Source organism: Lathyrus oleraceus, chromosome 7, assembly GCF_024323335.1.
Source record: "Lathyrus oleraceus cultivar Zhongwan6 chromosome 7, CAAS_Psat_ZW6_1.0, whole genome shotgun sequence".
Classification (NCBI taxonomy): Eukaryota; Viridiplantae; Streptophyta; class Magnoliopsida; order Fabales; family Fabaceae; genus Lathyrus; species Lathyrus oleraceus.
Genome location: NC_066585.1, coordinates 101,232,920 through 101,305,008, shown reverse-complemented (window position 1 = coordinate 101,305,008; position 72,089 = coordinate 101,232,920).

Here is a 72,089-nt window from a genome sequence, read left to right as displayed (position 1 = left end):
CTAATTGTAACAGAGAGGGTTTTAGTTCAAAGTAATGAGCTGGTATGGCGAGGTTTACTATACTAGAGTGAGGCTCTTCGTAGTATGGTAGGGCAAAATCCTTAAGTGGTCTTTTGTTTTGGTCTTCTTCCATTGCTCTTTTAAGTCTTTGGAGTAAAAGACGAGTTTGGGCGTATCTTTCAGGTTCCTCTACTGGATCAACTAGGCTTCCGGTACTGCGAGTTCTTCACATTGACCGGCTAAAAGGGATGCCTTAGTCTAGACGGTGTAACAACAGGGTACGAAATTTGACGTAATTGGTCCCCGGCAACAACGCTAAAAACTTGATGGATTGTATCCGCAAGTATACGGAGTATGTCCAAGTAATATAAAAGATTATCGATCCCACATAGACCAATGTCAATCTATCGATTACTATTGTTATGTTGTATATCTAAGGCTAATCGAAACATAGTGTAATGCGTACAGGAAATAAAAAAAAAAGATTAAATTCATAGAAATAATACTGGAATGTGATTCACTTGGATCTAACAGTACTCCTATTGTCTAGTAGTAACACTTACGAGGCAATATTTTCTTCTCGAAATAAAAGTTAATTAAACAGGAACCGTCGCGTTAGTGTAATCGGAACCGATTTTTACTCTCTAATTTATACCTTCCATTTGTCACGTATGGCCTGCGCTTACCGCGTTAAAGTAGTAAACTCATTTTTTAAGGAAATAAACTCTTAGCTCAATTGAAAAGTGATTTTGATTTGAATGTTTGACTTAAAAGGGTTCCGGGTTTTCGCTCGGATAACCGGATCCTAAATCTATAAACGCGTCCAAAAATAGTTTTACAATCGCCTTCTAATAATATCAAAATTTCCTAATTAATTAATAAATTGCTTTCGTTGTTTTTATCAATTAAAAACTAACCAACTTTTATTTAAAGTGTCGGACGACTTTCGATCTTACCCGACGTAATCACGACTATTACGTAAATAGAAACACGGTCACATTTACGTAATGGCTGGTCAATTTAAGTTCAGAAAAAAATTGTTTAAAATCAAAATCATCCCCTAAAGTATTTCTACATAAACAACATATGGAGTACCGTCGAAACGACGGTCCTCACATCCCAGCATAATAAATTTAGTTGGACATGACTATGGTAAACATTGCATATAATTGATTTGTAGAATAAGTCATTTAGCAATTAAAAACGTGATAAGTGTGTGATTGATTTCCAAAAGAACGAAAGTGTCACTCTTAGTTCGATTCAAAGACAAATCTTTTTGCGGTAAAATAATTTAAAACAAGTCAATCGTGCGATAGAGTAAACCAAGTAAAGCAGAGCAATAATGTACATAAATTTAAAGTGGAACATGAAAATAAAGAATGTAAAGAGTTACGGGAATTTAAATAAAGTAAAGACAGTGTGATATATAATAAATTGCGAATTGAAATAAAAATCTACTCCAAATCGAAGACTTGAATCTAGTACAATACCGGAAAGTAAATCTGACTTGAAGATAAATTTGACATGAAAATAAACTTCTATGCTACGGTGCTCCAATCTCGATTACAACAAGAGTGCGATAACCTCTCGATGTAACATATTATCGCTTTTAATATTGAGTTTATGCCTAATGCTGAAACTAAGACTGGATGATCAAAAACTAAGAATTTAAGACCTATTTATAGTGTAATAATGCCTTGGGGTCCAAGCAGCCCATTCAAAATTTGTGTGAGATAATTTCTCTGGTCATGGGAGAGTGCTCCAACTGCCTTGACCGAAAGCTTCCTTAAGGAAGATGGCATCCGCCATCCCCTACATGGCGCCCGCCATGTGTGTAAAGAGGGAGATCGTGGCCTTCTGACCGTTGGGACGTGGTCAACATATGAAGACGGCGTCCGCCATCTATACTTGGCGTCCGCCATGTGGGAAAAGAGTGGGAGACGTGGTCTTGTGACATTTGAGGCATGGTCAAACCATGACACATCATGGCGCCCTCCTTGGCCAACGCCATGCGGGATGCCATATGTGTACTTTTCACTTAAAATCCTCGATTTTTGCTCTTTTCACGTTGTTTCTTCGCTGGAGGCTTATTAGGGCACTGTTACCTGAAAAAGAAATAAAACATAAGCATAATACAATAAATTGACAAATAAAATACAATAAACATGTGCAATCCGAGTCAAATACATAGTGTGTTTTAGTGTTATCAGTCTCTACGATCTATATATGGATACTCAATCTGCAACAAAAATCTGGAAGGTACTTGAGTTTAAATTCAAGGCAGAAGAGGAAGGTACGAAGAAGTTTTTAATTTATAAATACTTTGATTTTAAATTTATAGATTCCAAGCCCATTCTTTCTCATGAGTTAAAAATTCTCGTGAATAAAATAAAAGTCGTGAAAATAGACATTCTTGAAACCTTTCAAGTTGCCGCAATCATTGCAAAATTTCCAACTTCGTGGAAAGGTTGTAGAAAGAAATTATTGCAAAATTTTGAGGACTTCTCTCTAGAGAAAATCCAGAAACACCTTCAAATCAAGGAGGGATCAAAGGAAAGAGAGAAATCAGAATCTGCTGGTCTTTCCAAAGCCAATGATGATTGTGACCAACAAAGGAAAAAGGAAACATAATGATATGAAGATTCATGTTGGACCTAAAAAGGAACATAAAAAGTTCAAACATTTTGGTGATCCTAAAGGTCTGAAAAACGGCTGTTTTGTGTGTGGAAAACCTAGACACTATGCTCGAGATTGCAGGCACAATAAGTCAAAAAATAAGATCAATGTTGTTCATGCAAATGATGACATAATCGTTATGGTAAGCGAAATAATAGCAATCAAAGGCAAAGTGCAATAATGGTGGTATGAAACATGTGCTATAGTACATGTCTCTAATGATAGGGTTGTTTTTAAAACCTATTCTAAGGCCAATGACGGACAGGAAGTACACATTGGAAATGAAGTATGATTTAAAGTTGTTGGAACCGGATCCGTCAAACTAAACTTTACTTCCGAAAAGAAAGTCACTCTTGTTAATGTGCTTCATGTCCCCGATATGAATAGGAATCTTGTTAGTGGGGATTTTTTGGGTAAACCAGGAATTAAATGTGTATATGAATCAGACAAACTTACATTGACCCGTAATGGTGTATTTATAGGAAAAAGGATATTTCGCTGAAGGAGTGATCAAACTATGTACTACCGACAATATTATTAATGAAATTTCTAATTATGCTTACATGCTTGAGTATGTTTCTTTATGGCATAATAAATTAGCAAATACCGGTATTAGTTCTATGAAGAGACTAATTAAATCTGGTTCGATCTCATGTAATATAAGTGATTTTGAAAAATATGAATTATGCGTTAAATCAAAGATGATTAAGAAACCTTTCAAAAGTGTTGAAAGACATATAAATCTCCTTGATCTTGTATATTCATATTTGTGTGAATTTAATGGCATGTTAGCCCGTGGGGGAAATAAATATTTCATTACATTCATCAATGATTCTTCTAGGTTCACATATGTATATCTTTTAAGGCATAAACATGATGCTTTTAATGCCTTTAAACTTTACAAAGCAGAAGTAGAAAATCAATTAAATAAAATTATCAAAGTCCTTAGGAGTGAAAGGGTGCGGTGAATATTTTTCTACTAAATTTGATAAATTTTGTGAAGAACATGGCATTATACATGAATGTTCTGCACCTCGCACACCACAACAAAATGGTGTAGCCGAGAGGAAGAATCAAACATATAAAGAGATGATGAATGTCATGTTAATACATTCCAAATAGCCATTTAATTTATGGGGTGAAGCCTTACTAACCACTTGTCACATAATTAACAGAATTTCTTTGAAGAAAACCGGTATTTCCCCATATGAGTTATGGAAAGGCACAGCATCAAATAACGGTTACTTTAGAGTGTGAGGGTGTATAGCCTATTATAAAAATATGGATCCTAAGAGAACCAAATTAGGTCCTCGTGAGATAAAATGTGCCTTTATAGTTTATGCACCAAATAGTAAAGCATATAGACTTTTAAACTTAGAGTCTAATGTAATCATTGAATCCTGGGATGTAGAAATCTTTGAAAACCTTATTACTAAGGATAAAGAATGTGCGTCTCTCGCGAACAAAGAATCTCGTGAGGAAGATTCTTCTTGGAGTATCGAGATATAACCCGAAATCACCTCTTGGATAATTGAAACACAATCCGAGCCTAGGATAAGCAAAAGATTATGGAAAACAAAGGATCTAAAACCAAACAAATTGACTTTCAACTTATTTCTTTTTATCTAGTTGAAAGAAACTGTGAGAATTATGTACAAAATATTCCTATTATTATTCAAGTAAAAGATGATCCTAAAACTTATAAGGAAGTAGTGGCTTTGAGAGACTCTTCCTTTTGGAAGGATGTTATCCAAGAGGAAATGGATTCAATCACGTCAAATCACACTTGGAAACTTATTGACTTACCAAGGGGATCAAGGTCCATTGAATGCAAGTGGGTGTTTAAAAAGAAGTACCATAGTGATGGTACATTAAACACATATAAGGCAAGATTAGTAGTAAAGGGATTTAAACAAAAAGAGGGTGTTGATTACTTTGACACATATGCACTGGTATCAAGAACAACAACAGTTAGAATATTGTTCGCTTTAGCCTCTTTGAATGATCTTATAGTTCATCAAATGAATGTTAAAATAAAATTCTTAAATGGAGATCTCGATGAGGAAATCTACATGGAACAATCAGAAGACTACGTGCTTCCTAGAAATGAACAAAAGGTGTGTAAACTTGTCAAATGCCTATAAGGACTAAAATAAGCATCAAAACAAAGACTTCAAAAATTTGATTTTGTTATACTTTCAAATAGATTTACTCCCAACTCATGTGACAAGTGTTATACACAAAGGTACAAAAAAAATATTGTAATATTCATTTGTCTATACGTTGATGACATGTTGATAATGAGCAACAACATGGATGGAGTTTTAGAGACAAAAAAGTTTCTAACTTCCACATTCAAGATGAAAGATCTTAGGTTACTTCACACAATTTTAGAGATCAAAGTAAGGAGAAATAATGGGGGTTACGAACTTAGTCAAACACATTATATTGAAAAATGCTTGATAAGTTCAAACACCTAAATTTTAAGGAAGTAACCACTCCTTTTGATCATGTTGTCAAACTTGAAAAGAACAATGGAAGAGTAATGGCTCAATTGGAGTATGCAAGTTCAATATGGTGTCTTATGTACTTAATGCAATGTATCAGACCAAACATATCATTTGCAGTTAGTAAAATAAGTATATTTACTAGTAATCCAAATAAAGAACATTGGAAGGAAATCACAAGGATTTTGGCTATCTACAAAAGACCAAAAATCTTTGTCTTCATTATGGCAAGTTTCCCGCAATACTAGAAGGATATACCGAGGCAAGCTGGATATCTAATATTGGAGATCATAAATCCACAACTGGGTGGATATTTACACTAGTTGGAGGAGCAATTTCTTGGAAGAGCAAGAAACAAACATGCATTACTCTTTCAACCATTGAATCAGAATTTGTGGCTCTTGCTTTTGTCAGTCAATAAGCGGAATGGTTGAGGGACCTTTTGTTAGAAGTTCAGTTGGAAAAAGGCAATGTTTCAAAGATGTTGATACATTACGATAGCCAAGCCACTTTAGCTAGAGTATTCAGCGAAATGTATAATGGAAAATCTAGACACATATGACTTAGACATTCCTTTGTGAGAAAACTGATTAAAGATGGAATCGTTTCACTCACCTATATACAAACAAGCTATAATTTTGCTAATCCATTTACTAATCCACTTGTCAGAGACTTAGTAAAAACAACCTCTAGAGGTGTGGGATTGAAACTCCTTTAGTAAGATTTCCGACAACGGAAGCAACCCAATCTTATGTTAGCAGAACATTAACCTCAAGATTCAATGGGTAACAACAAGTCATTGATTTGAATGTTTGTCGAACATTTCGTGATAATGTTGAATTTTAAAATGATGGTTGAGTTTTTATTTAAACTCTTAATGAAATTCAATACCGATGGTATATGTCTCATGGAAAAAAGATACAGTATAAACTTCACATATGTGAATTTTGAGATGGTGTCGTCTCAAAGTGAGAGTTGGAGTTTCTCTCACGAAAATTTATGAAACATGAAATCATATGGCCATAAATAAGTGCTAAGAGATAAATGTAGGCGAAGAACCCTTAAAGAATTTGTGTAAGGTAGCGTTGGTCTATTCACATGGATTAATGGTTTAAAAACATTGTTACCTAACATTCCGAGTAGACTTTGTGTTGTCTTTACTAAGGTTAAGTTTTAAATCGAAAGATACCTAACTGTATTAACATTCTTTGTTTCCTTTTCTAAAATTAGTGTTGTCATTATTTGAACAAGTGGGGGATTGTTATAAATTCATGAACATTAAATAACCATGTGTGTATGTTCCAAAATTATAAGAAAAGTAGAATGGAGTAAGTGCTAATAAATGCAAGGGAAATAGTCTCACATTGGATGTTTTAATCACATTCAAAGTTTTTATAAAGAGTTAAGAACATTAATTTAACAAAAGGACAAAAGATGATAAAGTGTCACATGGACAAATATCATGGTCTCAAGTATTATGCAACTTGTCTCCTCCATACACCTCTCGCCGATGTCGCCACCGCCGGGACCGGGTCCGAGGGCGTGAGTGTAGAGACGCTAATGACGGCTTATAGGCGGCACTTGAGTATTTAGTCGATGCTTGCATTTGAATTTTTGAATTCGAAGAGAAACAACACTTCGTGAAATGTTGCTGCGAAATGAAAATAGGCAATGTTTGGAAACAATGCAACTTTCAGTTAAAAGGTATTGTTTCATCAAGGATCGCAACCTTGTGAAAGAACACATGCATGGCCTATAAATATATCACTCTAAATTCAGAAAAATATCATAACAAAACCAAATATCCTTTTGCACAAATTTCAAACACTCTTCACTACAAATCAAATTTTTGTTGGTCTTGCGCAAATTCGATATAAGAGTGAATTATTCTGGATATTTATGCTTCCAACTATAAGACATAAAAAAAGTGTTTGAAATATTTTTAAGAAAAATGACTTCATTTACGATTCAATCCTCGATCCATTCAATTTTACCAATATCTCTAACATAATTTTTATTTGAACAAGGGAGTTGAGAAAAAGTTGCGGAGAAAAAAAGAAGTAACATGTCTGGCTTATTTATCATACAAATTGCAATTATTCACTCCCCAACCTGTAGTCACAATCCTCAATTATGTGTAGCACTAAACCCGGCATTGCATGTGAATATAAATTCAGAGTACTTTTTAATTCAATTATTCTAAAGAAGAAGAAAAAAGTAAGAATTTGGAAGGTACATAATATTAATAATATAGACACAAGGGAAGTAGGGTGAGTGTCCTTGTCTTTTGCCCAAAACCCTAGCACTCAATTTGTGAGAACTAAAAAAGCTTAGATAAATAGAAATATTTAATATTTGCAGACACATCGTTTTCATGGTCTCGATGAGTACGTATGGTCATTCACACAGTCACTATCCTTTCTTACCTTCTCAGTGCAATGTCGATAGTCTAATTGCAGCTTTGACTAATTGAAGAATCAAGAAACCTTGAAAAGGGAACTGAAACAAGAATAGTTACTTATACTTTTTAAAGGCTATTTGGTGTGAAATGCTTTCTTGATAAGAAATGTGTTTGATTAGTTTTGGAAATTTATATCTAAGGTGGGTGCGTCTCAAGATGATTGATACTTGATACCCTTAATTTGTGCATGCATCGCTTAATATATAGACGTGCTATACTGGTATAATGTTGGATGATCATCACAATAATATAATTTGATAAAAATAATCATCTAAAGTAATAAAAAGTAAGTAAAATTAAATTGGATGTCATTTAAGTTATTTAGTGTGTTAATTTTAATAATAAAATATTTTTTATTTACTAAAATATGGAAAAAGTTAGATGAATAAAAATAAATAAATAAATATTATTACGTGAATAAATTAATAAATATTGTTTTGATATTTTAAATCGATAAAAAATATTAAAAAAAGGATGAGAACACCTATTGCAACACAAAGGGAGAGAAAACTTATTTAAAAGTAATGATTAAGTTTTATTTTATTTTAGTTTTAAAAAATCTAGCTGCTTCTAATTTAAATAACATGATATGACTTGAGATGTATATCCAAACACATCAAATTTTATTTTTGTTAAAATTTAATTTGGAGATGTATCTGCAAAGGTTTTTGGGATGAATTTGCAGATACATCTTCTAAAAGACTCTTGAAGTCATTTAAATAACACTTTCATTAAGATGGTTTATCATTTAACTATTCAGTAATATTTTTGGAGATGCATCTCCAAAACTCTCAAGCGGAAAATTGAATATATGACCATTTTGCATGATCATATCTCTCACACTTCATACCTCCTCCATAACCCAAAACCCTTAAAAAAATCATTTTCAATCAATTTTTCGACTCCAATTCACCATTCTTGTGTTTTATCACACCAAAATGAGTAAAAGAAGCTGCAATTTAAGGTAAAGTTCATTCATTTAATACCCCATTGCTTGCATTAATCTTGTTCTTGAACTCAAAAAATGAACATTACGTCCGGATATACATCTATGAATTCACCCGTTATCTGTTTCGGAGATGCATCTCTGAAGTTTCATGTTACTGTAAAAAAATTTAACCATTTTTCTGTTTTGGTTTGTATTAGATATGGTACATCCGAATATGTTTCCCAAAGTTGTTGTAAGTAATAATGTAAAAGCGGATGAAGTGAAGGATGATGTTAAACTGGATGAGGTGAAGGGTGATGTTAAATAAGGGTGCTAGATCGGTTGATATCGAGTTAGATGTTGGTTAACAATTTAGAAATTAACAAATATTTACTGTTGGTGAACATAGGCTTGAATGGGTTCATATGGAGGCCACAAAATTGGAGTTTGGCATTGTAATAGGAAGCTCCGATAATGGTTCTAATAGAAAGAAAACATTTGTAACCACGAGATGCGAGAGAAGTGCCACATATGTTCCACTGACTCGGAAGTTAAAACATGATGACACCGGATCGAGAAAATGTGAGTCTCCATTTAAATTGCACAGATACTATAAGGTGGATGATACATGGAAGTTTAATGTGATTTTGGGTTTACATACTCATGCCCTACAAACCGAGCCAGTCGGTCAACCCATTGTATGTCACTTTAAATCGGAGGAGAAGGAAATTGCTTCGAACATGTCTTTAATTAGGGTGGCACCAAAAAACATACTTGCAAATTTGAAACGGAGAAAAATATGAAAGTGTTTCAAATATCGAGCAGGTATATAATGCGCGTTAGCGAAACAACATAACGATAAAAGGTCCAAGATCCAAAATGCAACAACTTTTGAAGCTTTTAGATGATAACCATTATTTTATAGGTACAAAGTTTATGAGGATAAAGTCATTGTTCGGGACATATTCTTGACTCATCCCGAAAGTATCAAGTTGTTCAACACATTTCCCAATCTCCTTATAATTGATTCAACATAGAAGACCAACAAGTATAGGCTTCCACTTACGGAAATGATTGGCGTTACTTCTATGGAGAAGACTTTTTCAGCGGGATTTTCATTTTTAGAATCCGAAAAAAAAAAGCTCAACGTTAAATGGGCCTTGGAAATATGCAAGACTTTGTTGAAGGGTCAAGAAAACATGTCAAATGTAATTATCACCGATCGAGACACCACATTGATGAATTCAGTTACAAAGGTGTTTCCTACATCCCACGCAAGTCGGCTCAAACCCACGGTAGGCACCAAAAAAATCAAGGATGAAGACGGAAAAATGGTAAAACCTAGTGTGGTGTTGAAAAAGACAATGAATGTATGGAATGGTATATTAAATTCATCCATATAAGACTTCTATGTTGCATTTGTAATGCATTTTAGGAGTGTGTGTGCAAATGTCCAGATTTCTTGAAATACGTTGAGAGTACTATTCTGGACCAATTGAAGGAGAAAATAGTTTGTGCTTTGACCAATCAGGTTAGATACTTCGGCAATATAATAACTAATAGAGTTGAATATGCACATTCAGCACTGAAGAAATGGTTGGGTGATAGTAAGGGTGATTTATGTAGAGAGTGGGGCATCGTGAACTAAATGCTCAAAAACTAACATAATGAAATACAAATAACTTTTGGTCAGAGCACTACCGTGTTAGAACACATATTAAAACACAACACTCTCTATTCAAAGTTGGTTGGTAACGTATCTCGGGTGAGATTGAATTTCATTTTTTCACGAAGCAAAGCGAGCAGAGCAGACATGTCCAGATAGTTCGAAGTATGGATGTAAACTTAGGAATACTTATGGTCTTCTATGTGATTGTCTCATTTAAAAAAAATATGAAGCTTGATTTCCCGATACATATGGATGAAGTGTAATGTTGTAACACCTGAGGCCGAAGAGGGCAGAGAGTGGATGTAACACTCGAGGCCGAAGAGGACAGAGAATGGTTGATGAATTCACATCGGAATGAGAGAGATCCTGAGGCTATGATGAGACAACATGGTTGAAAGAAGGCTTATAAGGATTGATTGGTACTACCTATACCAACAAGATGCATCTTTTTTTCGGTAGCCTAACAAATAAGAACTCCATAGTTAAGGAGGTTTGACTTGGAGTAATATTTGGATAGGTGACCTTCTGGGAAATTTCCAAGAAATCGTGTGGGTGAGAACAAAGCTTGCTGAAAAGATATGTGTTGGTTTATGGGGTCAGTCGGTAATCCTCAAAGTAGTATGGGGCATTATAAATGGTATCAAGGTCAAACCTTTCTTAATACGATGTGGTTCGGGGACAAACCAAGTGGAAGCTAGTGGGCATGTAACACTCAAGGCCGAAGAGGGCAGAAAGTGGATGTAACACTCGAGGCTGAAGAGTGTGGAAACTGGACATAACACTCAAGGCTGAAGAGGGTGAAGAGTGGTCGCCAGATTCACATCGGAATGAGAGAGATCATGAGGCTGTGTAGGGAAGGAACTGTATGGTTGAAGGAAGACTTATAAGGATTGATTGGTACTATTTATACCAATAAGATGCATCTTCTTTTCAGTGGTCTAACAAATAAGAGCTCCATAGTTAATGAGGTTTGACTTGGAGTAGTATTTGGATGAGTGACCTTCTGGGAAGTTTCCCGGAAAGCGTGTGAGTGAGGACAAAACATGTTGAAAAGATATGTGTTGGTTTATGGGGTCAGCCGGTAATTCTGAAGGTAGTTTGGGTGTTATAACAGTCACTGGAAAAGGCTCTAGTTTGATGACGATGGTATGATGAAGGATGGTAAAGCAGGTAACTATCATGACCGAGTGGGAAATAATGCTATCTAAATTTTCTAAAGGTGATGACACCATGAAATTTCATATCAAAGAGCAACTGAGGAAGATTTTTTATCCAGAACCACAAATTTGAAACCTCATTTAGAACCAGTTAAAACCAAGGGTGCCCCTAAAAAGGTCAAAATGGCACAAGATGGAAATACAACTAAGCGGTCTCCTTAATACTTCGAACATGTTATTTTATATTTCCTAGATTCTCCAACACTGAAATATCAAAAAAGTGTATACAAGGGTGCTCACATTAGCAAACCACCTCTTTCACCGCCGAAATTGAAAATCATCTTCATTGAAGAAATGCCTCTTTTTATGCACAAACATATTGAGCAGATTGTTGATAATGCAAAAATGTATCGTATATTTGACTTAACATGCATTGTTTTTACTTGATTTTCCATATTATCACGCCGTACTTTATGTTTACTTCAGGTATTTGTCGAATAAGAGATGTCTAGAAAAGCAAAAGGGAAAATAGCAAAAAGGAAATAAAAAGGGAAGAAAATGGAGCAAAATAAAGATTGATGGCGTCCACCACATTAGAAGAATGTGGCACCCACCACATGGGAGAGTGGCGCCCGTCACATTGATGGAAGAAGGGTGGCGCCCACCACATTAGAAGAATGTGGCACCCACCACATAAGGAAGTGGCGCCTGCCACGTGGATCAAACTAGGGTTGTGGCAGCCGCCACCAACCCAGTCTTCCTTGTTCCTCTCCACAATTTTCTCCATGTTCAGCTTTTGCTCGTTTAACAAACCGCTCCCCACTCGTAGATATTCAAGGCTATTTTTAAGGAGGAGTGGGGAGTATATATAGAGATTTCGGTCTTCAGAGACCGGTGTGCACTTTTAGCCAGATTTTGTTGTTAGCATTTTTTAAGCATATATTTACTTGTAAAGTGATAGATTCTCCACATCGGGGACTATTACGACTTTAGTTTTAGCAATTGAATTTGATTGTAACGGTGTACCCAATTTGTCAAGCATGCCGACATTATTTGAATTCAAGAACCAACATTAATTCCATTTTTTCGGTCTATATTCCAGTTTCTATTTTAATTGCTTATGCCTTGTCTTATGTTTAATTATCATAGTATAATGTTGGTTCTTGAATCCATGTCCAGCTAAACCAATCGATATCGGTATGTAAAGACCGTCGAAGCGACGGGATTCGTAAATAATTGGTGTTGACTTTTATAAAACTATTTTCCGGTTATAGTTTCTTGTTTTAAAATTAAAACTATTTTCGTACGAGAGTACAAAGCAAACAAAGGCTATGGTCCATAAAAATGAGAGTTTGAGGATTAATTAGACTTTATTTGTTTCCAAAAATTACTTTTAATTCAAATGAGACGGTGAGAGCAAAGCATTTTGGTTTAAGAGTATAGTCAGAGTCAATAAACACGAGAGTGTGAGATGAAGTCTTTTAAATAAATAATTTCTACTGAAAAGTATTTTGATGTTTAAGAATACACCAATTATTTACCGAATCCTCGAAGTTTGATGTGTTACATACCAATATCACACCATTAAATATTTTTATTAAAATTCTGTTTTCGTTAGTAGTTACTTCTTTTCATCCCTCAATTCCTAGAGAAATCCTCAGCCTTAGATTTACGTAGTAACATTAGATAACAGTAAGTTCGATTATTAGTCCTTTGGGTTCGATAATCTTTAAAACTACGTGATACGACTGTGCACTTGCAGTCACGAATCCTATAGACATACTAAGTCTGCACGATCAAGTTTTTGGCGTCGTTGTCGGGGACTAGTTTAGTCGATATCGTAACTCCGGTGTTGCCCAGTATAGACTAATGCACTCTTTTCTCTATTACTATGTATCACCCAAATTTTCTCTACGATTATCACTCCTAGTATTTTGAGGAATTGCAAGATTCCTATAAATCCGACCTGGAAATATTAATGGAGGATTTCATTGCGACGCAAACTCACTCTAGGCTAGAATCTATGATGGAATGCTTTGTGGCTACACAAACTCTTCAGAATAAAGAATTTAGAAAACAAAGTCTCTATACCAATGAGACCCTTAGGAAACTGAACATTATGGTAGAGTCCCTCGTCACTCACAACGAGTCATTGGAGACTCAAATCTCCCTGCTTGCACAGACACCTCTAGGACCATTCTCTTAAAAACATGCGAATGTTGTAACAATCAGCAATGAAAAATATTCCAAAAATTCTAAGGAGGGTGATAATGAGAAGGGTTCAAGTGAGAAAAGAGTAGAGATTGAGAAAGATCCACCGGCACCACCCGAAAGGGAGGTTGTCGAAAAGGTAGAGAAGGAAGCACTATGTGTTATTCCTCCTCCCTATAAATCACCTATTCCTTTCCCGCAAATTTCCGTGGAAGTTAAGGTAGACCCCAAATCCGAAAAGTATGAGGAGCTATTGGAAAATATCCACACCAATGCACCTTTATTTGAGATCCTGAATAAGAAGAGAAAATTAGAAGACCGTGAAACTAGGGAACTCATTAGTATTAAAAGGGGCAAGTTAGACTTTAAGGTGGTGGATGAAAAAATTGAACCCAAACCTGAAAAGCTAGCTCTCAGGATAGAGCCAGAACCACCACCACAAGTTCAGAAGGACAAACTACCTCGTAGAAGAAAAAGAAGAAAAGGTGATGGATATGAGAGATGCCTTGATAAGTGGCCATGGAAATCGAGGATAATTAAAAGTTTGACCGAGGATTCATCCTCAAAAGAACCACCATGAGTACTTACACTCCTGATTCGTCGCGCTATCAACGTAAAACATAGCGAATATTTCCTGTTTTATTAATGTCATTTTTTTTATCAATCCATTTTTTCTTTCTTATTTTTCATAAAGTCACTCGGTATTTTTCTTTATTATTAACCATTACTAACTTAATGATATTGTCTACTTAAATTTATCTAGCTACTGACCTTCACGATGCAACAAGTACACTACATGGATATAGTTTTCAGAGGCAGAGGTCAAAGGAAACACTTTGAGGATCTAACTCAAAGAGAGATGGCACTAACCATATACCCCGATGTATGTACCATGACCAAGTTAGGTATAAGAGATAATATTATGTTCCTAATTAACCAAATTGGTTGGGATACTTTTGCTATCAAAAGAAAACGTAGTTCCTACCGTAGGCTAACCTTAGAATTCCTAAGCTCCCTAGTATACTTGTCAAGCCATGGTATCAGATTTAACAAAGGCCTCATCACCTTTAGGATGTTTGATATTGAGTATAGCTATAATCATAGAGAAATAGCTGAACTCCTAGGATGCCCGAATGACCCTGATACCTTTACCATCACCCAGGAAGACCTGCTTACAGACCTTGAACTAGATTACTTTTGGGGTAGCATTACAGGAAACAACCATCCCGAGCCGGATCTCATGCATTCTGAGAACATCCACAACCCTGCCATTCGTTACTTTCATAAGATCCTAGCTCACACCCTATTTGGAAAAGAACAAAACATAACCTCTATGTCCAAAGATGAGCTCTTTATAATGTATTATGCATCACATGCCCATCCTGTTAATACCGCTACATTTATGATAGCCAACTTAGACCGTATGGCGCAAGCTAACCATGGACCAATCTTAATAAGGGGCTTAGTGACCATGATCGCAAATTCTATTGGATTGAGACAACCACTTATCAGAATTAACCATCTAAGTGGAATACGACCAATGAACATTCAATTTTGTTTCAACACTGGTATCATTAGAAACCTGGGCTCGGATGTGTTTGAATTTCTAATTAACAACCAAGTCGTACACCTATTTACCCTGCCAGACCATAGGAGGAGTGTACATGATAGGAACAATTGGCTCTTTGATTTGGACGGACCACCAGATGCACCACCCTCTTCTCTAGAGACACCCCAAATCTATGACCATTATGATACCTATCTCTCTAACGCTAACTCGTGTGCCCCATGTTGTACCTGTTGCGTCTCATACCGATGATGATGTTGTCCTCGACGTTGTCTAGATCGACATCACTAACCTAAGAGGTGAATTGAGCACTCTGCGCGTGGATCTCCACGGCTTTACGGATGTAGTGATAGAGAACTTGGATCACATTTATCAGCACTTTTACTCGTTCGCTCCTCCTGCTGACAGTTGCCGGAATGACTAATATTTATGAATTCTACCGCTTTACTGACATTGATTTTAGATTTTATTTTCATGTTTGGATTTTCTTGTTGTTTCTACACATTAGGAATTTTTAATTATTTCACAAATGAATTATGTCATTCTTTTCTATCTACTTCATTCTTTTCTTTTTCGATTTTATGTTTTAATGTCATTTTACCATATCCTATTTAATCCTTAATTCTCACTTTTGTATATCTTGTTTTTCTTTCACCTAATTATTTAATAACTATTAATTGTTGGTCAAATAAATTCACATGCAAAATTTGTGGTCAATAAAGGAAATGTAGGGTCAAAAGATAATACATGGGAACACAGACAACACTGCATGTGGCGCCTGCCACACACAGGCAGTGGCACCCACTTACACATTATGGCGCCCGCCACACACATAAAGTGGCGCCTGCCATACTCCATCAAATCATCACGTTGTTTTTGTGCCAACAATTCCATAAATTCCTTGTCCCATGCATGCTAGACAAAGTATTAAACATTCTTCAACCACTTTCAATACTTTGACAGATGCATTTAACACCATTCATTGAAATTTATTCCATTAATTATTTTCCCACTACCCTTACCTCTATATAAACCAACAAATTAACCTCACAAAACACACCTTTCATAAACGTAATTCTCCTCCTTCTTGCTATATACACGAGTAGTGTGAATTTTGGTCATGGCACAAAGGCGCGAATACGAAATATTGTTTAGAGTCGGCGAACCATGTGAATTGCAGGAAGAAATCTACACGGCTCGAAGCGCAAGAGAAATAGAGTCAACAAGGTACGCTGATGAACCTTCTTTAATAGCCTTAGGAATTCTTGATAGTGTTAATCATAGGCTAAATACTTTAAGTTTAAATTATTTCCTATCTTCTAAAGACCCAGTATATGCCCAATTAACACTAGAATTTCTTAGTTCGCTTATTTTTAGTCTCACCCCCAACACAAATTGTTCCAGTGGGACTGTCCAGTTTCGCTTGTTCAATGTTGAGTACGCTTTTACCTTTTCCCAACTAGCGGACCTGCTACAATTCCCCCATGGGAATGACGTAGTAAGCGAGGTCCCAGACACTAAGGGTTGGCAACATGCCTTTCAACCATTCTAGAGGGCAATAACAGGTACGGTAACACACAGTTTTGAGGGAAACAGAGCCACTTTAATACAAAATCCGGCTATTCGTTATTTCCGCCAAATATTGGCTTGCACCATTTTTGGCCGATCCAACTCTAACAAGGTGAACGAGAAAGAATTCTTCTATTTGTTCGCCGCTTTTGTGCCACAAAAGGTAAATATCGTCCCTTTCATGTTCTCTCACATGCAGACCATAGTTAACGCAAGAAGATGACCAATTGTTTTTGGAGGTTTAATAACCTCAATAGCCCGAGTCCTAGGATTCAAAGATAAATTCTCCAGCCTAACACCGCTCCCGCCTCGTGCCATTGACATTGACATGACAAGAAGCATGCAATTGGTAAAACGAAGGCAAGACGGTAAATTTCACCTAATGGTTGCTAGTAGTGTTTTTCAAGATTTCATCCTCCCCAACCCAATTCGCACAGATGCGCGTAACCCGGACAATTATTGTTATATTCATGATCTGGTGCCTAACCAAGTCCCCGCGCACATTCCTGAGAATGTAGCTGCTGGAGGGGACATTGATGAGGATTATATTCAGGAGAAAGCTGCTCCCGCTACTGACATACGCCCACACACCACACACATTTCTTTTGAAAATGTTGCAGGTACATCATCCATCCAAAGACCCAGAAGAAGAAATGTGGCACCTTCCACTCTTGATGACATTTATGCTGAATTGTTGTGGCGTAGCGAATTAGACGCTCAGCGCGACCAACAAATCCAAAACATGGAATCTCAGCAAACGGAAATGATACCACTGAAGGAGAATTGTGATCCAAAACGCAGCGGAAATTAAAATTTTCTCCTTTAGAGATCCTTACGAATGGTCATGGTCAGTGATAGAATATTTACCTCTTGTGACGATTGAAACCTTTGGTGCAGATCTCTTGTGACGATCAAAACCTTTGATGCAGATCCACGGAGCGACACGAACGTTGAACGATGACAACGTCTCTACTCAGTCCACATGAACGGATTCCTTCAATCTCAGTGCTAGCTGGTACGAATGAAGGCTTTGAGTGAGAGAGAGAGAGAGAGAGAGAGAGAGAGAGAGAAAACGAAAATAATGCAACCGCAATGAATGCTTCTGCACAAGGGTTCTATTTATAGAACCACTTGTGTGGGCTTCAAGCTAAAAAGCCCACTTAAGTGTATTTTGGCCCATATCTTATAATATGCCCAAAATCACTTAAGCCCATGGTACCTTACCATATTTCGTATTCTACTCAAGTACACCGTACCTTACGATGTTCTATAATTCACTTAAGGGCACCGTACCTTACGGTATTCCTTAGTTACTCTATCTCTCATCAATCCGTCCTTTGTGTGTGACCCTGTAGGTTTTCGTGACGTTGACAATTATATTAAATCACGCATTTAACATAATAAACAGTGAGCGGTATCTAGCAACACATCACTGCTACCCAAGACACGAAAATGTCATGTGATCTGACAATTCCTTCTGTGATAATACTTATGTGTATAATTACCCTTTTGCCCTTATGTCTATATTGAACACAAGGCATAGACCGTGTCACCCTTGTCCAGTTCAATATTGGGCCCATAGACATTTATCCTATTATGCAGGATGGGCAAATTCCATCTAGGTCACTCATGTCCCTCAGCATGCTTCGTGGAGTACCCATCAACTGTCTTTATGGTTATCCAGTTACGGACAACGTTGGATCAGCAATAAAGCCCTCGACTCCACATCTAGGGTCCATAGTGGTTTCAGGTCGAAGAGTGGTATACACCATTATCACCATTAGAATAACTTATGACACTTTGCATAACTTTCTATATAGTATTCTCATAGCGGGTCAATCCGGTATAAATATTACTCTTAATATTCATACCTATGTTTAAGACTTGATAACTTTTTATCCATGATCCATGAGATGTGATCATCAGTCTCTAAACATAATAGTCTTCATGCTTTAATGTTATCCCACTTCACAATAAAGCTTGACTACGGATACTTTAAGAATAGTGTCCTTATGTCTAATGTGATCTCATGATTAAGTCATACTTGATACATTAAACGGACTAGCTATTCTAGGGACTTTATTAAACAAACATAATAAAGAAAAAGCCTTTTATCATTAATAAATAATTCGATACAAGTACCAAAAGTATTGGCCTCTAGGGCTTACACCAACAGAAAATCCTTCACCGGATGGAGCATGACTAGCATGACTACACTTTCAGAACTGAACATAACATTTTTGGTTTGATCGATGAAATGGCAGCATTGACAGTGTGTGTGGAAGATCTACAAGACTATGCCTCTTATATGGGTACGCCACCTCACCATCCTGGAATGGTGGACATGGACGAACACGTGGCAGAAGGCGCCGATAGCAGGCTACCCAGGTTCTTCCTTTCTTTCCTATCTTATGTCGTTGCATTGGGGATAATGCTCGGTTTAAGTATGGGAGAGGAAGCTTTACTGCTTTTATTTTTCGCTTTCTAGGTAGATTTAATTATTGTTATTTCCTTTGTTAAATTGTTAAGTGTTAGTTAAGTCAAATATCATGCAATGTCGAGTCTTTATGCATGGTTTCCATTGTTTAATGATTCTCCCATTTTCTTAGGCCATACCAACTTTTTGCGAAAAATCTTGACTTAAAAATATAGTACATCTTTTGAAAATTCTAAACTATAAATAAAACTTAGGTTGAATTGTAGAGATTTGGGAAAACTTTACGAGATCGGTATCGTTTTAACACCTTAAATCTCCTAAGTATAAGATCGATTTGAACACTTGCCATGCCGTAGACTTAAATTCTATCCTTTAATATTCCTTAAGTAGTTTATCTAGCAGTCAGGACCATCCTAAGCACACACTACACAAGAAGTCGATGTAAATAAGTGTATGATCTCAAGCTTAAAAGAGAAAAAGCTTGACAAAATTTATGAAAAATATTGTTCCTTTTAAGTTAGGTGACCCTCACCCGGTCATTTAACCTAACGGTTCAACCATTTAGAGATGTTATTTGAGCCAAAGTGCGAGAAAAAGAAAAAATAAATAATTATGAGATCATACTCACTAACAGATTATCTTGCTATGAATGTGAAAAGATAACAGGCTTAATGTGATTGCACTAGAATGAAAAAGGATAAAAAGAAGGATTAGTAAGGTAGGCTTACGCATGATGACATGATTCAGATTGGTTTGTATAGGAGGGAGACTTATGATTGCACGATTGTGACTATGTGTTCCAGCGATACCCTTAGTGTGGAAGTTAGTACTTGTTGACGCAATTTCTGACCAAAGTAGAGTTTGTAGGCTAGAATGAGTATCTGAATGCAACTATGGTTTTCACGAGTCCTGATACTGTATGCTGCAAAATTTTACAAAACTCTTTTACTCTTGTATGCAGCATTTGCTTGAGGACAAACAAAGGTTTAAGTATAGGGGAGTTTGATAACGCAAAAATCTATCGTATATTTGACTTAACATGCATTGTTTTTTACTTGATTTTCCATAGTATCACGTCGTAATTTATGTTTATTTCAGGTATTTATCGAATAAGAGATGTCTAGGAAAGAAAAAGGGAAAATAGTAAAAAGGAAAGAAAAAGGGAAGAAAATGGAGCAAAATAAAGAATGGTGGCGCCCACCATATTAGAAGAATGTGGCGCCCACCACATGGGAGAGCGGCGCCCGCCACATGGATGGAAGAAGGGTGGAGCCCATCATATTAGGAGAATGTGGCGCCCATCACATAAGGAAGTGACGCCCACCACGTGGATCAAACTAGGGTTGTGGCAGCCGCCACCAACCTAGTCTTCCTTGTTCCTCTCCGCAATTTTCTCCACGTCCGGCTTTTGCTCGTTCAACAAACCGCTCCCCACTAGTAGATATTCAAGGCTATTTTTAAGGAGAAATGGGGAGTATATATAGAGATTTCGGTCTTCAGAGACCGGTGTGCACTTTTAGCCAGATTTTGTTAGCATTTTTTAAGCAGATATTTACTTGTAAAGTGATACATTCTCCACATCGGGGATTATTACGACTTTAGTTTTAGCAACTGAATTTGATTGTAACGGTATATCCGATTTGTCAAGTGCGCTGACATTATTTGAATTCAAGAACCAACATTAATTCCAGTTTTTTGGTCTATATTCCAGGTTCTATTTTAATTGCTTATGCCTTGTCTTATGTTTAATTATCATAATATCATGTTTGTTCTCGAATCCGTATCCGGCTAAACCAATCGATATAGGTATGTAAAGATCGTCGAAACAACGGGATTCGTAAATAATTGGTGTTAACTTTTATAAAACTATTTTCTGGTTATAGTTTCTTGTTTTAAAATTAAAACTATTTTTGTACGAGAGTGCAAAGCAAACAAAGGTTACGGTCAATAAAAATGAGAGTTTGAGGTTTTAACCGGATAGCTGAAGCTAGGCATTAATTCTAAATACAGCGAGAGCGCTTTAGGATTAATTAGACTTTATTTGTTTCCAAAAATTACTTTTAATTCAAATGAGACAACGAGAGCAAATCATTCTGGTTTAAGAGTATAGTCAGAGTCAATAAACACGAGAGTGTGAGATGAAGTCTTTTAAATAAATAATTTCTACCGAAAAGTATTTTGACGTTTAACAATACACCAACTATTTACCGAATCCCCGAAGTTTGATGCGTTACATACCGATATCCCGCCATTAAATATTTTTATTAAAATTTTGTTTTCGTTAGTAGTTATGTCTCTTCATCCCTCAACTCCTAGAGAAATCCCCAGCCTTAGATTTACGTGGTAACATTAGATAACGGTAAGTTTGATTATTAGTCCTTTGGGTTCGATAATCTTTAAAACTACGCGATACGACTATGCACTTGCAGTCACGAATCCTATAGACATATTAAGTTTGCATGATCAATTGTAAATGTTAATGATGATGGTAATGATGGTTATCGGGCCGTATCTGGCTTGCTCGGTAGAGGATGAGAGAATCAATTTCTTGTTCGCCAACAACTTTTGAAATAGTTGACGACACATATGGAATTCTATACATTGTTATACGGAAAAAAATAATATTTTGATGCATTTCACAACATTCTTACTCCTTGTGTTAGAGGTCCTGCACCGTTTTTAAAATGGATGTGCTTCCCTAAAATGAGCCATCTTATAGCAAGTGCGTATAACATGGTATGTATTGATCTAACAATATATGGTTTCTCTGAGACATTTTTCCCACATCAGAGTGGCCTACCTAAAGATCCTTCTGAACACATCATGTGTATTGGATGGATTTCAAAATCGCTACATTTTGTTGAGGTTTATTTGAAACCGGGGTGTCTTATACCAAGTACGTCATTGAAGTGGACGACACATTCTACAAAAGAGGTGGAAACTAGGTCGAATCATTTTCTGTAAAGGATGGAAGAATTCACCAAATTTAGCTAGCTTGAAAGAGACTCAAATAAGGAAAGTCGAAGAAGATAGTAGATTTATATGGTGATGCATCTTTTGAGACATTTTCGATTGTAATCAATACACTTTTTTTAATGTATTATCATAAACAATGTAATCTTGATACAATTTAATACATAAGTAATGTATATTCAATAATGATGGTGTTAATATCGACTATTTTAGTTTACAAATTTTATGTGTCGGGGTGGAAAAAAATTGAGAGTAAGCTATTGATTAACTTAACTCAGAAAAGCAAGAGTCGCCACCGAACTTTATTGTTTCCAAAGGGAATTAGAAAAAGGTCGAACAAAACCCACAAAAAGGTAAAACAAAAGAGAAAACTGGATACATGGGTTGGTTATGCAAGGGGAAGGTATTAGCACCCCTCACATCTATGGTACTCCATAGGAACCACTTGCAAATTTGTGTTTATAAAAAAAGTTGGTTGTTTGTTGATTGATTTTAATTTGAAATAACATTTTGTATTATTTGAGTGGAAAACTCAACTTACTACCCACAAGTATGAGAAAATAAGCATTTACATCATCTTGATATGGAGAACTTTTACTTGGACTTTCTCACAAGCACGTCTCAACATTCAAGTGGAAAATTTCAATAATTTCTCAATATATCGTTGAAGTATAGTGGTTTGAATCACTACATGAATAGAGTAATATTCAATCATTTAAAAAAAGGCTCTTAAAGAAAAGTGTACAAAGGCACAAAAAGAAGTTTGATGAGGTTTGTCTTTTTTAGAATTTGAATAAAAGTTAAGTATGCTTAAATGTTTTAGCATTTATTAAAAAAAAGATTTTCTAGATCACTTGACAAAGTCAATGTTTATTAAGAAAAGGTGTGAAGTTTAAAAACAAGAGGTTTTTGAAATAGGGAGAAGTTTTGAAAATTGAAGAAGTGGGAAGGAAAGGAAGAGATTATCTTAAAGCATAAAGTAAATTACAATGAAATAAAAGGTCTCATCATAAGGTAGTCCAATAGAAAGGCTTTGTGTGTGCAAGTGTACTACCCACAAGATGGAGCAAACATTTGACATTGGTCAAAACAAACATTCCTTTCCCTTTGGATTGAGTCAGGTAAGCAGATGAATATCAAAAGATCCAGATGAACAATAAAGCCACAGAGCCACAAAGAAACATCCAAGTCTTGAATTGAAGATCAAAGGGTCTAGGGGGATCACAAAGTCTTACATGAAACACAAAGTATCAGACATACTCCAAGAAAGGGGAAATCATTAAGTCCTTAAGGTTCAAAGTCCAAAATACTCCTCAAGCAAGAGATAGTAACAACAAGTCTATAAAATTAAATTAAATCTTTTTAGGGTTTTAGCCATTTTATAATGTTTTTGTTCTTTTGAAATAAGAAAGCAAAAAAATTAAAAGCAAAAGGCAAGATTGTAAATGATATAAATGCAAATGACATAAATGCGAAGACATAAAAGTAAATATTAAATGTTGGCACAATTAAGGTGTCAATGTTAGTATTAATGAGGATTCAATCGAGTCGGGGGCTATTTAGCATTATGTTAAGAAATCGTAAGTAGACTTATGTAGAAGTCACACCTATCTGAGTCCAGTCATTAACAATTTATGTGTCAAACATGTTAGAGTAATAACATAAGTTATACTCTTAAAACATGTAACACAATGATTAAAACAAAGAGGAAAGATATATGAAGAATGAGAGGTTAGCAAGCAAACTCAAACAATTATAAAGGATCATCTATGAACAAGTCAAAGGATCCAAACATATGATACACAAAGGGATAATATATCACTAATCCAAAGTAACAAAGATGATCAAATGATCATCCATCAACATGTTTGAAATATTGAAGATTCAATCAAGCAAAGGATCATTTATGGATGACTTGAAGTGTTGAAGATAAGATCAACCAAGCTATCACTCAAGCAAATTCAAAAGGATGGCAAAATTTGAATTAAAAATTAATTAAAAAGTAATTGAAAATGGTTAAAGATGCAAAATAAAGAGAAAATTCAAAACAAATGTCAAGATGTAAAAGAAATGGATGAAAAAATTATGAGAAGTCAAGAATATTACAAATGAAAAGATATCAAAAGTTGGATGCAAAAAATGTTTGCCAATGATTCAAACATAAATTGGAAATGAAAATTCAAAATAAAATGAAACAAAAATATTAGTAAATGCAAAAAATGATTTTAAAAATTATGAAAAAAAATATGAGATGCAAAACTTTTTATGCAATTTCTGTAAAAAAATTGGATCAAAATGAATTAAAAAAATCAATCAAAATAAAATTAGAATAGAAGAAGAAAATAAAATAAAAATTAAAAAAAAAAACAAAAAAAAGTTTGAACTAGGGCACCAACGACTACTTTATTTGAAAGCGCACGTGCATGTCCACTTCATCTTCAACCATGGTTCGATTTCTGCAATTCACGAACTAGGTTTCTTTAGCATGAATCAAGAAAGGAATCAACATCAACATCCATCATCGTCCAAGTCTTTTTGCTTTAGAGCCATTGATTGGATCTGAGCAAAGAGAGTTTGCTTAAGAACACGAAGAACTCTAGTTCTTCTAAGTAAAACTAAATGATGAATATACAATATGAGTTCAAGGTAGTTGAGTGCTTTTGATTTGTGAATCACGATGAACACACTGATAACTTGTTTGCTCAAAAATGTTACTCGTATATACCTTTCCTGTTGAAGATTCAGAGGTTAACAATGGTGGATTTAGAAGTATAATTCCAAGGAGTTTCAAGCCATGGAAATACTTCAGTTATCTTCAGAAGGTGCCGATGAGTAATTTTGGGCAAAGAAATGAAGCTAAAAGAGCTTGAATCCAAGAAATGGTTAACTTGTTTTTGAGGTATCAGGTTCAAATGGTTTTAGGGTTTCTTTGGATATCCAAGCTTGGAAATGAAGGCAAATGCTTCCTCTATTTATAGGAAATGAAGTAAGGTCATGGCACGTGTGAAATGGAAGGAAATCTGTGTGAATTAGGTCAAAATTTTGATGATTTTCAAACGTGTAAAGTGAGGGTGAAATGCGTGAATTAGCACTTGAAACCAATCATTTTGTGTTTGTTCATATGCGTTATACGTCCTTAAATGAGTTGAACATATGCAAGTGGTCCCAAATTGATAATGGCATGAAATTCGTGACCTGAAAGTTGCGTAAGAAGCAAAGACCATGGTACCATGTTTGAGCTTAGCCCAAATGAGATTCACTTGTGAGTTTTGAGATATTCTTTGTGCCAAATGATCTCCTCACGGTGAAGAATCAAATGCAAAAAGATATAAATCAAAAGGATGTTTGAGTTGAAAATGGCATGGATGGAAAGTTGGGGTCGTGACCTGAAATTCTAGGCCAGACATTAGGTCGACCAGGTCTTGGGCCTACTTTTGTGCACACATAGGCATCTTAGCAACCTCCAAAATTGATGGACTTAGAGGCAAAATTGATGTTTGACCCTTTAATAAAAGTTATAGAGGAGTTCAAATGTGGCATTTGGATCAAAGTTGATTCCAAAAATGTTTAGAAATGAGATGATTATGGTGTTCTGACCAAGTGACGTGCCATACTTGATTTTAGGTCAACCAAACATGTACCAACTTGTGATCTCTTGCCATTTATAGCATCCAAAGGCCCAATGATGACCACTTGACTACTAAATGAAGGAAACTTGATTGTCCCTTGAATAATCTTAATAATTGATTGAAAATTGGATGGAGATGGCATGGAAATAAACACATCAACCACACTTGAATCAACTTTGAAATTAGGAACCAAACTTGAACTTATCTTGATCAAATGATGTTTAATGAAGCTTGACATGAATGTGACCTAAGAGTATAGGTCATGCCTTGAAGTAAAAGCTCTTATGGGCCACTTGTTGACCAAACTTTGACCTTGGGAATCAAAACCCTAATTTAGAAACCAAGCTTGATCCTTTGATTGCAAGTCCCTACCTTGTAAAATAAGAAAAAGGAAACAACACATATTTTTGTATTTTGAATAAGGTTAGCAAAGCTATTATTCAAGCAAGCAAAAGGTAAAAAGAAGACTCAAAATATGCTTGATGATCTCGCAAGGATAACCAGCAGGTATCTGATTTTGACACAGAGGTCAAGTGGGTACAACAGATACAATATGAGTTGTTGCAATCTCGGAGATAATCTCTGAGTTGCCACCAAAGATTCCAATAGAGCAGCCATTCTGTCCATTCCTGCTTTCAATGAATTCACATCCTCGCGAAGTTCTCTTTTCTCTTTCTCTATTGTCTCCATATTTTATTTTAAATTGGCATGAGTATTATAACAGTGGGCCAGCTTGTCTTCTACGAAGACGAAGGAAAATGAATGAGACTCTGAAAAAACTTGCAGAAAGCAAGACCAAATGATGTAAATGATGATTGAAATACAATATGCAAATGATTTTTTTTTCAAGTGACTAAGGATTTAAAAATAGATTGCAAACATCATAAGTAATAACTCATTAAAAGAAAAACTCGAACTTTCATTTCATTAAAATATCTAGAAGGATTACAATTTCAGTACATGATTTAAAAGCAATCCTAAACAAAAGACATAAACTAAGGCCTATGATCTGAGGTAACAATAACTAAAGAAGATCTTCCTCCATGCTAAAACTTCCTCTTGAGCTTCTTGACCTGAGCTTCAAAAGCAGTCTTCATGTCAGCCTTTTCTTTCAAGATATTGTCAATAACACCTTTCCAGACACGAGACCTAGCCTTTTGATCCCTCTTCCTTTTCTTTCCTTGTTTTTCAATCAAGTCGTCCTTCTAGTTAAGAAGATCATATTTCTCATTCAATTGCTTTTTTAGTTCTAACCTCTCCGCATTTGAAACATAAAACTTGCTCTCCTAACATCTCTTTCTTACTTCATTCGAGCTAAAGCAACATGGAGTTCTCTCAGATCTTCAACTAGAACAGGAGTGAGTCCTATGACTTTAGGGAAAATAGGTTCTTCAGGAGGATATGGCATCTTGATCTTAGTAGTGTAAGAACAAAAATTGTTCTACATCAGATTCCATGATTTTGATGATAACAAAGGATGAAACCAAAAATGGCACCCTAACGAAAAGTTTCTAAGTGTGCAGGGTTCTAAGGAAAGAAGGAAGAATTCATCAGATACAGAATCATATCAGATACAAATTATCAGAAGACCAGAAGCATCTGAAGTAGAAACACGTTCAAGAAAGTCTAACTCTGAGCAAAACAGCAAAGTATCAGAAGCATCTGAACAAGAAGTACGCTCTAGAAGTTCTGACTCTGAATAACGTATGTCAAACTCCAGAGTTCTCAGCGCTATCTGAAGTAACCATCAGAACTCAAAAGAGATCAACATCTGAAGTTAGATAGCAAGATTCCAAGATCTCCAGAAACACGAAGACTCTGATTATGCAATTGCTAAATAAGGAAGAGTAACGTTAATTACAAGTAAAATTATGGAAATGGATTTCCTAAAACAGAAAGAGACGTTAACTCCAAAAATACAAATGATAAGGAACTATTTGTGGTAAGTAGTCATTCAAGAAGAGAAAGTTGCTTTGACAACAAGCAACATAAGATATGGCACTATTTATTATTCAAGAGTTATTATCTGCCATGACTTCTCAACGGATCCTTCTCTTCTATATAAAGGATTGCAAATCAACATTCAGTACACGATAATACAACAAGATTTTACTGAAACATCAACACACAAAATACTGTTTATTCTCTCAATCTTCACGAAGCTTTTGCTTAGTACGTGAAATACTTTATTCTTATTGTTGTAATATTTGCTTATCTTAGAAGCACTCTAGATTACATAAGCTTTCATCTTTTGTTGTATTTCCTCAAGTGACTCTGTGTAGTCTGTATACTTGAGAGGACTAAGAGATCTTTCTCTTAGACGTTGTTTGTATTCAATCTTTCAAGATTAGTGGATTAAGTCCTTGTTGAAGGCGAAATCACCTTGGCCGGGTGGACTGGAGTAGCTTTGTGTTATAAGCGAACCAGTATAAAAATCCTTGTGTGATTTTCATTTTGAAAAAGCGCTTATTTTCAAAACAATTCAACCCCCCCCCCCCTTTCTTGTTTTTCTCACCTTCAATTGGTATCAGAGCTCCGGCTCTGTTATTGATTTTCTAATCAAACACTTAACAGTGTAGAGAGATCCAGAACGAGAAAAACTATGGCCCACACAAATGAAAAGGATAGTTACAATGCTAAGCCTCCTGTCTTTGATGGAGAGAAATTCGATTACTGGAAAGATAGAATCGAAAGTTTCTTTCTAGGCTATGATGCTGATCTCTGGGACATTGTCACAGATGGATACAAACCTCCTGTCACAGAGGATGGAGCTGAAGTTCCCAGAAGTAAGATGTCAGATGATTAGAAGCGAGTTTTCAAGAATCATCACAAGGCCAGAACCATACTCCTCAATGCTATATCTTATAACGAGTATGAAAAGATCACCAACAGAGAAACAACCAAAGACATACTTGACTCTCTAAGGATGACTCATGAAGGAAACTCTCAGGTCAAAGAGACAAAGGCTCTGGCGCTTATCCAGAAATATGAAGCTTTCAAAATGGAAGATGATGAAGCCATAGAGGCAATGTTCTCTAGATTCCAAACTCTGATTGCAGGTCTCAAAGTTCTAGACAAAGGATACACAACTGCAGACCACGTCAAAAAGATAGTCAGAAGTCTGCCAAAGAAATGGAGACCCATGGTTACTGCTCTGAAGCTGTCAAAGGATCTAAACAATATCAGTCTTGAAGAACTTGTTAGCTCCCTCAGAAGTCATGAGATAGAACTAGAGGAAGATGAGCCTCAGAAAAGGAACAAGTCCATAGCATTAAAGTCCAGATATGAAAGACGCAAACCTGACAGAACCAAAGCTCTCCAGGCAGAAACTGAAGATGCTGATGACTCTGAACTAGAAGATTCTGATGATGAAGAAGAATTGTCCCTTCTAACCAGAAGAGTTAAACAACTCTGGAAAAAGAGGAACAACAACTTCAGAAGACCAAGACCCAGAGGGGATCGATCAGAATCAACCTCAAAAGGTAAAACTACTAAAGATATTACTTGCTATGAATGTAAAGAAACAGGTCACTATAGGAATGAATGCCCCAAGCTAAAGAAAGACAATTCTAGAAAAGAAAGTTTCAAGAAAAATACCTTCAAGACAAAGAAAGGATTAATGGCTACCTGGGATGATAGTGAATCTGAGTCATCAGAATCTGACTCTGATGAAAAGGCCAACGTGGCACTTATGGCTACCACATCCAGGAGCAGCTCAGATGAAGAATCTGAAGAGGTATTTTCTGAACTCTCTCGATCTGATCTAGAATCATGCTTGTCAGAAACTCTTAGCTCATATCAGAAATTAAAACAAAAGCTTAAAAACATAAAAGGCTGTTTTAAAGCAAAATTTGAAGAATGTGGCAAGCTTGAGATGACAATTCTAGCACGAGAAGATACAATCAGATCTTTAACATTAGAAAGAGATGGAGCAAAAAGAAAAAGCTTAGAATTAGAAGAAGCGTTGTCTCAAGCACCACAAACTTCAAATAAAATAATTTTTAAATACGAAGAAGCCTTTCAAGAATTTCTGAAAAATGGAATAGGTAGGAGTATTATGGCATCCATGATTTATGGAGTCAGTCAGAACAATAAAAAGGGAATTGGGTATGATCCTAAGGAAGTTAAAACTTCTTCTAGTGACCAACTTAAATCTCCATTTTCATATCACTATACACACACATAAGAACAAAAATTTGAAAATGCTAGAAAACCCAAAGTTATAAGAAACTCTGGGAAGACTAATCAAAAAGGACCTAAGAGATTCTGGGTACCGAAGGATAAGATTGTCTATGTTGCAGATATCCTATGCAGCAAAGTTCAGACACCAGTCATGGTACCTGGACTCTGGATGCTCGCGACACATGACGGGAAGAAAGTCTATGTTCCAAAGTCTGGAACTTAAAGACGCTGGATTTGTAGGCTTTGGAGGAGATCAGAAAGGAAGGATCAGAGGCTCCGGAACTATTGGTAATGGTACTCTTCCCTCTATATCTGATGTTCTTTACGTAGAAGGATTAATGCATAACTTGTTATCCATAAGTCAATTAAGTGATAACGGTTATGATGTAATCTTTAATCAAAAAACATGTAAAGCCATTAATCAGAACAATGGCTCTGTCCTTTTCACAGGCAAGAGGAAAAACAACATTTATAAAATTAATCTTTCTGATTTAAAAGAACAAAATGTTAAATGTCTGATGACTGTTCACGAAGAGCAACGGGTGTGGCATAGACGCTTGGGCCACGTTAGCATGAGGAAACTTTCTCAGCTAAACAAACTTGAGTTAGTCAGAGGCCTACCTAAACTGAAGTTTTCTTCAGATGCTCTGTGTGAAGCATGTCAGAAAGGAAAATTTTCTAAAACATCTTTTAAAAGAAAAATGTTGTTTCTACCTCTAAGCCTCTGGAACTTCTCCACATTGACTTATTTGGTCCTGTGAAAACAGCATCAGTCAATGGAAAGAAGTATGGACTAGTCATTGTTGATGATTACAGTCGCTGGACATGGGTGAAATTCCTAAAGCACAAGAGTGAGTCTCACTCTGTATTCACTAGTTTCTGCTCCAAAGTGCAAAAAGAATTTGACTCTAAAATTATTAGAGTTAGAAGTGATCATGGTGGGGAATTTGAAAACAAAGATTTTGAAGAATTATTTGACTCTAATGGAATATCCCATGATTTATCCTGCCCTAGAACTCCACAACAAAATGGAGTTGTAGAGAGGAAGAATAGGACACTCCAAGAGATGGCCAGAACCATGATCAATGAATCTAATGTGGCAAAGCACTTTTGGGCAGAAGCTGTAAATACAGCATGTTACATTCAGAATAGAATCTCTATAAGACCTATTCTGGAAAAGACTCCCTATGAACTGTGTAAAGGAAGAAAACCAAACATTTCATATTTTCATCCTTTTGGATGTTCTTGCTTTATCCTAAACACTAAAGAACATCTGAACAAGTTCGATTCCAAAGCACAGAAACGTATTATGTTAGGATACTCAGAACGCTCTAAAGGCTACAGAGTATACAACACAGAAACCAAAATTGTGGAAGAATCAATTCATGTCAGATTTGATGATAAGCTTGACCCTAAAAAGTCAAAGCTAGTTGAAAGTTTTGCAGATTTAGAAATCACTCTTGCAGGATCTGGTAAAACTCCAGAAGTAACTGTCACTCAGAACTCTGAAGAAATTAAATCCCCAGAAATCTCAAAGAAAGTTAAAAGTCGTATCAATGTATCTGAAGATTTGATTCTGGGAAACAAGGACGAACCTGTTAGAACCAGATCTACATTCAGGACCTCTGAAGATACTCCTCTGGGACTAGTGTCTCTGATTGAGCCTACGTCCTGTGATGAAGCACTTCAAGATAACGACTGGGTTTCAGCCATGCAAGAAGAATTAGATCAATTCACAAAGAATGATGTCTGGGATCTTGTTCCAAAGCCCAGAGGCACTCACGTTATTGGAACCAGATGGGTATTCAGAAACAAGCTGAATGAGAAAGGAGAAGTCGTCAGAAACAAAGCTCGACTGGTAGCTCAAGGTTATAGTCAACAAGAAGGTATTGATTATAATGAAACTTTTGCTCCAGTCGCAAGGTTAGAATCTATTCGTCTTCTTGTATCTTTTGCTATTAACCATTCTATTAAATTATATCAAATGGATGTCAAGAGTGCATTCCTTAATGGTTATATATCAGAAGAAGTGTATGTCAACCAACCTTCAGGTTTTGAAAATCCAAATTTTCCAGAATATGTTTTTAAACTTAAAAAATCTTTATATGGACTTAAACAAGCTCCCAGAGCTTGGTATGAACGTTTAAGCAATTTTCTTCTGGAACACAATTTTATCAGAGGGAAAGTTGACTCCACACTTTTCTGTAAGAACCTTAACAATGATCTCATGATATGCCAGATATACGTTGATGATATTATTTTTGGTTCAGTTAACGCCTCTATTTGTCAAGAATTTTCTAAGTTAATGCAGGCAGAATTTGAAATGAGCTTAATGCAAGAACTAAAGTTCTTTCTGGGAATTCAAATTAACCAAACTTCAGAAGTTACATATGTTCATCAAAGCAAATATATTAAAGATGTTTTGAAGAAATTTGACATGGCTGACTGCAAATCTGCAAAGACTCCAATGCATCCAACATGTATTCTTGAAAAGGAAGAAGTAAGCGCAAAGGTTTGTCAGAAGCTCTATCGAGGTATGATAGGCTCTCTTCTCTATCTGACTGCTACTCGTCCTGATATTCTCTTTAGTGTCTGTCTCTGTGCCAGATTCCAATCAGATCCTAGAGAATCTCATTTAACAGCAGTTAAGAGAATTCTCAAGTATCTGAAAGGAACTCCTAACCTGGGCCTGATGTATAAGAAAACATCAGAGTATAGACTTTCTGGTTACTGTGATGCAGATTATGCAGGAGATAGACTAGAACGAAAAAGCACATCTAGAAATTGCCAGTTTCTGGGAAACAATCTGATATCCTGGGCTAGCAAAAGACAGTCAACTATTGCTCTATCAACTGCAGAAGCAGAATATATCTCAGCATCACTATGCACAACTCAGATGCTCTGGATGAAGCATCAGTTAGAAGATCTGCAAATCTTTGAGAGTAACATTCCTATCTTCTGTGATAATACTGCTGCCATTTGTCTAAGTAAGAATCTCATTCTATATTCCAGAGCTAAACACATTGAAATAAAACATCATTTTATCAGAGACTATGTTCAGAAAGGGATAGTAACATTGAAGTTCATTGATACAGATCATCAATGGGCAGATATCTTTACTAAGCCTCTAGCTGAAGATAGATTTCTTTTTATCTTAGAAAATCTGAACATTCAAAATTGCCCTGAATGAAGTGTGGCTCTGAAGATGTAAAATGAGACTCTGACATAAACAAATGTGTTTCTGCCTCTGACTCTGATACTTCTACCAGTTAAGAAGATATCTGAGTTAGAAATCTCCAGGAACCAACCTTTGGTATTCCTGAAGATCAGATACATCAACACGTGGAGCACTTAGCGTCTAACCCTAGAACTTCTAGACAGCTGTCCAGAAGAAAATCAAAGGGAAACGTTTGAGATCTCCTCGAGCAGTGTGCATACTGTTGGGATTAGACATTCATTAATGAGCCTTAATCATTTTCCCCCAAGCGTGCTAACTTGTGCTTTGTGCTAACGCTGAATAGTGTGTCGTTTTGCATGTGTTTTTTATTTAGGGTATTTAAACACTTTTCTCACATTTCACACACTTATCACTCTCACTCACTCTCAAAACCCTCTCTGAAGCATTTCTACAATCTCTTCATCTTCACCTTCATCTTCATCAACTATGGATGCTCAACAACAACAAGTTTTCAACTTTTCTCAGCAAATGGAGTCCAACACCACTGCCCAAAGTTCAAGCATTCCAACTCCAACTGTTACAGGTGTTTCCATTACTCCAGTGTACAAGGAACCCCATATTCTTGATCGTCAACCTCACATTAACCTAGGAACTCCCTTTGAGGGCTTGGATGTGTTATGTGAAACACTGGTGGACTTCGACAACATGAGAAGAAATGGAGTAGATCTTACTGAAGAACTCCGTATACAAGGGTGGGAAAACTACTTCCAAAGGCTTTATGGCCCTATTTACCCAAATCTCATCAAAGAATTCTGGAGATTTGCTGATGCTGATGACCACTTCATGGTCTCCTTCGTTTTGGGGGTAAAGATAGTAATTACTGAAAAGTCAATTGCTTCTTTACTAAACATGGAGAAAACTGGAGGAAAAAGGATTTACAACATCAACCCTAGGTCAAAGCGCATTGCTGAAGTAATCAATCCAACCATCTTCAAACATAACACTGAAGGAAATCCTTCAAAGAACAAAGAGCTTCATCAGAACCTCAGAGTATGGCTCAAGATCATTCTGGGAACCATTCATCATCGCCCAACATCCAACTCCTCTGACTACATCAATGCAGATCAGAAGTGCATTCTTTACTGCATTCACAAGGGTGTAAAGCTCTGCCTTCCTGCACTTCTCTTCAGATATCTCAGAGACTCTGTAAGGGAGACAAGAAACAACATGAAGCCCAGATCCTACATTCCTATGGGAAGGCTTATATCTGATGTTTTCATTGAGAATGGATTGGTAGATCATCTGGAGAAGAACAGGCTGATGGATGATCTGGCTATAGATACTGGAAAGCCTCTGAACGCCAGAAATCTCAAGAGTATGGGAATTCTAAAGAAGATTCAAGTCAGACCCACTATGGATACCTCCTGGGATGCCTTGAAAGATCAGAGGAAGCTGCCCCATGGTCTTGCAAGGTTCTTCAAGAATGAACCTGTAGATGCAATCCTCCTCTACATGCAGCGTCCGAAGGATGAAGGAGTTGATATCTCTGACTTCAGATTGGACGATTGTCTGGAATCAGAAGAAGACTTTGTCAGATTCAAAAGAGGTCCCCCTAAGAATAAATCTTCAAAGGCAAAGAGAGCAAGGATAGGAGAAACCTCTGAAGTAAGATCTCCAGCGCCTCTGCAAGAAACTACTGGTATGTCTGCTCCCTCTATTCCCTCTGAACAACTTATGGCTTCTTCTAATCCTCTCTCAACACCACCTATATATACAACCTCTGACACCCCACCTTCTATAACCAGAACCTCACAACCTCCACCAAATGTTAATCCTTCTCACACTACCACTTCCTCTTCATCATCTTCAGCCCCAGAATCACCCCCATACCTTGAAATCTCCTCTGACCAAGAATACTCTGACCCTGACTCCCCAACCTTAGCCCAAATTCAGGCTCAAAACCTTGCTTCACAACAACCAACACAAACACAATCTGAAGCAACTTCACCTCCACCAGAACAAACAACCAACATTACTTCTGAAGACCAACCTTCTGAAACTGAACCTTTACCATTAGACTTAAACCCTCTTTACGCTTCACCCCAAAGATCTGAACCTCAACCTGAAGCAGAATCTGAACCTCTAACATTAAATCTCAGCCCTTCAACCTCTCCACCTCATACCTCTGAACCTGACCTTTCTATACCTACCCTTGAGGAAGCCATAATGTTGTTCACAGGGGCTTCAGTACAAAAGGTCAAGTCTCTAACCATTAACTCTGAAGTCAGTGATGATCCTGACTCTGTAAGGACACACTGGAACAGAGTCATTGGCTGGATGACCTCTGAGGCTTTTAAACTGAAGCACATCTCTGAACAAGTCAGAAACGACTTCATCAGAGATGCTGAGGCAAGACTCCAGGAAAGACTTGCAAGAGAAGCTGAAGCTAGAAGGCTAGAGGAAGAGAGATTGACAAAGGAAGCTGAGGAAGAAGCTAGAAGGCTGGAGGAAGAAAAAGCAAGGGAAGCTGAAATTCTAAGGGTAAAGGAAGCTGAAGCTAAAGCTCTGGCTGATGCTGCTGCTGCTGCCGAAGCTGAGGCACAAGCTGCTGCTGAAGCTGAAGCAAAGGCCGCTGCTGAAGCACAGCAGGCTCTGACTCAGGGGAAGTCCTCATCTGTTGTTCCTATGGTTATCCAGACGCTGGAAGAACTGAAGAAAGATCAGAAGGAACTTCGTGCCAGAATGGATAAACAAGACTCTGTCAACGACAACATTCAGAACATGCTGGCTCTATTGCTTCAGAGAATGCCTCTGTCTCCCAACCCTTAGGCACTTAGGATTTTGTTGCTTTGCTTTCTATGTTTCTGATGTTTACTTGTTCCTTTTGCCTCTGTTCCTTTTTCTATGAATACAATGTTTTTCTCTCGAATTTTATTTCTACTATGTCTTTTTGATTCTGACAAAAAGGGGGAGAAGTCATTAATAGCTCTGATGAAAATAATGTCTAAATACCTTAAGCACTCTGCAACATATTTTTCTTAAAAATTAATTTATCTAACTCTAGACTTAAGAAATTGCAGAAGGTATCAAGAAACCTCATTGCTTGGAAGCTCTGGTAAGAACTTCTGAACTCCCTAGCCTATCTCAGGGGAGCTCTTGTCTATCTGATCTGATATTGTTTATGTTTCATCTGCTAATTAAGTTTGTTTTGTCATCATCAAAAAGGGGGAGATTGTAAGAACAAAAATTGTTCTACATCAGATTCCATGATTTTGATGATAACAAAGGATGAAACCAAAAATGGCACCCTAACGAAAAGTTTCTAAGTGTGCAGGGTTCTAAGGAAAGAAGGAAGAATTCATCAGATACAGAATCATATCAGATACAAATTATCAGAAGACCAGAAGCATCTGAAGTAGAAACACGTTCAAGAAAGTCTAACTCTGAGCAAAACAGCAAAGTATCAGAAGCATCTGAACAAGAAGTACGCTCTAGAAGTTCTGACTCTGAACAACGTATGTCAAACTCCAGAGTTCTCAGCGCTATCTGAAGTAACCATCAGAACTCAAAAGAGATCAACATCTGAAGTTAGATAGCAAGATTCCAAGATCTCCAGAAACACGAAGACTCTGATTATGGAATTGCTAAATAAGGAAGAGTAACGTTAATTACAAGTAAAATTATGGAAATGGATTTCCTAAAACAGAAAGAGACGTTAACTCCAAAAATACAAATGATAAGGAACTATTTGTGGTAAGTAGCCATTCAAGAAGAGAAAGTTGCTTTGACAACAAGCAACATAAGATATGGCACTATTTATTATTCAAGAGTTATTATCTGCCATGACTTCTCAACGGATCCTTCTCTTCTATATAAAGGATTGCAAATCAACATTCAGTACACGATAATACAACAAGATTTTACTAAAACATCAACACACAAAATACTGTTTATTCTCTTAATCTTCACGAAGCTTTTGCTTAGTACGTGAAATACTTTATTCTTATTGTTGTAATATTTGCTTATCTTAGAAGCACTCTAGATTACACAAGCTTTCATCTTTTGTTGTATTTCCTCAAGTGACTCTGTGTAGTCTGTATACTTGAGAGGACTAAGAGATCTTTCTCTTAGACGTTGTTTGTATTCAATCTTTCAAGATTAGTGGATTAAGTCCTTGTTGAAGGCGAAATCACCTTGGCCGGGTGGACTGGAGTAGCTTTGTGTTATAAGCGAACCAGTATAAAAATCCTTGTGTGATTTTCATTTTGAAAAAGCGCTTATTTTCAAAACAATTCAAACCCCCCTTTCTTATTTTTCTCACCTTCAAGTAGCTCTTTCTTGCACCCACTGAGTGTAAGGCTCCATGGCAACACAACCTTTATTTATGAACTCATCCTTTCCTTTTCTATGAATTTTATGGCAGGCATGGACTATCTTCTCCTTCAATCCCTTGCTATCAACACTTTCTTGAATGAAGAACCCTTCCAAAATAATATTGCTTGGTTTATCCTTCATAGCATACTCAAGCTGACGTCGAGTAAAAATCGAATTGTAGTTGATACCTCATTTTGTACCAAGAAGAGCTACATTAGGGAATTCACCACAATTGTCAATAACCTTCACGTCATCATAAACTCTAGAATACAACGTCACATTTGCATTGGTGAGAGATATGATCCTATGAGACCACCTCAAACACTTCTTGTTATCCTTGAATGAGTTGGACTACGACAAGTGCTAAATAAACCACTTGTGCAGTAAAGGTGCATAACACATGTAGTTCCTCCGTTCTGTGATGGATAAAATAATAGGTATTTTCGGAAAAAAGTAGGAACTGGATTCCGAATCAGAAAAATACAGATAACATTGATGTCCACAAAGTTGTCAACATTAGGGAACACGATTATGCCACAGATAAGCAAAGGGAGAACAACTTAAAAAGCAACCATACTCCCAACACTTGCAAGAATATCAACCTTCTCCATCAAGAACTTAGTAGGTAGACCAAGACTACCTCCTTTTGTCAAAGGATTAACATCAATCTCCCCTTTTCTGAAATGCATAGACTCTCTAATGACATGAGACTTAGGAATCTCCTCTAAACCACTGAACAATATCTTATTTGATACAGGAAATCCTATGTAATAGGAATACTCCTCCAAAGTAGGAGCAAGCCGATAATTAAGTAAAGTGAAACACTTATACGCTGAATCATAGAACTGGACCAAGGTGTTCAGAACTCTGTCTTCTACATTAGTATTCAACACAATTAGAAGTCTTCCATACCGGTCTTTGAAATCAGAAGGACAAACCACCAAATATCCTAGCTTCCTTAACTCTTTTAATTCATGACGTTTGAAATGGAACTAATGAGTGTTTCTCCTTCCAGAGTCCACACTCAAATTACTTGCGATGTTTGCAAGTAAAGTACATAAGTTCCTTAAAAACCAGGTAAAAAGAGATGTTCATGAATGCATGAATGCATGATTATGCCACAATCACAAACATGGGGGAGCACAAAGGTTTAACATCACGAGCATGAAGTCAGGTGGACAGGGTGACAACCATCCCGTATGGTATTTTCTATAGCTTTAGATATCTCAAATAGTAACCAGGTTCTAAAAAGTTCCCAGTGTTGTAAATCCATCTTTCAGATATTACTGGATTAACGAATTTCTCATAGACCAATAATATTCTCAAGAGAACCTCGTCTGAGTGTAGTATCCTGTATCAACCAGACCAGGCCTACGCTGGAAAGGTCACCACACTACATCCTAAAAGGCGGGTTAAAGTGTTCTAAGGTCTCTCAGACTCCTAGGTAGAAAATAATAACGCCATTACGACTACTCGCAATACATTAATACCTCCAATGAGGTCTCATCTGAGCGGGGTTCTCATGCGAACCCAACAAGGCCTAGCGCCAATAAGGTCAACATGATTATACCACCATCCTAGCTTAAGTGCACTCAAGTCCGGGTAAGGGACTTATCTCACCACACAGAGATCACCAAGCACCCACAAATAAAAACAACAAACAAAAAGCAATAACATAAACACAGATAAACAAGCTAGGTTTAACCCACTTAGAGAACATCCCTAGCAGAGTCGCCAACTATCGTGACAAGAACATTTTGAGATTAAGCTATTGATTAACTTAACTCAGAAAAGCAAGAGTCACCACTGAGCTTTGTTGTTTCCAAACGGAATGGGAAAAAGGTCGAACAAAACCCACAAAAAGGTAAAACAAAAGAGAGAACTAGATACGGGGGTTGGTTATGCAAGGGGAAGGTATTAGCACCCCTCACATATTACAAATCTATGTTTATAAAAAAAGATGGATTATTTATTGCTTGATTTTAATTTGAAAGGATATTTTGTCGTATCCGAGTGGAAAACTCAGCTTGCTACCCACAAGTATGAGGAAATGAGCATTTGCATCATCTTGATATGGAGAACTTTTACTTGGACTTTCTCATAGGTACGTCTCAACATTCAAGAGGAAAATGTCAATCATTTCTCAATATATTGTAGAAGTATAGTGGTTTGTATCACTACAAGAATAAACTAATATCCAATCTTTTAAGAAAATGGCTCTTAAAGGAAAGTGCACAAAGGAAAAAAAAGAAGTTTTATGAGGTTTTTCTTTTTTATAATTTGAAAAAAAAAAGTTTAAGTACGCTTAAATGTTTTAGCATTTATTGCGAAAAAGATTTTCTGGATCACTTGACAAAGTCAAGGTTTATTAAGAAAAGGTGTGAAGTTTGAAAATAAGAGGTTTTTGAAATATGGAGAAGTTTTGAAAATTGAAGAAGTGGGAAGGAGAGGAAGAGACTATCCTAAAGCATAAAGTAAATGACATGAAACAAAAGGTATCATTGTAAGGTAGCCCAAGAGAAAGCATTTGTGTAATCAAGTGTACTAACCACAAGATGGAGCAAGCATTTGACATTGGTCAAAACAAGTATTCATTTTCCTTTGGATTGACCCACGTATGTAGATGAATATCAAAAGATCCAGATGAACAACAAAGCCACAAAGCCACAAATAAACAGCCAAGTCTTGAATTGAAGATTAAAGGGTCCAGAAGGATCAAAAAGTCTCAGATGAATCACAAAGTATCAAATATACTCCAAGAAAAGGGAAAACACTAAGTCCTTAAGGTTAAAATTCTAAAATACTCCTCAAGCAAGGGATAGTAACACAAAGTCCATAGGATCAGATTAAAGATTTTTAGGGTTTTACCATTTTATAATGTTTTTGTTCTTTTGAAATAAGAAAGCAAAAAAATAAAAAGTAAAAGGCAAGAATGTAAATGACATAAATGTAAATACATAAAAGTAAATATTAAATGTTGGCACAATTAAGATATCGATGTTAGTATTAATGAGGATTCAACCGAGTCAGGGCAATTTAGCGTTACGTTAAGCAATCGTAAGTGAACTTATGTAGAAGTCACACCTATCTGAGGTTGGTCAATAACAATTTATGTGTCAAACATGTTAGAGTAATAACACAAGTTATACTCCTAAAACATGTAACACAGTGATTAAAACAAAGAGGAAATATAGATGAAGAAGGAGAGGTTAGCAAGCAAACTCAAATAATCACAGAGGATCATCTATCAACAAGTCAAAGGATCCAAACATATGATACACTATAAGATAATATATCACTAATCCAAAGTGTCAAAGATGATCAAATGATCATCCATCAACATGTTTGAAATATTGAAGATTCAATCAACCAAAGGATCATCTATGGATGACTTGAAGTGTTGAAGATAGGATCAACCAAGCAATCACTCCAGCAAAGTCAAAAGGATGACAAAATTTGAATTAAAATGAATTAAAAAGGATTTAGAAATGGTTAAAAATGGAAAATAAATAGAAAATGCAAAACAAATGTCAAGATGTAAAAGAAATGGATGAAAAAATTATGAGAAGTCAAGAATATTACAAATGAAAATATCTCAAAAGTTACATGCAAAAAATGTCTGCAAATGATTCAAAAATAAATTGGAAATTAAAATTCAAAAGAAAATGAAACAAAAATATTAATAAATGCAAAAACGATTATAAAAATTATGAAAAAAATATATGAAATATAAAATATTTTTATGCAATTTCTATAAAATAATTGGATTACATTGAATTAAAAATCATTCAAAATAAAATCATAAAAGAAGAAGAAAAAAAAGTTTGAATTAGGGCGCCAACAGCTACTTTATTTTAAAATACGCATGCAGGTCCACTTCATCTTCAACCTTGGTTCTATTTCTGCAAATCATGAACTAGGTGTTTTTAGTATGAATCAATCAATGATTTAACATCAACATCCGTCATCGTCCATATCTCTTTACCTTAGAGTGATTGATTAGCTCTGAGCAAAAAGAATTTGCTCAAGAACACGAAGAGCCCTAGTTCTTCAAAGTAAAATTAAATGATGAATACGCAATATAAATTCAAGGTAGTTGAGGGCTTTGATAAGTAAATCACGATGAACACACTGGTAACTCGTTTGCTCAGAAATGTTACTTGTATATACCTTTCCTGTTGAAGCTTCAGAGGTCAACAATGGTGGATTTAAAAGTCTAGTTCTAAGGAGTATTAAGCCATGACAATGCTTCAGTCAGATTCAAAAGGTGCCGATGAGCAATTTTGAGCGAAGAAACGAAGCTAAAAGAGCTTGAATCCCAGAAATGGTTAACTGGATTTTTGAGGTATCGGGTTCAAATGGTTTCAGGGTTTCTTTGGCTATCCAATCTTCGAAATGATGGAAAATGCTTCATCTATTTATAGGAAATGAAGTGAGGTCAGGGTACGTGTGAAATGGAGGAAAATTCATGTGAATTAGATCATAATTTTGATGATTTGCTAAGCGTGTGAGAGTGAGGGTGAAATGCATGAATTAACACTTGAAACCAGTCATTTTGTGTTTTTTTAGATGCATTCTAGGTCCTCAAATGAGTTCCACATGTGCAGTTGGTCCCATATTGAAAATGGCATGAAATACGTGACACGAAAGTTGCGCAAGAAGCAGAGTCCATGGTACCATGTTTGAGCTTAGGCCAAATGAGATTCACTCGTGCGTTTTGAGATATTATTTGTGACAAATGATCTCTTCATGGTGAAGAATCAAATGCAAAAATAATCAAATCAAAAGTATGTTTGAGTTGAAAATGGCATGGATGGAAAGTTGGGGTCATGACCTGAAATTCTAGGCCAAACATTAGGTCGACCAGGTTTTGGGCTTACTTTTATGCACACATAGACATCTTAAAAAATTCTAAAATGTATGGACTTAGAGGTAAATTTGATGTTTGACCCTTGAAGCAAAGTTGTAGAGGATCTCAATGTGACATTTGGATTAAAGTAGATTCCAAAAATATTGAGAAATGACATAGTTATAATGTTTGGACCAAGTGACGTGCCATACTTGATTTTAGGTCAACCAGACATGTACCAACATGTGATCTCTTGCCATTTCTTGCATCCAAAGGCCCAATGGTGAACACTTGACTACCAAATGAAGGAAACTTAATTGTCCCTTGAATAATATTGATAATTTCTTGAAAATTGGATGGATATGGTATGGAAATAAACACATGAACCACACTTGAATCAACTTTAAAATTAGGAACCAAACTTAAACTTCTCTTGATCAAATGATATTGAATGAAGCTTGACATGAATGTGACCTAAGATGATAAGTCCTGCCTTGAATTAAAAGCTCTTGTGGACCACTTGTTGACAAAACTTTGACCTTGGGAATCAAAACCCTAATTTAGAAACCAGGCTTCATCCTTTGATTGCAAGTCCCTACCTTGTACAATAAGAAAAAGGAAACAACATATATTTTTGTATTTTTAATAAGGTTAACAAAGTTAGAATACAAGCAAGCAAAAGGTAAAAAGAAAACACAAAGGATGCTTAATGATCTCCTACAAGGGCAAACCTAAAGAGGTGAAGGTTATGAGGATACCATGCTTGTGATCTTGGTTGAAATGCAAATGATATGATAGGTGGAATCTTAGGGGTAAAATTAGGGTATGACATTATGGTTTGAATTTTTTGTTTTTGTATACACATGTTCTGGTTTGATTCTAGTTCAAGGTAATTTCGGATATGCATATCAAAATAAACCTCATACTTATTAAAAAAACCATATGGGGACTTTTCGGATATGCATATACGTAAACACCAATTTTTGTAAAAAATAAGGGTTTAACGGTGATGTATCTCTGAAAGGTGACCTAATGACATGATAAGGTTTATAAGGTCCAAAGTGACCCAATACTTGCTTAAATAGGGTGTCTCTCAACCCATATTTTCTATAAACACATAACAACCCGAGAATGAATGCATATTTGTACCTTGCATTTGGGTATTTCAATGGCACAAAGCCGACATTTCAATTTAGAGTTACCAATGACACACTTCTCACGGACCTGATATCCAAACTAAATACTCTCCTACGATATCCAAAAAATCCTAGAGTTATCAAGTTCTGGTGTTGTTCACCATTACTTGACAGCGAAGGGAATATATGTAACACCTTAAACCCTAAAATACGAAATAATGCGGAAATAAAACAAATGCAGACATAGGGTGTCACTCAAACACAATATACATCGGATCTGTAACATGGATTATTTAAAACATCCGTAAGATTTAAACACATGTCATGACATGCTCGCCTTAACATAGGCTCATCGCAGGAATAATTGATTTAAAATGATTCAACAACCAAATAAGTTTGTCACATGAAACATGGTTATAAAAAATTCCTTCGACATAAACAATCATCAAAAAATAGAAAATAGCAAAAAAAACATTCGCCTGCCCAGTGTTACTGACCAGAACAACGAAATACTAGTTAATCATATAAAATAGGAAAAAGAAGAACAACCTCTACGCCATCCTCCAGCCTCTAAGCAACTACTCAGTTACTTGCTTGTCTGTACTCCAAGAAGGTGCATAGAACCACATAAACAAAAAAGGAGTGAGAATACACATAATATATAATGGTGCAAAAGTATGCAAGGGTAGCTTGATCCGCTATCGCACATAAGTCAAAAACGAGTCAATAAAGTGTAGAATAAGGAATCAACACTCGAGTCGTATCCCAAGGATTCTAGGTTAATTTAACCAAAGGAAAGAAACGAAAAAAGGGGGTTTTAGGATTTTGGACAATTGAAAATAAAGAGAACGATTACAATCATGATTGACAAATTAATCTACTAGCTTGTTAATTTCAAACTTATCATCAATTATTATATCACCAATTTTTTAAGTGGATTCAATTCCTATTTGATTATACTATCGATTAACAAGCGTGATCAATACTATGTGAATTATATTCCTATTTGACGCATTAAGCATGACGGCTGAAGATCAAGTGAAGTTAAGGAATAAGCTAAGTTAACATACAAAGTTAAGGAACATGCATCGATTAAATTTAAACAGTCATATTCTATGAAACTCGAATTAAGCAAACAAGGCACAAAAAACATAATTGAAATAAATTGAATAAAAAATGGATAATATAATAACCTCAAAGTCTTGATGAAATTCTAAAATAGTATATTAACCTTGGAGTTTCACCGGCCATGTAATCCTAATACTCTCTCTAATTCTTAAAAATTGTCTAACTTTATCTAATGTTGATTTTAGCTTAAATAATAAAGAAAATTGGATTTTAAAAGTACATGTCCGAAAAACATAAGCTGGCAAAAAATTGACTAATTTATTTTTATTAAGTTTGGAATAAAATATGATAATTTGACTAATTTTCACTCCTAATTAACTTATGGCATCAATTTTAAACTTGTAGCTTTCTGAGCTTTCCAACGTATATTAGGACGCGTCAATCCAGTTCTCGTAGGCCAGGTTATGATCTGCACAATGAAAAGGTATCAAATTATAGTTTATTCTGAAAATAAGCAATAGAAATAAAATCAAAGAGAATTCAAACTTAACTTAAAAAAACATATTAAAAGCAATAAAAATAACGCAAAAAGTAATAGAGTTATCTTAGAACAAATTAAAATATGATATATTAAAATACACTAATCAAATTTCCCCACACTTAAACTTTTGCACTCCGAACAAAACTCTAATTTCAAAATTCAAAACAGATTAAAAAAGAAAAAGAAAAACAGAACATGCGATTTCAAAGACTTTCATGGTCACATATGGGTTAGCAAAATTCTCATTTCAAGCTTAAAAGAATATGGCGTTAGTGAGTAACTTTGTGTGACAATCAAAACAAATAAGAGGGAAATTTAACAAAGAATATATCATAAGTGGAAAATCCTCACAAGATATAAATATTCGCTCACTCTCAAGTGTTTAGATTATTTGTTTACAATCAAAGCACATCAAAAAAGTTAGCACTATCATAAGCTTGAAAAGACTCTAACATCCACAATTAAAATACATGCATACTAAGATCAAAAGGGTTTTATTCAAGTTGTAATTGGGCCAAGGTATGGGTAGGATAAATCCTAAGATGTACTAGGCTAAAATTTAAATGAGCAAAATAGAATTAAAGGAGATTGTGAGAGTTGAATTAACTAATAATTCATTTTCTTTGCAGTCATTTTCTCGTCTCTTTATTTATTTTTTCTCTTTTTTTCTAGAAGGAATACGATAAGAATATAAATTATCTTCCTTCCTTCTTTTCTTTTTCTATTTTTTGTTCTTTTTCTATTTTTTTCCTTTTTCTATTTTCTGCCAACTTTTGAATGAAATAACAACTATAATTATTCAACCCCACACAACTCCAAACAGGACTCTTTCAACCCTTTGAACAGGGTGATAACATAGTTTTTCACTTTTAGACTTGTAATGAGTTATAAATAAATAAAAAGGATAAATAGGCTCAAAGGGGTTTTCAAACAAGGGATGATATTTTTCAGGGTTGACTTTATGACTAACTGACTAAAAAATAAAACACAAACAACTTGCCTTTATCATATCAGTGTACACAAGTAATCAAACAGTTTCAAACAAAGTCAGATCAAGTTTTAGAGACTAACAGACATGAATGAATTCACACAAGAAACAAAGATATGGATTTTTGAATTTTATCCATTATTATGCTCAAAATCTCACAAATGGTGTTGATCAACTATAAATGATGCATAATTTAGAATTTAGTATACTTTATCATACTAAGAATGCAAAGAAATTCAATTACATCATACCATAAATCTTTACTTTAGAGAAGGGAGAAATTACTTACACAACACAATCCTAAAAACCAACGAAAAAGCACACATACTTTTTGTTTTAAGAAAACAAAACAAGAAAAGTAAATGACATCCTTCTCCGCACTTAAAACACATATTATCCTCAATGAAAAGAACAAGCATAAAATAAGAGAGAGGAGAGAGAGAAAATAATACACGAAGGAGTCCAGGTGGATAGATGACTGCATAAGTAGCCTTTTCCAATGAGAGCTCTTCTATAGTTTCCTTTTCCAATATGGGGCTCTCATAGAATAACTTAAGGTGGTGTCTATTGACTTTCAAATTTTTATTAGTATCTTCCCTTTTTATACCTGGATCAAAGAACATTCTTCTATAGGTAAAAATGTTGAATGGATAAGTGAAAGTGATATTCTCTTTATCCTTTGGTTCAATGTAGATCTAAATTTTTACAACATCTAAAATCAAGGGGTTAAACCGCCTTTGAGGCTGCTTGTAGTACCTCGAAAAATGAGAAAACAACCTTGCGAAGCGTAACCGCGCGCTCACGGGATGGACTAGTAGAGTCGCCACCGAATTTTATTTATTTCTAAAGAGGGAAATGCAAAAAAATTATAAAACCCCTAAAAGAATGATAATTATTATGGCTGTCGCAAATAAATCAGGGTTCAGAAGTCGATTACACAACCCCTCATGTCCGTTGTACAAAACGGGAACTTTTTACTTAGTTGTGTGTTTTAGTGTTTGCTTTGAAATGTTAGGCTTATCGAGTTATTAAAAAGGAAAAGAAGATAGGAGAAAAAGGTTTATTTGTTATTAGGGTGTCTGACGAGACTTTGAAACTCGCTCCTACGTATCTCCAGATACGATGGAGAACTAAAGGCTACACAGTTTTGGGTAGAAAAGGTTTATTTGTTGGTCGATTTTAGCAAATTATTTTGTCTCAATCGACGGAAAAACATTGCTTGCTACCAAAAATAGGTGAGGAACAGGCGTTTGCATCATATTGGATGGATCTCTACATATCAACATTCACGGGAATACGTCACTTATCTCAACTCACACGATTGTGGATGAAGTATAATTTTATATCATCTCGAGACAAAATACCTTTTGTTTGAAAAAGGTTTGAGGATCAATCACGCGGTGGCGAGAGAAGAGTTTGATGTGTTTGATGTATTTTTGGTGACGGCGAGGGCTTGGATGGGCGAGATATCCATCTCGAATCCTAGCCTCTAGAGCTCGTGGTATCCACCATATTCCTTTTCCATCTTATTTGCAAAAGGGTTTTTATATTTTTAGATGTTTTGAGGTTTTGATTGAGAAAAGGTTTGAAGAAGTCGCCTTGAAATTTTTGAATGATGGCAAGAGCTTGGATGACCAAGATATCCATCTAGAATTAGAGCATCTGGAGCTCGTGGTACCCACCGTGTTTCTTTTCCATCTTTATTGAAAAGTGGTTAATAAGAATTAAGTCTTTTGGTTTTGTTTGGAAAAGGATCTTGACGTTGGATTAAGCGTTTGATTATCGTTTGTGAAATGGTTTAAGGGTTTCAAAACTGATTTTGAAAATTGCTTGACATTGGATCAAGAATTCGACTTATGATGCAAAATAATTTGGAAGGTGGTTTGAAAAGGTTAGAAATGGTGGATACGAATAGTAATGCAAAGGATGCGAATTGGATCGCAAAAGGTGTGAGTTCAAGCATAGTGACGCGAACTCAAGCACAAGGCGTAAACCAAACGCCACAAGGAAACCGAGTCGGATATATACAAGCATTCAACATGATAAAAGGATCTAAGAGATAACACAATATATATAACACACATCCATCATAAATGAACCTCAAAGGTAAAATGAAAAATGAGCGTGCACGGATTAGAATCAGGACGCAAAGACACAAATCAATGTCATGTACGCGAAGACGTGCAAATCTACCACGAGTAAATATCAAATTTGATTTAAGCGTAATGATGTTGGGTATCTTAACGCAAATCGAATGGGAAATTGCTAACGAGTAAGCGTCATCGCAAATTGAAATGCAACCAAATAAAATCATGAAAGCACAAGTTGTGAATTGAAAACGTGAATTGGTAAGTAGTACAATTGTGGATTATCGCTATGCTAAACCATCAGACGCGCATACAAAATCGAAACGTAACAACATACGACTAAAAAGTCGTAGGTAAACCAATAAAAATCATTCCTAACTTGTTATGCTCAACACAATCATCACAAAATGAGATCGAAACCGTGCAAAAACCAAACTCAACGATATGAAATGCAAACCAAAAATGAAACTCAACGCGCATAAATTACAACATAATGCAACCAAACGTGCAGAATGTAATGCTAAACTCAAACGAAGTCAGCCGCATACGTATCGAAATGTTGTCAATGTATCGAACTAAAATTCGGTAGAGTAGCGACATATGTATGATATCGAACTCGTGGATTTATCCGATTTAATCACAACTAAAGCAAACAACAACCATTCACAATATATTTTTCATTATTCTACAGTGTTACAAGGTTATTACATCAACTCAACGCAACCGAAATCAAAAATCATCCAAACACACACACACACACACACACACACACACACACACTAACCGACAATATTCAGCACTATTACAAAATCAAAACAGAGTTAGAAAATCAAAACAGTCAGCATTAATAATAAACAAATATGCAACCAACATCAGAGATAAACATAATGCAAATTGTAAACACAAATAGAAAAGTGACGTGAACCAAAATTGTTACCGAATCGAACTCCAACATGTTGTTGAGTCGAAAAAATAAAACTACCGCGTCAGGTTAAACTACGTTAATCGTAGATTAATAAAACCGACGTTTGCAAGCCCGGTCTTGAAATTTTTTATCCGTTAATTTTACGTACATTAGAGGATCAGTTCGACCGGTCTGTCTGTAAATCCGAAAATTTATTTTGGTTGAAGTTTTACGCATTATGCAAAATGAAATGCATGATATGTTATGCAGGTGATGTAAATGTCATGATGTATGATCGATTTATTGAATGAGGGGGGAAAATGGGGTATAACACTGCCTAAATGATTTTTCTCCATCCTTAAGTAAGATTCTATCCATACCTATGGATGGACTAATACCAGGAATGTTAGTCAAGGTCCATCCAATTGCCTCTTATATTTCTTTAACACCTGCAACACTTTTTATTCATGTTCTGACCCAAGTTTAGATAAAAAAATTACATGCAAATTTTCTTCAAATTCTAAAAATGTATATTTTAAATTTGAAGGGAGTGACTTAAGCTTTAAAGCAGATGGTTTCTCAATGGATGATAAAATTTTGGCAGCAGGAACTACATTTACATATGCAACATCAATTTTGTTAATAGAAATATCATAAGAAATATCAACATGTAAGACAACTCCAATTTCAGCACAAACTGACCATAAGTAAATATCAGTACAAACATCATAAATATATGTGTCATCAAAATCAGACAAAGAAGGGAAATCAACAAAAAATGGATCAGGTACAACAAGTTCTCTTAAGGTTCTATTTTGATTAGGCATGTTATGATTATCGAATTCAAAGTTAGGATCAAATCAATACATAATCAAATAAAATCACTATAAAATATGATTAATAAAATCACTAATAAAATCAAAACCAAATCAACACATAATCAAATAAAATCACTATCAAATATGACTAATAAAATTTAATGAAAAAATGATTAAAATAAAATCTAAAAATTATAAAAATATGACTAAAATCAAATAAATTAAACTAACGAATCTACAAAAAAAGATATTTTTTTGAGAATATGAAAACAGAAAATAAATCAAATAAAATAGAAAAATGAGGAATTTTTTATTTTGAGGGTCAAAATCTCTTCAAAGATACTTTAAAGGGAGTAAGTACTGTTTGTTGATTTTTTTGGAAAAAATTAGGAGCAATTCGAAACAATAGGTTACAGAGTCACCCGATAGGTTGAGTTACTTACCACTATACTACAACCCTGAAAATCATTAAACAAAAACAAAAAAACAAAAAATTTGCTAACAATACTCTAAATTAGGATTCTAAAATTGGCTAATATCAACAGAGAGTCCCGGGCAACGATGTCAATTTAATTTGTTGTCCCACACTGGTCAAAAACAAGTAAATAAAGTGTAAAATAAGGGGGGCGACACTCGAGTCGTATCTCAAAGACTCTAAGTTAATTTAATCAAAGGAAAGAAAGGAAAATGGGAGTTTTAGGTTTTCAGAAAATTGAAAATAAAGAGAACAATTACAATTATGATTAACAGATTAATTTACTGCTTTGTTAATTTCAGACTTATCATTGGTTATCATATCACCAATTCCATAAGCGGATTCAATTCCTATTTAATTATAGTATAGATTAACAAACATGATCAAAACTATGTGAATTATGTTCCTATTTTCTGCATTAAGCATGACTACTGAAGATCTAGCGAAGTTAACAAATAAGCTAAGTTAACACGCGAAGTTAAGGAACATGTATCGATCAAATTTAAACAATTATATTATATAAAAGTCAAATTAAGCAAACAAGAAAGATAAAATAGAATTGAAAGGAATTGAATAAAAAATGAAAGCAATTGAATAAAAACCTTACAGTCTTGATGAAATTCTGAAACAGTAGATTAACCTTGGAGTTTAACCAACCATGTAATCCTAATGCTCTCTCTAATTCCTAAAAACGGTCAAACTTCCCGTAATACTAATTTTAGCCTAAATAATAAAGAATATTGGGCTTTAAGAGTACCAGCCCGAAAAATATAAGCTAACCCAAAACTAACTAATTTATTTTTATTAAGTCTGGAACGAGATCTGATAATTTGACTCTTTTGCACTCTGAATTAGCTTCTAGCATAAACGTTAAACTTGTAGATTTTCCTCTTAGCTTTCCAGTGCATATAAGAATGCATAAATCTAATTCTCGTAGCTCAGTTTATGATATGCACACTGAAAAGGTATCAAACTATAGTTTATTCTCAAAATAAGCAATAGAAATAAAATCAAATAGAATTCAAACTTAACTTAAAAAAGATATTAAAAGCAATGAAAATAACGCGAGAAGTAATATAATTGTCTAGCACATACTAAAATATGGTGTATTAAAATACAATGATCATAGTCAAACAAAATATTAACAATTATTCAACACAATTCAATTGCATACATCACCAAAGCATTCTCAATCACCAACATAAACATAAACATAAACATTCATTGCATATACAAATACTGAATGCAATAAACTCAACACCATGACTCACCAATGCATGAGATACCATTATGGATACCATATGTCCATCTCGCTCTTGAATCCCCATCATAGGACTAGAGTACACCAAAATCGTTACCAACACCAAAGGTAACACTTCACCGGTTCCCATATGGAACCGACTACTCGCTCCTGAATCCACACCATCATATCAGAGCACACCAAAATCGTTACCATCATCATATGTAACGCTTCATCGGTTCCCATATGGAACTAGCTACTCGCTCTTGAATCCACACCATCGGACCAGAGCATACAAAAATACGTTGATATCACCATAAGCAACGTTTCACTAATTCCTCATTGGAATTAGCTACTCCCTCCTGAATCCATACCACGGGACCATAGCATACCAAAAATGGACGGAAGCTTGTATACCATGATGCGTGATTCACCATAACATGCAATCTCACCAAAAATAATCACCATGAATTTATCACCATATAATCACCATAATAAACAACAACGTCATTATCCATACCAAACAAGAGAATTAAATCAATCAACATAATAAACAACATCAAACACCTCAATAAAGTGACAAAACAGTAGCACCACATCAAATATATATTCACATACACCACTTAATCATGTTAAATTATCTCAACATTGATTCATCATTAAGCATGTACATTAAGTCATGCAATTATACACATATTTCACAACATATACTCACACATCATTCAAACATGACAATTTATCTCACAAGGCACTACCATAATGTATCTTTGTGCGTTAGCTTTCCAATGCTTCAAACTGTGCCTTAATCTAAGTCCTGAAACTCAAGTTACGCTCAAAAATGTCTCACCTGATACAAAATCCATAGAGCTGCTACGGCCGACCGTAGTAGTTGCTACGACCCGCAGCAGTTTCGAAGACACAAAAATGTTGTTTTGCAAATTTCCCCCATTGGAGCACTTCCAGAGCTCCAATTCCGATCCCGTAAAAACTGAAACGCTCACTATTCATTATACAATAATTATAACATGATTTTAACCTCTAAGTAGACAATAAATCATCAATCATCTATCAACTATCATGAAATTCATTCACTTAATCATGGATTTGTCATGTTTTGCTTCATCAATTCACAACAACATAAGAATAACAATTCATACCAACATTATCCATAAGATCACATAAATTCTACAGCAAAATACTACACAAATTCCATATCATACATCATATAAGACATGTTATCACATGGTTTACATCATGTGCATCATTCATTCAACAAAAAAGGGAAAAGTAATGAGAACCTAAAGGGGTTAGGGAATTCCCTCTATCCAATATGCAATCTACACCAATATTAGGAGTAATTTTCCCTACCTTTATTTCCCAACAAGATGTAACTTCAAACTCTAACAATGGAGTTTTCCTCCATGCTCTAGCTCTTACCTCCCTCTCTTTTCACCAAATTTTGTTTTTACGTAGAAACGTTCTCCTAATCCTCTTACTAACCTCTCCTTATTAGTAACCTAATTCCTCAATTAGTGACTTCCAACATTGCCCTCAATTACCCTATTATTTACCACCATGCCCCTATCGACTCTAATTTTATTTTAATAAAATCCTACTAACATTCTCCTATATTTCTACTATTTCTATTTGATTCCAACAATTCAACTAAACAACTTCCTCCTAACTATTTTATAATAAAATTATTATTACTCTAGCATTATTAATTCTTTTATTTATTTAAATAATTAGAACTAGCGCTACCAACCCAACTCATCAAATACTACAACTAACTATCCAAACATCATCCAATGCACATGGAGTTCAACTTAAATAATTAAATACACACAATTTCAATAAATTGGAAAAATGAGGTGCTACAAGATACGGTTCACCAACTTTGAACTGAAGATAAATGAAGATTTACATGTCATGTGGAGTACATTTTACTATTACACATCAAATGATCTTATTGAAGTGGATGTGAAGATTGAAAGACCCGTCGTCAATATTATCAATATGTTGCAACTTCCTGAAGTACCCGTATATAATGATATGTAATGTTAAATTTATGTTAACAACTAACTATGTAATGTTGAGTAATTTAATTTAATTTCAAGTTGATTTTGTTTCTAGATCTTTCTCATACTGTCTATGTTTCTGATTTGAAGTATGTGGGCTACTTTCGGATATGCATCTTTGAAATATATCAAGAAAATATTCAGAGATGCAACTTCAAACAAAAATTAAGTATAATTTGGGTGTCTCAATTGTTGACGTTCAATTTTGTGGAAGATTGGTGCGTTTGGAGATGTATCTCCAAAAATATGGGGCATTTTTTACTTTTTGCCAAGGGTTTGGGAGAACCTATAAGGGTGGGAAAATAAATTGCTTTGTATTTTACTCACCTTGGATAACAAATTTTATGGGCTAAACTGCGTTTTACTCTCCTTAAATAACAAATTTTGCTTTCCTTCAAAATATTTTATGCTTTGAAAGCTTTTTTGGAATGTTTTTTCTACTGATGAAAATCTTATGGAAAAAGGATGCAACATTAGAATAGTGTTATTTGAATACCAAAAATTTGACATCGTATTTGACACTGTATACCAGCCGTATACTAATGTCTCCATCTCTCTCTCCTACTTTTAATCTCATACACTTGCACGAATTTCAAAAATACACTAATACACCATAAACTTACAAAAAAACATATTTTTGACACCCAAATTTGGATTTACAAATATCATTTCTCTTAATATTATTGATGTCATTTGGTATTGTATGAATCAGGCTCAGTTTAATGATAAGAAGATCAAATTCCAAACAATTGTGAATCATATTTGGCTATTGTTGATATAGTTGGCAATGACACTAAGGCCTTTGCTTTGAGTTATATATATGAATGTCATATCATAAAAATCTTTTTCATTATGGTTCCTCCCCTCAAAGCTCTAGTAATCAAAGAAGTGTATTGACACCCTCCTAAGACATGTTGAATTACGTGTAATACTGATGGTGATGCTCTTAGTAGCCCAAGAGTGTTTGGGTGTGGTGGTATATTTTGTGATAGACCCTGCACCCACTTTTGGTTGTTTTGCTAAGTGTTTAGGTATTTATTAGTTATACTTTTCATGCATACATTTTTTGTTCGATGATGATTGTTGAAGCTGTTTATTTCAAATGTTGACATTTGTTGTGGTTAGAGATTCACTCTATAATTGTAATTATAATCGCTTTCTAAACTTCTTGTATGATTATGTGACGTCTAAAAATTATATGGCTAAATTGTTTTGAGTTTACTAAGAAAATAACTTTCATTATCTTTCACATTTACCGTGAAAAGGGAATCACTGTGTTGATGGTATTGTTAATATTGATTTACATATATATTTAGGACACACAATAATGATATATTTATTGGGAGAATTTTCACTAGGGAGCATTGAGTATTGTGGGACTTCTTCTTTTTTAGCAACACCTTTATAAGAGACACACCACATATTCACCTAAAAATTTAAGGTGATAGGTGGGTGGATTCTCTCACTTATAAATGCTCAAGTCTCCATATTTCTAATAAATGTGGGACTATTACCCACAATACTCACACTTGCTACATTCTCAATACTCCCCCTCAAGTGTGAGTCCACAATGCTCCCCCTCAAGTGGAAGCTCTTTTTACTTCCACAAACTATTGTACCACACAAAATATTTCTTATTCACCACCCTGACACCGTTGACACTCTTCAACGGAACATTTCTTATTCACCATCCTTGTGGTGCCGTTTACTTTCGATACAAGTAAGCCAGTCTCTTTTCTCGAACCAATGGCTCTAATACCATTGTTGGGGGAATTTTTCGCTAGGGAGCATTGAACGTTAGACTTCTTCTTTTTGGAGTAACACCTTTGTGAGAGACACACCACATATTCACCCAAAATTTTAAGGGGATAGGTGGGTGGGTTCTCACACTTATAAATGCTCAAGTCTCCATATTTCTAACCAATGTGAGACTATTAACCACACTACTCACACTTGATACATTCTCAACACTCCCCCTCAAGTGTGAGTCTACAATTCTCCCCCTCAAGCGGAAACTCTTCTTACTTCCATAAACTATTGTACCGCACGAAACATTTCTTATTCACGACCCTGGTGCCATTGACACTCTTCAACGAAACGATTCTTACTCACCACCCTTGTAGCACCGTTGACTTTCGATACAAATAAGTCGGTCCCTTTGTCGAACCAAAGGCTCATGATATCATTTGTTGGGAAAGTTTTTTCACTATAGAGCATTGAACTTTGTGAGACTTCTTCTTTTTGGAACAACATATTTGTGAAAGACACATCACATATTCACCTAAAACCTTATTCTCAACGATATTATCCCTACTAACATATATTATGATTGTTTTTTATAAACATATATGGTTTTTTTAGTATAGATTATGTTAAGTATATTTAAGAGTACTATAAAATACTTTTCATCATTTGATTTTTCTTAGTTTATTGATAAAGATATTTAACGAGTCAAGTGATTTATTTTGTATTATCTCTTGTTTGAGTTTTAAACTAGTTTTTAAGTTGAGTTAATGAAATGCTTACATAATTGAGATATTTTTTATTCTCTTTATCTTTTTTTTAATTAAAGAAATAGAAATGCAAAAATAACACTAAAATATCTAAAAATTCATATCTAAAAACATATACACCATATAATTTTGATAAATTTAATATTTTCAAAATAGTATGAGTCATTTGTATATAATAATATAGTTTATACAATTTAATCATCCTCAATAAATATTATTAACGTTATAAAAAAATGAGATGAGTTCATAAATAAATAGAACAACTTGAGATGATAAGGATTTAAGGCTCCTTTAGTGGCCAAAACAAATACATTATTATCGGTAAATATTAATAGTATTATAAGAAAAATGGGATGGGTTCATAAATAAATAGAACAACTTTGCATATCGGTAAATAGAACAACTTTTAAACTTGTGCGGTTTTCTTTGACAAGACTGTAATTCTTTGAGATAAATAGAATAATGACACATAAATAATTTGCAAGATTTTAGTACTTCTTAATGTTTATTATGCTTAGATAGATGTATATGATATGGGACCACTTCCGTATGAGTTCTATTTATGATGAAAAAATGTAATAAATACATACGAGCACTTCACTTTCTCCCAACCTCATAAAAACTTGAGGTAGGGGCAACTAATTCCTAGTACTTTACACCCAAATTTCACAATCTACTACTAGTACTTAAATTGAAACCATCAAGTTACTCTTAGTGTTGTAGTTGTAAAATTGATTCTTTTACGGTTAGTTACATTTATTAACCGATACATTTATTTCTTTCTTATGAATGAAATCGAATTTAAATCATTCTTATGAATAAAGTCGAATTCAAATCAAGATGATGATATTTAAAGGCGTATAAGATGAAATACTTATAAAATCTAAAATTTAGTGACTAATTAATAAGACATGTTTAAATATTGTATCGTGATTAAAATATAATTAAATAGATTTTTATTAATTTTGTTGCAATTAATATGTGACTAACTTATAAAAAAAAATTAAAAATTAAGATGGATCTCTTTAAACTCAAGAGAGTTCAAGTAATTCTTTAAACAAAATCTACTTTAATCCTATAAACAAAAGAAAAAAAGAAAACTACATTAATCCACTATCTCGTACATAAATAGGGTGAGAATAAGCTAGTTTTATAGTTATTATATATAGTTAATTTTTTTTTAAAGATACATGATTTAATTTTGTCATGCATGCATCATTAAATATAGGCAATTTTGAAAATGACGTGATGTGTTTCTAAAAGACTTATTTAAAATGTCTATTTCATATTAATTAATTTTACAAAATAAACTTATTAAATTATTTGAATAAGACTAATGTTTTATGGATAATGCTAACTTGTGCCCCAAGAGCACAAGTTACAAAACCCATAAATAGAAAATTTATTTTGAAAAAATAAATAAAATTATTAATTATAAGTTTATAATAAATTCAATACACAATTTTCAAGAATTTGTTTCTTTATTTATCTCTTAACTTGTGTCCTTGTGGCACAAGTTAACATTACTCATGTTTTATTTGATAAAAATAGTGGTTGATTGATAAGTTAGCTGAAAGTTTTATAGTTTATAATTGATGACTGATGACTGATAATTTATAATTTATAATTGATGACTGATATTCCTTCCGTTCCTTTTTAAATATTATTTTTGACTTTTTACACCTATCAAGAAAGTTAATTATTATGGTTATTTTTTCAATAACGATTCTTCTTTTATTCATAATATCCGTAATTATTTATTACATTCATTTTATTTTTTCCCTCTGTAATAATTATTTAGGGATAATTTTGACAAAAGTTCAATTAATACTACCTTGAACTTTGACAGTGACAATTAAAAAGAAATATTTTTTTAAAAAAATAGGGACACTTAAAAAGGAAAGGAGAGAGTAACTAATAAGCTAATTTAAGTGTATGGTAAAACTAACTTATAAATATAAAATGACATAAAAAATATTTAATACATAATTATTTTATTTTAAATTAAAATAAATTATAAAGGATAAAAATAGTTTTTTATTAAAATAATAAGGGTAAAAGTGGAAGAAAAATGATAAGTTATAAACTAAAACGCAATTTAAAATAGTGTATGAAAAATAAGCTATAAGTTGTGAGATATTAGATCAAACTCTAATATGGTTGAATGATAGCTTTTTAGTTCGATAATCCGATAGGATCATTAACATGTCGCCGAAGTTTGTTCACATGTTGTAGTCAAAGTATGCTAGGACGGTTAGCATGTTGAATTAGGCATGTTTATTGTGCCCAATTGTTTAAGTTAGCTTGTTCTCTAAGTTAACTTGTGTAATGAGCCCGTGTGTAAAAGTTCATTAGTTTAGTGTGTTAGTTTTCATATAAATAACATACTAGTCTCTCATTATTGCATAACGTAAATCCTAATTAGGGTGAGAGAGGTTATTTGCTATTTTGTAACACTTGTAATCTTGTTCCAAAGAAAAAGTAAAGAATAGTTGTTTATAACCAACTTATTGTGTTCTTCTTGTTTCCTTTTTTTCTACCCTTGTGAGTTTCTTGACGATTAAGAAATCAATTATACTTTATTATTCTGGTATTGTTTTCACAACAAATTATTCCGGTGAGCATGGAGAAGATGCTGTCAACAAAGTATGAGATTGAAAAGTTCACCTGAGTGAATGGTTTCGGTCTGTGGTGGTTGAAGATGAAAGTCCTACTAGTTCAACAAGGTTGTTTAAAAGCGTTGAAGGGAGCCGAAGTCATGGACGTTGTGTTAACGGACAAAGAAAAAATGACTATGGTAGAGAAAGTCCACAACGCCATCTTATTGAGTCTTGGTGATAAGGTTCTTCGACAGGTTTTATAGGAGACGACGACGTCAGGGTTATGGGTGAAACTCGAAATTTTGTACATGACCAAATCATTGGTCAATCACCTCTGCCTGAAGCAAGATTTGTATTCATTCAAGATGAGTGAAGACAAAGTTCTAGATGAGAAGTTGGATATGTTTAACAAGTTGATTCTTGATCTTGAAAATATCGATGTCAAGATCGAGGATGAAGATCAAGCACTGTTTCTATTGTGTGTTTTGCCCAGATCACATGCTTACTTTAAAGAAACTCTCTTGTATGGAAGAGAGTCCCTGACCTTTGAAGAAGTTCAATCAGCCTTGTATTCTAAGGATTTGAACAAACGAAAAAAGCACAAGCCATCTTTGACTGGGGAAGGCTTGTCGGTTAAGGCGAAATTCAAAAAGAGAGATGGCAAGTTCGACAAGAAGAATGGTAAAAGTCAGAAGAAGTCTTATGGTGGTGATGTATTTGATATTCAATGTTATCACTGTAAGAAGAAGGGTAGTACAAGAAATTGTGTCATGAACGCCTGAAAGATCATGGAGGTAAGGGTAATGGCAACACATCCATTGTTCAAGATGATTTTGACTCATATGATGTTCTTGTGGTTTCAAGCGGCGAATCAAGTAAAGAGTGGATTGTGGATTCAGGTTGCACTTGGCACATAACTCCAAACAAAGACTTGTTCGAGGATCTATGTGATCAAGATGGTGGATCTGTATTGCTTGGAAATAATAAATCTTGCAAGATTGCAGGTGTTGGATTTGTGAGATTCAAGCTCCATAATGAGTCAATAAGGTTGTTGACTGAAGTCAGGTATGTACCTGATTTGAAGAGAAATTTGATTTCTCTTGGTGAATTCGATAAGAAAGGATATGTTTTCCAAGGAGAGAAAAGTACTCTAAAAGTCAGGAAAGGGTCGAAGGAAGTCTTAAGAGGCGTGCAAAAACAAGGCTTATATACCCTTAAGGATGAAGTTGTAAGTTGTTTTGCTGATGTTGCATCCATGAAACCTTTGTAGAAGATATAAATTTGGCACATGAGATTGGACCATGTCAGTGAAAGGGATCTGGTCGAATTAAGGAAACAAAATCTACTTGGTGGAGACAAATTTGAAAAGCATAAATTTTGTAAACCCTGTGTACTTGGAAAATCTTGTAGAGTGAAGTTTAATAAAGGCAAACAAAGAATACATGGATCCCTTAATTACATCCATGATGATCTTTGGGGGCCTGAAAGGTGTCCATCACATTCAGGAGCATGATATTTTCTATCTATAGTTGATGATTATTCCAGAAAGTTATGGGCATTCATCCATAAGACTAAGGATGAAACTTTTGAGAACTTCAAAAGTTAGAAGACTCTGGTCAGAAATCAGATTGGCATAAAGGTCAAGAGGTTGAAAATCGATAATGGTCTTGAATTTTGCAATAAGGTGTTCGACAGTTTTTGTGCAGCCTCTAGTATTGCAAGGCACGTGACTACTGCAGGTACTCCTTAACAAAATGGTTTGGCTGAAAGGTTTAATCGAACCATTTATGAAAGAGTTAAATGCATGTTGGCTAGTGTTGGGTTAAAGAAGGTGTTTTGGGCAAAGGTTGTTTCGACAATAACATATTTGATAAACAGATATATGAAAACACGTGAAGAAGTTTGTTCGGGACACACTTAGATTATTAGGCTGCATAGCCTATGCTCATATTAGGCAAGACAAGGTCGAATCTAGAGCTCTGAGATGCATGTTCATGGGATACCCTAAAGGAGTCAAAGCTTATAGGCTATGGTGCCTAGAGCCATGTCACATGAGGTGTATCACCACTCGAGATGTAGTTTTCAATGAAGCTAAGATGACTTTCAAGAAAATTGGTGACGTTAGTCGAAGTGCACATATATTTAAAAAAGAGCTGGAACATGAAGAGATTCCTATTTAGGTGGAGCATGTCGATGTTGAATTATGTATCCCAGATCAAGTTAAAGAAGAAGCATAAGATGCTGAAGATACTAAGAAAATTGAGGAAATTATCGATGACTGCCTGTTGGCAAGAGATAGGCCAAGAAGAGTCATCAAGCCACCTCAAAGACTTAGGTCTACAGATTTCATAACTTATTCCTTAATCTCTGCAAGTGAGGTTCTAGATGAAGAACCTAGAGACTATAAGGAAGTTATGAGGAGTCGAAATAAGATTGAATGACTGATGGCCATGAATGATGAGATGAAGTCTCTCCATGATAACCACACTTGGGAACTTATCAAAAAACCTGCTAGAGCCAGGTTAATCAGCTGTAAGTGGATTTTCCAAGTTAAAAAAGGAATTGAAGGAGTAATGCTGAAGAGATATAAGGCAAGATTGGTCGCAAGGGGTTTCACTCAGAAAGAAGGTGTCTACTTCAGTGATGTGTTCTCTCCTGTTATGAAGCACATGTCCAGTCAAATGTTACTTGAAATGGTGGCACAGTTCGACCTAGAACTAGAACAAATGCATGTGAAGTTTGCTTTCTTGTATGGAGATCTAGATGAAACAATCATGATGAGGCAATTTGAAGGGTATGCAGAAAAGGGAAAGGAGATTATATGTGCAAGCTGAATAAATCTTTATATGGACTGAAACAATCTTCTCGACAGTGGAATGAGAGATTAGACAAGTTCATGGCACACATAGGTTTCATTAGAAGTTCATTCGACCATTGTGTTTACTTTATATTTCGACATGGATATTCATTTGTTTTTTTGTTGCTTTATGTGGATGATATTCTCATAGCAAGCAGCAATGTCGAGGATTTAATGAAGGTGAAGTTTGAACTCAATAAGGAGTTTGATATGAAGGATTTGGGAAATGAATCCAGAATTCTTGGGATTGACATCCAAAGAGACAGAAAGCAGTCGAAATTATGCTTATCTCAAGACACATACCTATGGAAGATTCTCGACAAATTTGGTATGTCAAATTCAAAGTCTGTTGTGACTCCGACAAACCCTCAATTCAAGCTGAGTACAGATCAGTGTCCTAGTACTGAGGTCGAAAGAGCTTATATGAATTGCATCCCATATGCTAATATAGTAGGTTCTTTGATGTATGATATGGTTTGTACTAGACCCAAAATAGCATATGCATTAAGTCTTGTAAGCAGGTACATGTAGAATCCTGGAAATGCCCATTGGCAAGGATTAAAGTGGATTCTAAGGTGCACAAATGATGCTCTGAATATAGTCCATATTTATTATGGAGCATGTGGTGAAAATAGTAAAGTAGAAATCGAAGGGTATGTCGACTCTGACTATGAAGGTTGTATGGATTCCATATAACATATTTCTGGATATGTGTTCACTATGTTTGGCACAACAATTAGTTGGAAAGCAACACTTCGGAGGGTTGTTACCTTATCAACCACTAAAGCGGAATATATCGGCCTCACCGAAGTTGTGAAAGAAGCATTGTGGATTGAAGGTTTTTCTAAGGAGCTAAAACTTCATGGTCGAGTTATCACTGTTAAATGTGATAGTCAAAGTGTTATACGGATGTCGAAGAATTCAGCCTATCATGAGCGAACCCAACACATCGATGTGAGGTTGCATTTCGTTAGAGGGGTAATAGAGCGTGGAGAAGTCCAAGTGCTAAAGGTTTCAACATATCACAATGTTGTTGATTGATCACCAAGACATTACCAAGTTGCAAGTTTTTCCACTGTATGCAGTTGATAACGCTGCATGAAGAAAGCTAGTTTGTTTCCTTGATGTTACAAATTTTATTCCAAGGTGGAGATTTGTGAGATATTGAGTCGAACTCTAGTATGGCCGAAGGGTAGCTTCTTGGTTCGATAATCCGATAGGGTCATTAGCATGTCGTCGAAGTCTATTCACATGATGTAGTCGAAGTATGCTAGGATTGTTAACATGTCGAATTGTGCCTGTTTGTTTTGCCCAATTGTTTAAGTTAGCATGTTCTATAAGTTAGCTTGTGTAGTGAGCATGTGTGTCAAAGGCCATTAGTTCAGTGTGTTAATTTTCTTATAAATAGCCTACTAGTATCTTATCATTGCATAACGCAAATATTAATTAGGGCGAGAGATGTTATTTACTATTTTGTAACACTTGTAATCTTGTTTCAAAGAGAAATTAAAGAATAGTACCAGGAGATTCTCAAGAAAGTAAAGAACCTATTATATTATCATATGATATTTTCTTATAGTTCATTTACTATTTTGTAACACTTGTAATCTTGTTTCAAAAAGAAAGTAAAGAATAAATGAAACAATCATGATCAACAGAATTTATAATATGACATATACATGCTATAATATTTTATCATTTTTCAATTTTATTCCATTACCACCATAATAAAAATTAAGTTTATTTAATTAACAAAATTAACCCACAATAATTTTACTAATGTCTAAGATTCATTACTCTAAGCCCTAAACTTTACAAGGGACCATGAATCTTTCTTTGTTCATCACATTTTTTCCCTCTTTCTGCATTTCATCTATTTCCCCATATTTATGCCGCTGTAACCCACCCACGAAGCCTTTTTCTCTTCTCTTTGTGCATTCAGCTCTTCAACCTCCGTGTTGAAATTCGATATCCATTCGTGCCTTCACGAGAATGGTAGGAAGCTCGATCTCTAACATGTGTTCAAATGGGAGATCACTCCCAAATGTGGATATGATATTTCTATGAAGATATTTGTTTCAAAGTCTAATGCAAATCCAGAGAGAAAATACTAGAAGTGCAAGTACTAGGGGGTTAGATATGTAATTGTTTCGTGTTTCTTATCTTTTTCCATTATGCATGATTATCCTCTTTAATATTCAATTTTTTATGCATAAGGAGGAAGATTGTGAGTTGTTTCACTAAGACTATGAGTATTTATGCTGAAAGGGTATTTAGAAAATTTTGGTAAGTAATTCAGGAAAGAATTTGGAAAGGAATATGTCACTCAGATGTTTTCCAAAGAGATTGAAGAAATGAAGAAAAAAGTTGAGAGTCTAAGGAAGAAGATGAAGTTTGTAGTAGTTGTAGGTATGTGTTCTTTGTTGTATTTTGTTACTTTGTTAAGATCATGTAATAATAGAGCTTTATGTAACAATGTAATCTGATTTAATAATGGCAATTAATATGTAATGTAACTTGTTTTTGAATGAATGCAAATTGTTAGCTCTATTACGAAATATTGTGTAGATATTATGCATTATGGTTGAAATTAGGGTTAGTTGCAGTTAGTATAATTTGTATGATTTATAACAAGTCTCTAAGTTGCAGGTAGTATAATGCAGTTAATATAAGCATATCTCAGATTGATAATTTGACACAAACATAATATGATAGTTAGTATAATATATATGTTATATAGCAGGTATGTAAGTGTGTTATATAATTTGAAAGTATAATCATAATTTGTCTGATACATTAAACATAACAAACTATTTCAAAATAAGCACACATTATAAAATACAAAATGCTACAAATTAAGCACACATTGTGCATAACAAAATATCAAACTAGTAAAGGAAACTACAAATCACTAGGATATTTTCCTAGAAATCTCATCCCATGAATTCATGTTGTGCAACCAAGTCCCTAACTTGGTCTTCTTTAGAATGAGCTTATGAATCATTAATGTTGTCATCAAGTTCCAATGAGGTAAACATACTTGATCCTGGGCCAACATTGCTCCTTGACCTCCATAATTTCTTCAACCTGTCACTACTTCTCTTAGGTGTTTGACATTTGTTTTTTCCAACTGGTTACTTCTTTGAATTTGTCTTATTCCCCTTTGGAGATACAGGAACATGTGTTGGGTTATAAATTTGGGACAGTTATTCTTGAGAAGGTTGATCATCAAAATAGGCCAACATATCTTTAATGGTTGCATCTATTTTTGAGTCATCCTCACCTTAACGAGCATTAACATCAAACGCACATTCATTAGCATCAACACCATCATTATCTTCATTAACACTACCAGCATTTGCACCTTCATTGACATCAGTAACATCATTGCCTTCATTAACATTAACAATATACACCTTGATTAAAATTTACAGCATCCACACTCTTAGGGGCACCAACTGAGGTTTTTTCCTTGGTTATCAATTTGTAAGACATTATTAATAAATAATGATGAAATAAATGAAAAGTTTATGATAATCTACCTTTCTTTTTAATGCATTTGGATCATGCTCATTGCTTGAGCATTTCCTTAAATTATGATCAAACTTATCACACTTGATGCATCTATAAGCAACACCAGACCTCCTCAACTTTGACCATGTTTAATCATGCTCTCTAAACCTTAATTTCTTAGATCTACCTAAACTCTTCTTATAATTTGGTGGTAACATCTCTTCAATATCCACAGTTGGCCACATATCCATCCAATTGATGGGAGTAACATTATTTTCATAACACTTTTGATAAGCCTCACTCATATGACATGCATCAATATATAATTTTGGTTTCAAACTCTGATAATGCATGACATAAACAACATGTCTACGAGGTATTCCTACTAGTTCCACAAAACATCATGACCATGTTTTTTACCTAGATCCGCTACAAATTGAAGTCCATTATATGAGTGATGAACCTGCCATATCTCAACCATACTTCAAGTTGGCAGCCATTGTCCACTCATCAAAACCTCTTTGTCAAATCTTTTTATAGACACAAACATAACATTATGTTTCCACATTTCAAACTTAACTAAATTACTAGTAACCATATTCATCAAGTAGTTCCTAATCCACTTACACATGGTGAATATTGGTTTATCCCTAACTTGTAAAGAAAGAGACAACCCATACAATGTTACTATGAACACAATGAAGCCACTAAAAAGTAAAACAAAGAATAAAAAACATAAATTTTTGAAAGCTTCAACAAGTCTTGAACAAAACGAAACAATAACCGAGTTACATGCAAACTACGCAAATGACGAGATTAGGGTTGCAGTTTCAAAATTAAAGGACAACACAAATGGAACCAAGTTGCACTTTCAAAAATAAAGAAGGAATGGGGTTGAAGAGCATGCACGAAGAATTAGGATTTCGGTTGCACTTTCAAAAATAAAAAAAAAGAAGGAATGGGGTTGAAGAGCATGCACGAAGAATTAGAATTTCGATTGCAGGACCGAAAATAGGAGATAAATATGATTGTTTCAAAATTTTGAAGGTCTTCATACTCTCATTAATTTAAGAGATTAGTGGAGTTATTATACTTAAATACTTAGGTGTGCTAATATAAAATTGAAAAATAATAAAATATTATAGCATATACATGCCATGTCATAGATTATCCTGAGTTAGTTTAATGAAATACAAAAACAAAAGAATAATTTTTTTAAAGATGATTTTTCAAAAATCACTAGAGAAAAATATCTATTAACCTTAAATTCAACAATGAATTGTAAATACAACTTTGCGGTTATAAAAATACTTTTAAATTACTACTCCTATTAACAGTAAAAAAAACTTCCAAATGCACTTTCCTATATGTAATATCTCTAGTTAAAATATGAAGTCCATTGTAGTCAAAGCGATGAATGTGTTGACAGAAAATCGAGACAAAAATTAGATAGCATAATAAATGCCAAATTTAACCACCTCTTGCTTTGCCTTTGAGAGAGAGACACACAAAAATGTTTTCTATAAAGCTAGTACTACTACTAATTAACCACCCTCAAAGGCCTCTCTCTCTCTCTCTCTCTCTCCTTCACATCCCTCAACACAAACACAAACACAAATCGATAAACTTAACTACTCACATTCGGATCTCACTTCACTAATCACTTACACATATTAAACATCATCACTTCTTCTTCTTCACTTCAAAGGGTTCAACTAACCTAATATGCATTCATGGCTTCACTTTATTCACATACCTTGTTTATCCTACTTCTTCTCCATCATTTCCTTCATCCAGCTTCAAGCTCAATTCATCAACCAAGGGTAAACCAGTCTATTCTACACTCTTTAATAATTTCGTCGCGATTTCGTGCATGTGAGATTCATGAGTGTGCTATTTTGATGTGCAGGAATTGTTATATGAAGAGAAAAACAAACTAGGTTCAATTCCACCAAGCTGTCACAGCAAATGCAACGAGTGTCATCCATGCATGGCAGTTCAAGTTCCATCTTTACCAAACCATGATTCTCTCCCTCCTCATCTCACCAAACCTTCTTCCATGAAAAAATGGCTCTCTCCATCTTTACAAGGTACTAATAACAGATATTCAAATTACAAACCATTAGGTTGGAAATGTCACTGTGGTGACCACTTCTTCAACCCGTAATAATCACAAGATCCAAGATTTTGCTTCTTTTTTTTTAATTATATTTATTTTTGTGGCTAAATTATTAATTAATGTGGTAATGCTTGCGTCAGCATTGGTTGTATACAAGTAGTACACATGTACAAAGTTTGTTATAGACCTGAATTGCTAGTTTATGAGTAGCTGTATCTATATATTGAGAAAAGGTTTTGTGTGTGTTGAATTTATGATAAGGGATGTGATTGATTGGTGTCTATAGTCTCTACTTGCAATTTACGATGATTATTTGGTAATTTTCTTGTCAGAAAAGAGGACAAGAGAGAGGGTTGTCTTGTCAATTTCAATTGTCCCTTTCCCTCTTTTCGTAATCTGTTGTGGATCTGTTTCCATCATCAACTTTTGCTTATCTTCTCAATCAATGCATGGATTCTGATCCTTACCTTATCCATAAAATGCTCGTTTATGTATTCCTTGTTACAATTTCTCCGATTTATATATTCACTTTAATATTTTAGCGACTTTAATACTTTGGACAATATAAAATAAAATAAAATAAAATATTTTTGAATAATCTATAATGTTATATTTTTAGAGGATCCTCTTATACTAATTCTTTAATGAATACTTTAATTTTGATTATATTCAAGATTTTTAAAAATAACTTGCAATCAATCTCGGGTTGAAAGGCTTCATAATGAACGGAATAAATAAAATTTCTTTTAAAATATTTTTTATTTTATTTTTTAGTATAAAAATAATTCTTATTTTTCTAATGGTGTATTTTCAACATATTTATATGATTAATTTAATAAAAATGTAATATCTCATAATAATATTATTATATTATTTAATACTAGTATGTGTGAAAAATCTATATTATTATATTATTTAATATGTGTAAAAAAATCTTACTCGACATTTATTTTAAAATAGAGAGAGTATCGTTCTACCGATCAATAGGTCAAGTGTACTCAAGTGCCTTACTTTTGTGAAACCTTGCTTTTCAACATTGATTGCAAAGTTTACGATTACTACAGTAGTTTATATTAAGTTTTCAGCACTGATTGTAAAATGTGAAGTTGTAATTTTGGTTGCGGTGCAACGTATTCATCAAAATTATAATTTGACCAAAGTTAACACAATTGACTCGAGTTAAGAAAAAACATGAAACGAATCATGGCAACATGTATTTCAGAAAATTTGAATTCAGGATGTGACTTTATAGTCATGATTTTGCATGACTTGATTTATGTGTGTATATTTGCAAATCAAATTTAGTTTGAAAAACATGACTCACTTCATGGACTTATGTATACTTGAGTCATAGCTCAAAATTTATATTTTTTTTTATGCTTGATTCAATTCACTTCAATTTATCATTTGATTTAATTTATTGCATATGCTCATGACTCGAATTATAAGGACTTTTTATATCAAGGGTGTCATTTCTCAAGCACATATAAATATCTTTCGTGTTATTTTTTTTAATTGAGATTTTTTTCTTTTGAAAAATCATTTTATTTAAACTTTAAAACTTCATATTTTGTATGAATAGTGCTCAATTTAGAGAGTTTTAACTTGTTAGAGAAATTCATTTGTAATCTAATATGTTGATTGAATTGTTCAACCAAGGAAATGGTTATTGAAAAATTGACAATGATTCTCCATGCAAGAAAAAGAAGGTTGTTCTCCAAAGGTTTAGAGTTTCTTATTTTCTCATATTCATTCAAGGATCTATCTCAAGTGATTCAGGATAAAGTTTGAAGGATTGTTGCTGAAAGACAATCTGAAGATATCGAAGGTTTGAAGGTGGTTCATTTAGGATAAAAAGTGAATTTAAACAACAAACTTTGTGAAATGTGTGCAAATTAAAGCAAATCAAGAAATAAGAATAGTTGACTTAAGTGTTAAACATATTCTGCATATCTTTTGTGATTTCATCTTGTACCAACCAATTGTGTAACCAAAAGTGAATTAGTGGAAAACAAACTTTTGATGGATATCCATCAGAGGCGGAAGTATCTCTCTCTCTCTTATTTTCTTTGTTAGTTTTACGTGATTTAGGCTTTTGTTTTCTTTCTATAGTGATTTTATTCATAAGTATAAGTCTCATTAGAACTAACTCTCAAATTCATGTACTTTTTTATTATTACGTACAAATTGTAATATTTGGATGTTTAAGAATTTAATCTAAATATATTAAAATATCGTAAGCATTTGTAATAAAATAGCCCAAACTTTTTGCATTGATACATAACATTAAAACTTTTTTTCCATTTGCATTAAAATTGATCTTCATAATTACAAAGGATTTTGATTTGAAAAATATCATTTTGACAAGTTTCTTTTCAAATTTAAAACTCATGATTCGAATCACACACTTTTTTCTGTGCCCGTGATTCGAATCAAATTCCCGAGACATGAAAATCTTTGGGTCTGTTTGATTTGATTCAGATCAAATATAACACATGATTCAAATCAATGTGTTTTTCTTTCAAAAATAAAACACGTGATTCGATTCAACTTTTACCCATGATTCGAATCACAAATTGAAGGGATACACATTTTTTATTTTTCTTTTCGTTTTCTCCTCATTTTCTCAAAACCACTTTTCAGACCTCCCAACACTTTAGCAAAATTTTCTGCAAAATCATCATCATCTCATATCTTCATCATCCATTTGAACATTCATACTCATCAATCATCATCATCATCACTTCGTCAATGGTCTATGAATTTCCCAAAAAGAGCTTTTCTAAAAAGCAACGGGGCAAGAGACCCATGGCATCTTCTCCTCCACCAGTTCCTAAAAGAGCAAGAACCAAGGTTAAAGCAAGAAAAGATACTCATGATGCCACGATTGTAAAGAAGAAGTCATCCAAGAATCAAACGGTTGAAGCTCTGTGTCATAAGGTATAATATCTTCTTCCTAAGGATAGTTTTCAAAAGTATCAAGAAAAGTTTCTAAATAAACTAGTTGACCATGGGTATTATGTTAACTCATCTGCTGAAGTAAAATTGAGGGCTAAGTTATTGAAACCATTTGCTGATCATAATTTGATGAATTTTATTGGTTTGAAAAAGAAATATAAACTTAATTATGTTAGCGTTTTTTATTGCAATCTAGAACATACTTATGCTGGGATTGAAAGTAGGTTCAAGGATATGATTGTTAAGTTTTACTACTAGGATTTTACTAAGTATCTTGGTTTATCTCCTACTGGTTTTGATATGTCTGTTGCAAAAGACTATAGATATGATAAAGTTTCATATGTTCTCTCAATCTCCGAATATGTCTGTGAAAGTCCGAAGTGTCAAACTTTGGCATAAGCCAAGTCAAATTTGATATGTGTCTAATGTATTGGGTTGTTGTTAAGATTCTTGGCAGGAAACCAAGATATTGGAGTATGGTTGATGATAATGACCTATATCTGATGTGGACTCTTATTAATAAGGGTGGAGATGATTGGGTGAAGTTTATCATTGACATAATGATTCACTACAGGGATAATCAGAAGAGAACATTGTTCTTCTCTTTATTTTTCCAGACGATTCTTGAGTTGAACATAATTGTGTGCAAAAAAGAGGACCTGACTGAATCACCAAAGATACTTGATTATGGTGGCATGGAAAAAATGAGATACTACAGAGACAACAATGGTGACTACTACTACCTGGAAGAATCTGGCCAAAACTTTTATGACGACAAGGTTGTAAAACCTTCCAAGGAAACTCCAGCTGAGACTGCTAGTTCTTCTTCTGGGTTTTTTCCTATGACTTGAAGTCCTACCTTGATGAGTTGGTCAGAAATATTTTGGCAGACAACCAAGCTAGGGAAGAAAACATTATGGCAAGAACTGATAGTGTGGCCAAGGTCGGTGAAGAAAAGCTAAAAGGTGAATTGAAGGTTGAGTTGCAGAACTCCGAGGCTCGAGTAATTGCTCAAGTAGAGTTTGTGAGAGGTGTTGTTGACCATGTGAGTAGATCCAATGTCATTCTTAATATTAGTTCTCCTGATCATAATGCATATCTAGATTTCACTATTATTGCTCCACCTTCTGATGATGCTTCTATATTTCCATGATTTCATTCTCTTATGTCTTTCATGCATATCATAACATATATGGATATTTATGATATTTTGATTATCTGGTTATTTTGTGACTTTTGATTACCATTTTGGGTTATGTATCTTGTGACATGTATAGTCACGTTTGTTTGATATTTTTGTTATTCACTCTATTCTATCTTATTCTTGATATTTCTATTAAATTGCGTATTTGCAATAGTTAATTTCATTGGTAATTTATCCGTTGCTTGTTTAGTTCACTAAGTATGACATTATATTTTTTTTGGATTTTGCTTTATCTTGGATTTAGTTGTTTGTGTGTGCTCTCTCTATCTTTTCTCTCCCTTTGATATTTGTCAAAGGAGGGAAAGGCATCGAGATATTATTAATATTCACGTGCATTAAGTGTTTAATGATGGGGGGCTTACAACTTTTACAACTCAAGCGAAGTATTATACATTAGTTCATCAAATTCATTTCATCCATCAAATTCCAGATAACACTTAGAATAAATGATCAACAATAATATCTCAAATTTTCCAAACATCAAAAAGGGGAAGACTGAAAGTGCATTTGTATCACTTTAGTGTTTTGATGTTTTTGTCAAATTAAATATAACTGTCTTATTTTGTTTGTGTATTTGTAATTTTCCTCTCGTTTATTATTCATTGCTTGTTTGATATTAATAA